Source organism: Mercenaria mercenaria, chromosome 15 (genome assembly GCF_021730395.1).
Source record: "Mercenaria mercenaria strain notata chromosome 15, MADL_Memer_1, whole genome shotgun sequence".
Lineage (NCBI taxonomy): Eukaryota > Metazoa > Mollusca > Bivalvia > Venerida > Veneridae > Mercenaria > Mercenaria mercenaria.
The window spans coordinates 27,182,120-27,238,627 of record NC_069375.1 but is presented as its reverse complement, the minus strand read 5'-3'; the positions used below and the strand labels follow the sequence as shown (position 1 = coordinate 27,238,627).

General features: G+C 32.6%; 2 protein-coding genes across 2 annotated transcripts; one reads left to right on the top strand and one right to left on the bottom strand.

Moving 5' to 3' along the window:
- Positions 1 to 16,156: 16,156 nt before the first annotated feature.
- Positions 16,157 to 28,667, top strand: LOC123551233 (DBH-like monooxygenase protein 1). The gene is made up of 11 exons (XM_053524855.1): positions 16,157 to 16,257; positions 16,719 to 16,868; positions 17,882 to 18,055; positions 20,987 to 21,067; positions 21,645 to 21,818; positions 25,301 to 25,570; positions 26,532 to 26,723; positions 26,957 to 27,016; positions 27,263 to 27,382; positions 27,864 to 27,977; positions 28,503 to 28,667. The coding sequence occupies exons 5-11, from the start codon at positions 21,789 to 21,791 to the stop codon at positions 28,575 to 28,577; spliced, it is 861 nt and encodes a 286-aa protein (XP_053380830.1). The 5' UTR covers positions 16,157 to 16,257; positions 16,719 to 16,868; positions 17,882 to 18,055; positions 20,987 to 21,067; positions 21,645 to 21,788; the 3' UTR covers positions 28,578 to 28,667.
- Positions 28,668 to 39,748: 11,081 nt separating this feature from the next.
- Positions 39,749 to 54,841, bottom strand: LOC123549510 (DBH-like monooxygenase protein 1 homolog). The gene is made up of 12 exons (XM_045337672.2): positions 54,619 to 54,841; positions 53,016 to 53,110; positions 51,154 to 51,303; positions 47,668 to 47,841; positions 47,411 to 47,491; positions 46,766 to 46,939; positions 46,202 to 46,471; positions 45,085 to 45,276; positions 44,177 to 44,236; positions 43,500 to 43,619; positions 41,210 to 41,323; positions 39,749 to 40,906 (listed from the first exon to the last, which is right to left on the bottom strand). The coding sequence occupies exons 1-12, from the start codon at positions 54,803 to 54,805 to the stop codon at positions 40,832 to 40,834; spliced, it is 1,692 nt and encodes a 563-aa protein (XP_045193607.2). The 5' UTR covers positions 54,806 to 54,841; the 3' UTR covers positions 39,749 to 40,831.
- Positions 54,842 to 56,508: the final 1,667 nt, after the last annotated feature.

The following is a 56,508-nucleotide window of genomic DNA, read 5'->3' as shown; positions in this document are numbered from 1 at the left end:
TTTGGGCAAACCTTGTTTTCCATTTAATTGTGTTAATTGGCTTTAGCATTAGCAGTGATTGATTTTCCTCACCTTTTTTGGGGTTAATTTGATTTTTTCATAACCTAAACAAATGTCTAAAAGTTCATTTTTAAGTTTTTTAAAAACCTTTAGAAATTTAAAATTCATTAAAAACATCTTGTAATTTTTTTGTTTTATTACTTAAGTTGCATACTTTAAATTATGACGTTGCCCACAGTACAATCCAAACTCGAATTTGTTTTTTAAAGTCATCTATTTAGAATTAATTTCTTTTTTAAGGTTATCTAATGCTGTGTCATGATAATCCCCTCTTTTGTGAAGCTGCCTTTTCCAGTTCAGATTTTATATTCTGCAATTTTATTTGAAATTAATTATAATAAATCTTTATGCTTATTTCAGTTTCAATATTTAGTTTATTATTTCTGTTTGTTTTCTAACTGATACATATTTTGTAACTTTTCTCAGCCTAAATAATCTTGTCTTTTAGTCTTCAGTTTAATCATACTATCTTTTAATTCTTGAATTTGAGTGAATAAAATGTTTTAATTAACTCAAATACTTCTTTTATGTTTTCGTCTGTCAAATCAGATTTCTCTTAAGTTCTTTAATAGAATCAACCATAGCTTTCATTCTTCTTCAATTTTACCTTGTAATTGAACTATAATAATGAATTCTTTTTAAAATCTTTTTTTAATTCTTCAATTTCTTTACTTCTTCTTCTAATGTCTGTTTTTATAGATTTGATGTCTTCAAGTTTATATTTAAATCTATTACCTTTGCTTTTTAACATAAATCGTCTTGAAACTGCATCGTTTGGTTTATCTGGATCTCCTAGGTTGATTATTTCATTACCTCCATATCTTATGCTCTGTTCATTGTGTTATCAAGTTCCTTATTTTTGTGAAGATACGATTCTGTTTCCTTTTTAAGTTTTTTGAATTTTTTTTTGTAGCATAATCACTTAAATCAATATCAAATTTAACTTTACTTATACTGCCAGGTTCACTTATTTGTTCTATATTATTAAAAAACTCCCATTATATAATTATTATATATACCTAAAGTTTTCTAAAAAACTTCCTTGGTTTGTCAATATATAAGAAACCATATTTTGATTGTTGCATTAGCAAAAGAGTTAGGGTTAATATTTTGTCATTACAAATCATATTTTTCTTGTTTACCTGGACTTTCAAATAAAATTATAATGGTTTTTTGGTGTTTTATAGTAAGACTGACTAAATAAATAACACAACAGTTTTTGTGACGCCCTTTGAATAAAGATTTTGTTATTTCATTTTGAACCTTTTTTCTTCACATACAAAATCATCAAATATTACTACTTTTGTTTTTCTGATTCAAGGCTATCGCATGGTTCAATTTGGTTATGGAAATCAGCTGAATATTCAAGTATTCATTTGGATTATTTATTTTTTTTCTGCAATTCCTTTTAAAATTTTAAATTTAAAAATCCTGATATTTAGATGTTCAGGTTTTTAGCATATAAGATTAATTTATCAAATATATAAGAGTTTTCGAAGTATATGCATTAGTGTTTTTTTCAGATCCAGACGACCACAATTAAAAAATTCTAAAAAAATGAATCTGGCATAAAAGGATAAAAATTGTTAAAGTTATTGGATTTATCACTTTTTGTATCATAATTTGGAATTCCAATTATATATAATAATAATACATTATCTTACATTATTTTGCATTATTTTACATTATCTTACGTTATTTATAATAAATGCAATCAAACTAAGGAAAATAAGAAAAAGAAAAAATTAGCGGGCAAAAAGATGAGGAGCTCTTAGAGAAGAAATAATGAGAGAAAAAATTAAAAAAGCTACAATCGGGATATGTATACTGAAATTTATAAGCCAATTCTAAAGGAATAGAAGTCAAAAAGAAACAATTATCAAGTCATTTAAAGCATTCCCTGGAATTAAAGAACAACTGGCATTAATTCCAGAACAGTTTGCTGATAAGATACAAGAAGCAGAAAATCTAAAAGGGTTGGAAGAGCTTTTCCAAGAACCAATACGATTATTACCGCCAAAAGATATATGGGTTTGGATGATGAAGATGAGAGTTTGAAGACACTAGAGAATTTCCTGAAGAATCAAAAAGATTAGAAGAAAAGGGAGCAAGATCAAAGAATTTACAGTTAATTTTAATAAAGATATTGATTTAGATTTTTTAGGTGAAAAACAATATTATACGCCGCAAAAAAGTGTTTGATTTTTTTCACAGCAAATCTAAAGATCCAGATGAAAAAATGACTAGAGAAGAAGTAGAAATATCATAGAAAAGGTATAAAAGGAATAAAAAAAAATTGGTAATGAATCTGGTGCAATAACTAGAAAGAAAACAAAAAAAAATTTTCGATCTGAAGCAAAAGGAAGAAATTATAGCTAAGTCGGAAAATTATAAAAAATATAGAGACGTAATCATTGATATTTTAAAACAAGGAAAAAAGTATATGGGAAAAGGAATAAGATATCATAACCCATATAAAGTTTCACCAAATGGACAATATGGTAATTTAATTATTAACTTAAATAAACTTTATGGTCACAACAAATTAATTGCTAAGGATCAAAGAACTGGAAAAGAAGTAATTAATTCTGAAGTAGATAATGATTTGATTAATAAAAGATATAACAATAATAAAAAAACATTCAATTCATTCAAGAAAAATATTCAAAGAATTAACAGAAAAGTCAGGTTTACCTATCAATAAAAGATCTATGAAATTTAAAAAAGAAATTTAGAGGAAAAGGTTATGGACGTTTGTCCATGTAATCCAGAAGAATTGGTTAATGATTGGAGTTAATTTGTGGTTCAATTGATGCGGGAAAATAATAATGACGAATTAAAAATGAAGGTATTAGTGTTGTAGACCCAATTATTAAAAATAAAATTCATTTTTACAAGAGCAACATGAAATGTTATATAAAAATATTTTTCTTGAATATAAAAATGGAACAAAAAATAGTATTAATTTCCCTGAAACAGTTAAAGATAATAAAAATACTCCGAGTGATTTTACAATCAGATTTAGTCGTTCTTTAATTTTAGACCAAAATAAAACTTATGTTGTTGGTTTGGATAGTATTAACACTATGACCTACTCTTGGCATAATATTAGTGATGAAATGATAATAAAAGAATTCGTTATAATAATGGTAAGGACTGGAAAGATTATCATATTAAAAATGGTTCTTACAGTTACACAGATATTAATAATTATATTAGGGAAACATTAATAAGTAATGGTGATTATGAATTGATAAATCGGGACATTGCACCAATAAGTTGGAATTGATTAAGTAGTTTTAAGATTTGATTTCAATTAAAGATAATTTTATGTTGGATTTAGAAAAATCAAATTTTCATAATTGCTTGGATTTGAGAAAAATTTGTAAACAAAACTGAATGGGAACTACAACACCAAATATAACCAACTCTGTGGATACAATTAACATTCATTGCGATCTTATTGATAATTCACTTGTTGATGGTAATTTCAGTGATTTTATCTATGCTTTAAGTACTGCAGATTTAACAAGAGTTTTATCCATTTACAAAAGAACCACAAAGAGTTGGATATTCTAAAATTAATAAATATATTATAAATTCATTAGATATATATTACAGATGTATTGGTAGAAAAATTTAATTTTAATGAGGTTGAAACAAGTTTTACACTAATATTAAAAGAAATATGAAATTATAAATTTTAGTTTTATATAATGTAAAAGAAAGTTTATGACAAAATAAAGGAATATTTATTTATGTTGATGCTCAGACTGAAGAAGAAATCATACATGGTACAGGTATCTTTGACACTTTAACGAAATGTTTTTCAAGCGGAGTTGCATCTTAAATTAGCACAGCTGGAAAAAAAGCTCTGGAACAGCAGGAAAAGCTGCGTTAGAAAGTGGAACAAAAAGGTTGGAACAGAAGTTGGAAATTTAGCTGTAATAAAATTGTTGAAAAATTTAAAAAGAAACCTGCTCCGGCAGTTGGAAATTTTTAATGCAAAGGAATTACAAGAAAAGAATAACAGTAAAATAATAAAAATAATAATGATAAAGAGGAGGATATTCATATGAGATAAATAGAATATTGTCAGGATCTGGGACGCGTAAACGTATTAACAGATTAATTTATAAAAACTAAAGTTTTAATTTTAAATAAAACTAAAGTTTTAACTTAATAAAAAACTAAAGTTTAACTTTAATAAAAAAATAAATAATATATAATATATACTGTTTAGAACAAAACAATATTGTGAAAGATATGAATTAACTCCTATTCAATTAGATACAGCCTTAATATCTGTCTTGGGAAATAATGTTAAGCAAAAAAAAAAACGGATATCATTTTACAATTAATGATAGAAGCTCATATTTTGATTGGTTTAATGCTATTTTGAAGTAAGTTTTAAAGTAAATAAGCTTGCTGAGGGTAAAAATTATGATGATAATCAAATTGCCCTAATTAATAATGCTGCTTCATTAATTGATCAGTTAGTTGTTAAACAAAATGGAAAAAATTGTATATGATTGTAATAATTTATATAAGGTAGTAAATGTAAAAAGTTTGGTTAAAATTGTCTGAGGATTATGCAAATCAACTGGAACAAATGAGTTTATTTATTTAGATACTACTGCTACTGCTGAGAGCAGGAATGATCAAGCTGGATATAATAGTGGTTTTGTTTCTAGGAAGTTATCAATCCAGGGTGGTAAAGAGGTAAATGCTAAGATTCATTAAATAATTATTCATTTTTTTAGGGTTTAGAAACTAAAATTTTCCCTCCAAGTCAAATTCAAATAACACTGCAGCTGACAGATGATGATGAATTAATTTTTAGAGCGGGCGGAGACCCAGGTAGAGAAATTTGTAACAAAATTAATTCTAGGGGTTTTCCACGTTTAATTTTCAATGAATTTGGAAATTAATTTAATTTTCTGAAAGATTTACAAAAGCAAGATGGTCATACCTACGGGAAATGGTGACGCAACAAGTGACACACAACAAACTAATATAACCTTAAATAACGGCTGGTGTAACAAAACCACAACATGTATTTGTTTATTTACAAGACCTGATAAAAGTAATTCACAAGAACATAATCCACATTATTAGATACTTTTAAAATTAATGCAGCAAATGAAAATTGCACGTGAGCTCTTGTTCGTCTTGAAGTTGGTAATGGTGTTTTTTATCCAGAAACAAAATAAACCCCAAGTATATCAAGAATATACGATGAGTAATTAATTATTATTATAAAAAAAAATAATAAGACTACTGGAAGTCTTTTAATAGATCAAACTTTTATAGTTTATTTGGATTTTTTTCATTTTAACTTGGAATATAAAAGGAAGTAATAACAGAAGATCCTAAGCATATTACTTTAACAGCTAAATTAAATATTCCACCAGCAGCTATATTCGTTTTTAAACGCAATTGTATTATATGAGGAAACATTTTGAAATAAATACTATGGAAATGAACTTGTTATGTTTAAAAAAAAATAAATATAAATTATATATAATGGTATCAAATTTATATTGAATATAAAGTTAACCTTACAGAGGGAAACAAAAGAAAAATTTAGCACAAGCTTATAATAATAAAATTCCACATACGTTTAGTTTAAAAACAGAACAATTACATGGAAACTTTCCTTTACTTTAACAAAAACACAAATTAATCAAATTAAAAAAGCTGTTGCAAATAAGAAGGGATTAGAAATTAAAATTTAAAAAAAAAAAACAAAAAACAAATGTCCAGTCAAGGTCAAAATGGTGGATTTTTAGGAGTTTTGGCTGGTTTGTTAGGAAAAACAATTCTTCCAATGGCAGCAAATAGCTCCAAAAAAAATTAGCCCTCTAGGCATTGGACCCTTTCTGGACTGGCAGTACTGGTGTTAATAAGTTACTTGGAAATGGTATGATCGGACCCAATGGGTCCTCTCTTCTGCCAGGGGGGAAGAATTTCAGTAGCTAATGATAAGAGAATATGATATCGCCATATCTTACCCCTAATCAAAGAAAGCAACTATTAATCTGGAGTGATTAAATTAACACAAAAACAAAAACAAAATGGGGGTTTTTAGGCATGTTGGCTGCTAGTCTAGGGATACCTTTGATTACATCTTTGTTTAAATGGTAAGGGACATGACCAGGGTGGAATTATAAATTCCCCGGGGAAACCCAAAGGTTTTGGTCTACAGATTGATTCTCAGAAAAGACCTTACAGGGCGAATTCCTATAGTAAAAAAAAAATAAAATTTAAAACAAACCCAATTTCTAACTTTGAAATTGAACAATGGGTAAAACAAATTTAAAAAATTTAAAAAATTTAGGGTGTATTTTGTAGAAATTTAAATTTTTAAAATTAAAAGTAAAAGGGCGAGTGTGGAATAAAACAATTTAGATGACTCTGCTGGACCTGGAACACATTGGGTTGTTACTTAAATAAACGTACTTCGATAAAACCAGAGGTTTTCTGAGAAATGCTTTGTATTTCGATCCATTTGGACTTCCTCCGCCGAAAGAATAATTAAGTATATACCAAATTAAAATACAACAATGTTCAATATCAAGACAAAACAAGTATGCTTTGCGGATATTATTGTTTATTTTTCATAAAAAAGTTACAAAATAAAATACCGTTGTATGATTAATTGTATAAAATACTAAAAAATTAATAATTAAAAAAAAATGAACAAACTATTATAAATTATTTAACCAATAAGGACATGTAAATTTTTCTTCCGGTTTTAATTAAAACTTATTAAAAAATGTGTTTTTATTTAACTGGAATAAATTTAAAATAATGGGAATATTTAATAATATAAATGAAAAAGTAAATAAAATAGAAAGACAATTAATAAGAAAACCTCCATTGTTTTTAAAAATGTTATACCAAGATACTGATAGTGGATTATTTCAATGGAAAACTGTAAATGCTAGTCCTTGTTTAGTTCAAAATGGAAATAATGTAAGAATTAGTTTTATTGCATTTTAATTATTCTTGTTGATGCAATTTTAAAATTTGATAAAGGAGAAGCTAAAAATTTCAAATAAAAAATAAAAAATGAATTCTTCAAAGTTACGATGTAAAAAAAACAGAAAAAATTTAATCTATTTTTATTAATTATGCAATAAATTTAAATAAAAAGATGTTATTTATATTAATTCTTTAAACGTTAAAAATATTCAGTTAAACAATTTATGGTTCTATAATTTAAGAGTTAATTTAAGAGGAATTTAAGAATAAGTTTAAAGTATCAATACCATTATCAAGAATATATCTTTTATCGTCATAACAGATAAAGATGTTTTAATTTATAACATAACTGGAAAGATTGTGTTTATCAGACGAATAACTTTAAAGGTGTGATTACTTGGGTTGAATTAAACAAAGTATCTTTGTAATTTTTATGAAACTATTGTTTTCTTAACAACAAAGTTTTAATTCCTTTACATTTTTAACGTTAACTTCGTTTTCAATAAATTGAATACATTTACTTTAATCCGACAAATTCAACAATGGGAATGCCGGCAGCTTCGTCTTTAAATTTTCCAATTACTTTTTATTATTGTCGAAATAAAATTTTGAGTTTTTATCGTAATCACTATTTCAAAAAAATCTTTGTCCTTATAAAAATCCTGATTAGCATCTTTGTTTTTAAATTTTATAACATAAAGAAACAGTGTCAGTGAATAGTAATTTCAATTTTCCCTCGTACTTTTCCTTAAAAGTAATTATAATGAAATCATACATTAAATATTTTGATAAATCTAAAATGCACATTCCAACATAAAAAGGTCTGTTTAATAACAAACTTTCTTTATTCTATGAATTCCAACAAATTCTTGTTAAACATCGTTGAACTAACAAATGAAGGTTTGGTTTTAATTTTATAAAAGTTTTCATCATGAGTTAATTTAATATTAATCCTCTTGCGTAAATTCTCCATCGTCTTACCGAATACAGAATTGTTCATTAACTTAAAAAAGTCCTTTCAAATGATTTTTGCTTTAGTCTTTTTGAGTATTAAAATCAATATTACTTTTTTTAAACCAAGGACTTTCGTCAAAAGTTAATATTTTGTGTATTTTTGTTACTTTTAACCCTAATTGTGTATTAGTTCAAGATTTTTATAAAGAACTACATAATTTTGTTTTTTCATTAAAGTGGAACTAATTTTTTACATTACTTTTTCCTATTTCAAATTTTTTTTTAATATTTTTACTATAATTGGAAAGCCATTCGTCTGGGATTTTAATTTTTTCAGGAGTAAAGGATAATCGTTTTGGGTTTTATGTAATTCTTTTGGATATTCAAGATCACATTCAACTATAAAGTTACTTTTACCTTTGCAATTAATTTCTTGAAATTGGGCTTTCGGATATAAATTTAAAGTTTCCAGAGGGTAAAGGGTTTACACATAGCCCAACTAAAGGTTATTAGCGTCGAGGTACATAATGTATTTTCTGTCAAGTTTAGGATCATAATCTTTCATAATTTTTTGTTTGCTTTAAATGTATCTGTTTGAAATATAACTTATCCCCCTCTCAGTCCTTTTTCAATAAAAAGATACATATCAATATCAGTTATTAAATCAACTTAATTCCCGTCATTTTAACATTGCATCCCAAGCTAAACCAGGGCTACTAAAATAATGACAAGGATCTAATTTGTAGTACTCTAAACATAGTTTCTAAAATTTTCGAATACATCAGCTAAAGTAATACGTCAGTTTTTAAATATAGATCATGATATTCTCCCATTGTTTTAAATTTTTAAAATTTTTTCCAAACGTTTTTAGCATGTTCATATTCGTTGTCAGATATGTGTGTTTCATTTAAAATTGAATAAAAATCTTCTTTTGAAGGTAATTTTGTTTCTTTGAATTTTTTAAATGAATCCAGTAATCATATGGGTAAACACCTTTTGTTTTTAATAATTCTATATTTTTATCAAATTCAGTTGAAGTGTATTCAAATTCTGGAATATTTTTTACTAAGTTATCCAAGATTGAGACATAAACTGGAATGAATCAATAAAGACCAAGTCCCGAAATCATAAATGCCATATATCTTTCCATATTGTTAGGAATAAAATTAATTTTCTTTTTTGAATTTCCCTATTGTTGCATAATAAAATGACCTTTATAACCTCTTAAATTATGAAAAATAACAGGAATTTGCGTGTTAGTCTAAAATTTAAAATTACATTCTGAGTGAGCAAATTCCTCTGAATTTTCCTGTTATATGACAATGATCCCCGGGCCTTTGGTCCGTTTGGAAAACTTTGTTTTTATCCGTTCTGGCACTTCACCTTCTATATATTCTTTTCACAGATATGACAAAAAAATTTTTTTTTTTAAATTTTACTTTCATCTTTTTTAGACATTCTTAGTTCTTTGTTTAAAAAGTTCTTTAAATATTTTTTTACAATATTCCTCTTCCTCAAGGATTTTTTCAATAAACTTATAAACTGCATTAGGGCCCTATAAATCTGGTGGTTAGTATAACTGTTATCATAACAACAACAACTTTATAGCCGTAAACCCCCAATCTAATGATTTTGATATGGTTCAGTAATGAAGATTCAGTTGATGGTAAAGCAGTAAACTTTTTTGTTATTGATTCAAAAATCAGCATAAATTACAAAGGTACTGCTAAACCTTTATGATAATTTTTAAAAGTACTTTACTTCCCTCTTTGGCATTTTACACCTTGGTACCATTAATACAAAACAATTTGGAATATGTTCATTTTAAAATTCTTTCTTTAGTAAAATGTTTAAGCAACTTTTTCAAAAATGTTTCTTGTTTGTATTTTTTGTTTTGTTATTTATTAATCTATTAAAGTTTTTTATCCAAACAAATGTTGGACTACAGTGGTTTTAACCCTTTACATTCATCATCAGTTATTTTATCATTAGTAATTAGCAACATGTTACAGTGTTCTTCGTATTTAATTTTGAATGTAAATGGATAAATTCCCGTAGGTTTTTTCATAACCAAATATATTAAATGATATTTCATTTAAAACTTCAATTTAGGTATTTGATTTAAATTTAAAAGGAAACTTTATTCCAGTATTATCAAGAATCGTTTTTAGTTTTTTATAATTTGAAACTCTTTCAGAATGTTTTGTTACAGGAAATTTATAAGCTAAATGACACCATCTAAAACCATTCATTATCATCGTTCTTATATTTATTAATCCTTTCATTGAATTTTGTAATGGTTTTGGTAATTCTAAAAAAACTTGAAGCAGCCAATGGGGCTTACTTATATCATTTATATAATGAGCATCAACTGACTCTATTCTCCAGCCACTTCCTTCAAAATCCCAAATTTCCAATTTATTTATTATTTCATCAAAAGTTGATGTAAAATTTTTTTTTTATTTTGTTTGTATTTAAATTATTTCTAAAGCCTTTGATTGAAAATAAGCTGATTTTTATAATTGTATCAGTTTTATCCATTTTTGCAAAAATTTTTTTAAACAACGTTTATTTTTATACCTTTTAAAGTTTTAAGTTTAGATTTTAAATATTCATAAGAGTCGTTTATAGTTAAATATAATTGATTTTGGATCTTCTCTATATGTAATTTTAATTTCAAATTTCTTATAATATCGTTTTTTAGATCTCTCAATTTCCATCTATATATTATATTTAGAAAATAAAATTCGTTAAGCAAAAAAGGGTTAAAAAAATAATTTAAAAAAAAAATAAAAAAAAAATAATAAAATAAATAAAGTTTTTAATTAAACTTTAAGAAGAATTAAAATATTTAAACTTAATCTTTTTCCATTGTTTTTGATATTCCACATTTTACTCGGGTTTTCTCCTTTTCAGAAAATTGTTATTAACCCAGAATTAATACCAAGGTCTTTAGACGCTGCATAATTGCTTTTATATGTTTTTTTTTCATTAGTATCACAGTCGGTTTTCAATAACTTTTTTAGGATTGTTTCGAATATTATTTGGGCTGGGACAATCACATAATCTTTCAGCATTTTCTTCTTCAGTTAATAGACAACCACAGTTTCATTCAAATAAATTATTTTTTTTAAAAAATAAGAATCTATAACATTTTGTAATTTTCAATGACATGTTTTTATATTCATCGCTAACTATTTGATTAAGTTTTGATTTAATAAATTTTTTCTTTAAGAACTTTTTATTTGAATTTTTGTCTGGATCATTATTTCTCCTAAAGTGCTGATAATTTTGGCATAATCATTCTATCTACCTTTCTATTTAAACCATCTATATAAATATACTATAGAAAAAATCTTTAAAACGCACCTAATGAAATTATATTAAATTGAGAAATTTGTTTATATTATCTATATCTTTTGAATAAGATTTTAAAGTCATTTTTTTCTAAAATTTTTATCAACTGTTAAAATTTTTTAAAACCTTCTTGAAACATTCTGTTTAACCATTTCGTGTAATTGTGTAGTTTTCTAAATAAACTAAACCAACTTTGTTTTCTTCCGTTCTGTTTTTTTTTTGGGGTCTTTTAAAACATATTTCTGGGTCGGTTTTAACATAAACAAATCCATCAATTGGGTTTTTTTCCGTATGGTTTTATAATATGATCAATTAAGAAAAGATTGTATACTGCCCACTCCGGGTCATTTATAACACTGTTGTCGTGATGTTGTTTTGTAAAAACGTTTTCTGTTAGTTAAATAACAACGTTCAAGAATAGAAACACCATCAAAATGTTTAGCAGAAGATAACATTTTTTTATGACTGTTTAAAGTTGTTTGCTGAAAAGGAAATAAATATTTGGAAGGTTCTTGAGCAGCAAGTTCAAAAAAGGGTTATATGAATTATAATCAGAGTCCATAACATTTTGCCATTCGTGAATTGGTTCTGGAAATTTTATTAAAATTAGGATTATATTCTTTAATAATATCTAAAAACGTACTTTTCCTGATGCATATTTCCTTTAACTGATATAATTTTTCTCATATTATAAAATACTTATAGAAAAAAATCTTTAATAATCTTTAATAATCTTAATAACCTTTAATACAACTCTTCTTTTTTTACTTTTATATCCGTTAAGTTAAATTCCTTCATATGCATTTCAAGAGGTGTTGAATAATTTTTTCTTTCTGCATTTCTAATAGTATTGTAAAAATATCCTGAATAAAATTTATTTGGATCTTCTTTATTTACTTTTTCCAATCCGTGCTTTGTTATAAGTTGTTTATTTTGTGATGATGTGTTTTTAAAATAAATTCTTGTCGTCAAGTTTTAGTCTGTTAGTAAATATGGTAATTAATGATGGGAAAAGCACCAGCAACTGCTACAAAAACAGGAATAGCTGGAACAAGTGCTAATGCGCTGAACAACCAAAGACACCTGCTGTAATATATAACCCAGTACTTACTCTCCCACAAAATTATAACTTTTTCTGTAAGCAGCAGCTAGTTTAGTTAAGTGAATAATTAATTGATCTATTGTTTTTATTCCATATTATTAGAAATTAGATTTTTTTTTACTCATTTATATAATTAAACTTTTTATTTTCTAAATTAAATTTCTTCAATTCACTAAATGGTACCCAACTATTAAAATTTTCATTGTAACCTTTCCATTTTACTAAAGCTGTTTTTTCTTATAGTCCCCGTCTAATAACTTTTTCATTCTAAAAACCTCTTGTGTAGTAGGTAAAAGTTCTTGTTCAAAAAGAACCTTGAATTATTTCATCATTTAAATCTTAATAGTGTATGTTCTTGGATTTTTATTATTAATTTTATAAATTATAAATATTTTTCCCGTTTGGTGTATATCCTTTTTCAAAATGTCTTTTCAGTTGTTTAAGCGAACTCGATCACCAATTTTAAATTTTGCTTTACTCTTTGTTTTCTTTTAAAACACCATATAAATTAAAGTAAACAGTACCTTTATTTAAGTTTTTACTGGCTTCGGTTGTGTCATTTTTATACTAGAATGTTTTGTTTTTGTTATATTAATCAACCATATCCTGCAAAATTTTCTAAATAAGTATAATTTAAATTTTCTGTAAAATATTCCACATTATTCTTTTTAAAGTTCTATTAAATCTTTCAATTACTACAGCTTTGCCTTCATTAAATGTATGATACATATTAATCTTATTTTTATTCAAAAATGATTCAACTTTTATTATAAAATTCTTTTCCTTCATCCACCCATAAATTTATTGGTAATCGCCCTTTTAAAATTATTTTTTCAAATGCTTCTGTAACAGATTCTCCGGTTTATTCTTTAAAGGAATAACCCAGCAATTTACTGAATATATCAATAACGGTTAACAAGTACTTTACTCCTTTATTGTATTTGAAAAAGCTTGCTGTCAACTAAATCAGCTGACCCAAATATCATCAATGTCATTAACTATTACCCTTCGTTTTTGAAATTTCGTTTAATTGGTTTTTTGTAATCTTCTGCTAATTCATCACTCCATGTGATTCCGGGGGGATACTCTACCCCCTTTTCCCCTTTTTTTATTTTGTCCGAGACCAAGTTTGTTTCGGTTTGATAGCTGGTTTTACAACTAAATGTTTTGCAATTTTTCTCCAAATGTTTTTGATTAGTTTTATTTAAATTGGAAAAACATTTTTTTGTCGCATGTACCTTTTTTACACCAATGTCATAACAAAAGTCATGGTCCATACATACTGCATCCAGTCGTTGACAGAGGTCCGTTATTAAAGGATTTCCTGGTCCCCAATAGTTTTATCCCGGAGTGTTAAACCTTTTTAGGTAATAAAGGTAACATTGCTTTGTGAAAATCTAAATTACCTGCTGTGTAGTACTTTTAACAAACTTTGATTTCATTTTTCCACAAGATGCGCAGGTAGCCCTTTAAAATTTTTTTCCCATTTTTTGACGTTAACATAGTGCGGATTTATATTATCAGTAAATTTTCTTTCTTTAAACAAATATTTATTTTGTAAACTCATTATATTATATGTGTTTAAATTTAACTTTAAAACTTTTTAGTCGGTTTTTTCGGGGTTTTAAAAACCCGTGGTTTTTAAATTGTCCGGCATTGACCAGTCCGGACCAAGGGTCAAAAGGTCAAATGAGGTTATACTGTCTTCGCACAAACAATTACTTTACTACTCACAGACCGTTCAAGAGGACTTGTAGACTTTCAGGAACCGTTGCCAAGGGGGAAAAACATCGTCCCAATAGTCCTTGTTTCTTTTTCAATCATTTAAAACGGTCTGCGACACTTTCAGGAGGACTCGCAGACTTTCAAGAACCGGTGCCAAGAGAGATAACACTAACCAAGTAGTTCTTGTTTCTTTTTTAATCATTAGAAAACGGTCTGCGACACTTTCAGGAACACTCGCAGACTTTCAGATATAGGTGCCAAGGGAGATAACACCGTCCCAGTAGCCTCTGTATCAATTCAACCCATTAAAAACGGTCTGCGACACTTTCAGGAGGACTCACAGACTTTTAGGAAATAGTGCCAAGGGAGAAAATATCGTCACAATAGTCCATGTTTCTTTTTCAATCATTTAGAATGGTCTGCGACACTTTCAGGAGGACTCGCTGACTTTAAGGAATCGGTGCCAAGGTAGAAAACGCCGACCCAGCAATCCATGTCTCATTTCAAACCATTCAGAACGGTCTTCGACACTTTCAGGAGGACTCGCAGACTTTCAAGAACCGGTGCCAGGAGAGATAACAAATAACAAGTAGTTCCGTTTCTTTTTAAATAATTTTAACGGTCTGCGACACTTTCAGGAGAACTCGCAGACTTCAGGAATCGGTGCCAAAGGAGGCTACTAATTCGTTTGGAATGTCCAATGTCGTCTGGGTTCGAATGTCCAAAGTCGTTTTGATTCGAATGTCCAATGTCGTTTTGGGTTCGAATGTCCAATGTCGTTCTAGGTTCGAATGTCCAATGTCGTTCTGATATCAACTGTCCAATGTCGTTCTGGTATCCAATGTTCAATGTCGTTTTGGATTCAAATGTGCAATGTCGTTCTGTGTTCGAATGTCCAATGTCGTTCTGCGTTCGAATGTCCAATGTCGTTCTAGGTTCGAATGTCCAATGTCGTTCTGAAATCGAATGTCCAATGTCGTTCTGGTATCGAACGTCCAATATCGTTTTGGGTTCGAATGTCCAATGTCGTTCTTGTATCGAATGTCCAATGTCGTTTTGGTTTCGAATGTCCAATGTTGTTCTGAAATCGAATGTCCAATGTCGTTCTTGTGTCGAATGTCCAATGTCGTTCTGGGTTTGAATGTCCAATGTTTTTCTGAAATCGAATGTCCAATGTCGTTCTTGTATTGAATGTCCAATGTCGTTCTAGGTTCGAATGTCCAATGTCGTTCTAGGTTTGAATGTCCAATGTCGTTCTTGTATCGAATGTCCAATGTCGTTCTGGGTTTGAATATCCAATGTCGTTCTGAAATCGAATGTCCAATGTAGAATGTTTAACTTCTTGCCAACTTCACGCTTTAAATGTCCAATGTCGTTCTCTTATCCAATGTTCAATGTCTAATGTCGAACTTCTCGCCAACTTCACACACTTGTAAATTTTAGGTGTCACCGATATACATTTAGTTTAGCCTTTGTATAGTGTATAATCTTTTAGCATTATAGCAAATACCGTCACATCCGTCCATCATATACCTAGGTTTGCGGTGTAGGGACACTACGTTAATGGAACATGGCTTTTCCTGTTGAATATACATCATTGTTTTTTCCACTTTCCCCAACACCCAACCCATTTATTTCTTATTTTGTATTTTGCATATGATTAAAATGTACTTGTTTGAAGCAACACGTCTCCTGTATTTGTCCGTTACGGTTTCTTTTTGTTGCGATACATGACTCTATGGCTTTGTTTTGGGCGCGATCTGTGCTTCCGGGAAATCTGCATTTACCTTTTATTTTTGGCTCGAATAGCAGTTGCAAGAATAGCCATATTTTATGACAGACACACTAGAATTATTTGCCTCTAAAAACACTATTATACGTGAACATGCATGCATAAATTGTGTTGGACTGTAAAATAATATTGCTTGTTTATTATATATTTTGTAACTTTATGTTAATTTATTGTTTTGCTAACAGGATGGGTTGGTTTCGGTTTATCAGGAAATGGAAACATGTTTCCTGGTGACGTAGCTGTCGGCTGGGTGCTAGATAATGGGACTGTACACTTTTCTGTACGTATTATTTTATGAAAAATGTTACTGAATTACTAAAACAAAACGTTATATTTTATTATGTAAATGAAAATCAAATGAATATTAAATATATAGTAATATTGGATAACTCATTATTTACTGTAAACATACAATGAAAAAAAAAAAATAACGTATGAAATAAATCAATATGATGTAAAACCTCGCAATTTGTAACAGATATCTTGGGCTGAGCGCGAAACTATTGTAACTGTGTATAAATAAAGAACAAGCTACAATAGTTTCGCGCTCAGCTGTGTATAAATAAAGAACAAGCTACAATAGTTTCGCGCTCAGCCCTCGATAAATTCTTGTTGGAAGTGAACTGTCTAAATAAAAATTATATCATAATCTGTGCAAGTACAAAATTAAATTGTAAAAGAATTGTTTAAGATAGTGCAGGTTTCGTCCTTCTAATGAACAACGTTGCAAATATTTTACAGGACCGCCATACAGTGGGGCATAGTATGCCAGTTATGGATAAGTCCCAGGACTGGCATCTGTTATCCGGCGAGGAAAACGATTTTGGTACAGTACTTAAGTTTGTCAGAAAAATCAACACATGCGACGATGCCGAAGACAAAATAATATCTGTACGTATAATCTAACACCACTACGACTAAAATGTGTGAGCATTACATGTTCTTCCGAATCTAAAATGTACAATGGGTAAAGTTTGTTTTTCCACAAACTAGAGCTCGATTAAACTCTGTAGTTTGCCCAAAGCCTTCTATATGATACAGACAATTAAAACATGAGACAGATTTGAACAGCGTTAAATTATCTCGAACACTTTTCAGCATGAGAACAATTATTAAAATCTTTTTCAAACACGGTTTGCATTTAGAAAAAATACTGTATTTAGTATGTAACATTTCGAGCATGTTAATATCCCTATGTTCTATCAAAACTTATTTGATCATAGTCTCATTTGTGTCGTTGCTTAGCTCGAAGCCAAGCATCTGGCATTATAGTTTAGAAATGTTTATGTGTTTGTAATCTAATATTTGAAAACTTGTAACACTGCCAGTAATGGGTTGCAGCCTTTGGGACCAGACTAATTTTGAATTGAAAACCTGTGTATCGGCAGGTAAAAATTAAGAAGAGCTACTGAAATGTGAGAGTTCACTATAATAATAATAATAATAATAATAATAATAATAATAACTTTATTTAAAGAGGATAACATATTTGGCTATAGCCAGTCTAACATATGATCCTCTTACATAATAAGATAAAAATAATCCTAAGTACGAGCCGTGCCATGAGAAAACCAACATAGTGGGTTTGCTACCAGCATCTGCGCAGTCCAGTCAGGATCCATGCTGTTCGCTAACAGTTTCTCCAATTCCAATAGGCTTTAAAAGCGAACAGCATGGATCCTGACCAGACTGCGCGGATGCGCAGGCTGGTCTGGATCCGTGCTGGTCGCAAACCCACTGTGTTGGTTTTCTCATGGCACGGCTCGTATATATTTTCCAAAATACTAAAATACACTTCAAAAGGATTAGAAGTATTGACTATAAATAAAGTTAGGCATACGCACTCGTGAATGCACTCACGCATGCACGCACAAATATAAAGCATGTTAAGTTTTGTATTGAAGGAAACAACTACTCGTTTGATATTTGCTTACGGAAACCACGACCCTGCTGACGAACACTCTATAACATACCATGATACCACCAGAGGAACAAAGAGCGTCTCTTTGCTTATACCGAATACGGCTAAAGACAATCTCCCGACAAACGTCAAACATTATGATTTCTTGAACAATAATGTAAGTAGATGTTCATATACGACTGAAATAGAGTCAGTTGACGTAAGCGTTTTTTTATTGCCCAATTCTACTCGCTTTACTCAATTGATGCAGTGTCGTCGTCGTTGTAATATGAAACAACACAAAACACAGTATCTAGTGATTGACTTTTCTGATGTGGAATCGGGCATCAGGTCTTGTGTGTATTCAATTATATTCTAATTACTTGTAGGGAAATAACGTTGGGAAGTAAAATAACACGTGAAATATGTTAATCAGTGTTTGTATTTTTTCTGTTTTTTTTGGATCATGGATGCCGGTGCTAGGGAGCGTGAGGGGTGTTGCACATTCCATTACCTCTCATGAACAGACTCAGTCAAGTCGAGTCTGTTATTATGTTGCTTGATTGCGTTCTATGCTTCCAAAGGATCTTCTCACAGATTTTATTTACAAAACAGCCAACCCGCTTTTTACTGTTTGGTCACTGTCTTACAAATTACTAAAAGTTTGTTTGTTTTTTTTAATTCAAGATTACATTTCGATCAGCATATTTATATCATATGAAAAATTAAAAAAGTCAGTCATGCACAGATATATAATTCTAATCATTTTACTTCCACGCTCCAATTTTAAGTCATGAAATACGCGTTAATTTATAGTTTGTCAGCTGATTACAAGTTATAGGAATACAGAGATGATGTAGATTTTGTTTTAATTGGAAAATAGTTAAATACCATACAGATATCAAATGAGCCGCGCCATGAGAAAACCAACATAATGGGTTTGCGACCAGCATGGATCCAGACCTAACAGTTTCTTTAATTGTAATAGACTATGAAAGCGAACAGCATGGCTCCTGACCAGACTGCGCGGATGCGCAGGCTGGTCTGGATCCATGCTGGTCGCAAACCCACTATGTTGGTTTTCTCATGGCGCGGCTCAAATAATCTTTTTCGATAGAGCTCGATAACAACGTTTTTTATTGTTATTTTTTCTGTCCCTAGTTTTCGAGTTCTACACATTTTGATGTAGTTTTGTGTAAAAATGGGCCAAAATCGTAAATGAATAAGTTAACATTTTTGCGTTCGGTACATTATTGTCCGGGCTGTAACTCTTCCACCCATAAAGGGATTTTGAAATAACTTGGCATAAATGTTCACCATAATAAGAACCAGACCCCTAGCTCCAAGGTCAAGGTCACACTTAGAGGTCAAAAGTTAAAATGGTCTGTTTCGTATCTGATCCATAACTCTGCCATCCATGAAGGGATTTTGAAACAACATGGCATAAATGAGACGACGTGTCATGCGCAAGACCCAGACCCCTAGCTCCAAGTTCAAGGTCACACTTAGAAGTCAAAGGCTAATCAGGGTATGTTTCGTGTCCGGTCCATAACTCTGCCATTCATTAAGGGATTTTGAAGTTACTTGGCATAAATGTTCCTCATAATGAGACGACGTGCCCTGAGCAAGACCCATATCCCTAGCTTTAAGGTGAAGGTCACACTTAGAGGTCAAATGTTAACATGGTCTGTTTTTTGTCCGGTCCATAACTCTGCCATTGATGAAGGGATTTTGAAATTATTTGGCATAAATGTTCCCTATAATGAAAAGAGGTGTCATGCGCAAGATCCAGACCCCTAGCGCCAAGGTCAAGGTCACACTTAGAAGTCAAAGGTGTTTCTTATCTGGTCCATAACTCTGCCATTTATCATGGGATTTGAAAATAATTTGACGCAAATGTTAATCATATTGAGAAGATATGTCACGCTTATGACCCAGGCCTCTTAGGTCAAGGTCAAGGTCAAGGTCACAAAATGATATGTGATTTTTTTTTGCGCATACAACTGTGGCATTCTTGGGCCCACTTCGGGGGCATTTGTCACCAATAGTGACAGCTCTTGATTTTTGTAATTTTTTTCACAATATTAACAACATTTTATTGTTAAATATCATATATATAAATCTTTTAGTTATATTATGCATTATATACATTTGGTAAAGTATTTAAAGGGCAAGAAATGCCTGACATTGAGTTTTCTATATGAAAGCCATCCTCAAGCCTTTCATAACGCTGAAAGATTTTTTTAAAATCGGACCACTATTAAAAAAGATATGGCAGTTTGACATTTAGAAGAATTGCTGATCAAGGATGCATCTTTTTTAGTGAGTATATGATGACATTTACACACTGCTGTATTCTTTATTTAGAAAATAACCTTTTACATAGTATTTTTGAGTGTAATTGAATGGTAATTTCTTTCATTATGACTGTAAAAGATAGAGTAATTATTTTACAGAAATAAATAAATACAGTTCAAATAGGTATATAGATATTTCATGAATCCGCCATTTATTTCTTGTTGCCCATGGCTGCTATTTTTATCAAATATTTAACTTCTCATAACTTTCTCATCTTTAAAGCTGATTTTAAAAATTATTTCACTTCTCTAAATGATTTAAAAACTTAGAGCAGTCGAAATTAACACAAGAACAACATTCCCTTTCACCTTAAAGTTGTATGTTAGGTTAAAAATAACACCGGCACAATTAAAGTCATACTCGTATAGCGACTTTTCCGGCTTTTGCTGGTGAAGGAAGACTCCAAGTGCCTCCGCACCGGTGACAGGAAAATGTTTCGAAATCAGCGGTGTCCACCACGTAAGCCCCCACCTCCACACCCCCTCGGTGATTTTTAAGATAGTAGCTAAATAATTACTGGCAGGTTAACTGTTTTGTTCAATATATGTATGATAGTTTAACTATTTGTGTATAAGTAATAAATTTGATTGTCAATAACGTATTATAACTCTTTGGCAATGTGTGTAACATGTAAATACAATGTTTCTGTTGTACTTTGTTTTGATTGCAGTCTCTAGAAGAATCCGTCGTTGAGAGTTTACGAACTTGATTGATATAATTGAATCTTAGCCCTTTGTTGTCTTTGTTTCAGTTTTTGGTACCATCAGCAACGACAACATACTTTTGCAGAGGATTCAAAATGCCTATGATTGGGAAACACCATATGATTAAGGTATAACTAGGTCCGGTTAGCGAAATCACGAATATTCAACATATTTTATGTTAAAAATAGTGTATTTGTCATGATTATACCGGCCAAAAACTTGTTTCCTAAAAAAATGTTTTCTATTCGACCTTAATTCCTCTTTAACACAGCTCTGCCTTGTGTAAAAATTATCATGTTTTGATAACTTGCATAACGTATGATATTTTCACATAATTATGAAGAAAATCCGCTCCTGTTAAACAAATGGGTATATACTCGTCTGGAACGGGAGCAATAGAAAGATCTACACTGTTCACCGAAATACTACCTATGATCATGGTATGGACTAGATGAGATAAATGTAAAAAAGACCGTCAGTTTGCCTTTTTTCTTGTACATATATATAACATCATACTTTGGTAGACTCTAGAACACAAACATATTGCCATATATATATTATAGAAATTAGCATTTTACAGGAAATAATAAAGTCTTTTTAAAATGTTATTTTATGTAATACGTTTAGCTTAGCATAATCAGTGTAAAATGATTGAAAAGATATCAAAGATTGATCTGTTTCTGAATGCACAAAGTAAAATTGCAGTTCGAGGCTATTGTGACACCTGGGAACGAGCTCAATATTCACCATATACTACTCTATAGATGTCGAGTTAGCTCCCCTGACTCATATGATGGTAAATCCAATCTTTGTTATGACAAACAAAGAACCCTGCCACAATGATCAAATATGATTGTTGCATGGGCAATTGGTGGAGAGGTAAGACTTAAACGGTACAACTTCCAATAAATTACAAAAGAACATACGAGTGATTTAGTAGCAGTTGAATCTACCTTATACTTTTTATTTGAAATAGATGCTTTATAGGAGAAGAAACGACTGAAGAATTTTAATATTAAACAAATCCAAAAGTGACACGCAGAGCAAGTACAAAATAAAAATGAATGTTACACATTAACTCCTTTGCAAAAATAATCATATGAGCAAACAAATAAAAACACGACGTCATTGTGCTACAATATTGATAAACACGTGTTTTCATAATTTGGTGTTCTATTACCGAATTATTGTGAAAACATGTTTCTTGACAGTTCTTTCACATGATCAGTTTCAAATCAACGCACTGCAGTAAAACGATATCACTTGTCTTGAAATAATTTACCTACGGTTGCTAGTCCACGGCCTGTAAACACTGGCTCGTCCTCTTTGAGGAGATGAATTGAAAAAAGAGCCAATGATACTTCCGAGGAGGCGCTAATGACCGGAACTTTATGCAGAATGTAAACAAAGAAGAAGGGTGAGATGATTGTTTCCTTTCTCAGATAAATTTAAGGCCCTATTTCAAAAAATAGCCAATGTAGTTCCACTCAGAAATGATTATACTTTTTATATATGCAGGCCATTTTGCAAGGTAAATGCATTCCTTGACGTGAGAACTTTTAAAAGTTGGAAAATGGGGCAAGTTCGAACCAAAAGAGGAGATTTACCCATATATTTCGCCCTAATTTACACAAATAAGAGTAAACATACATTGTACCAATTTTTCCCATAATGGTATGTTAAATCTGAATTATTTATGTGTTTTAACGGCGGGTTTTACCCCTCTATGTTCAGTTTTGGCTAAGAGGAGGAGCCAAAGCCTTGGAGGAGGCGCAAATGTCCAGAGTCGGAGCCACTGACCAGTTCTTTTCCTGATTGATTAACACTCGTGTAAAGCGTTTTCGTTCTCGCAATGTAATATCTATTTCGTTTTAATGTTTGTAATTTGATGCTTGATATTGTATCATACTACCCAATTGCACATACTCTACCTAAAATAACAACAGCTGTCCATAAGACAGCGCACTCGACTTTTCTCAGTGCTTGACTCTGAATTAGAGCTTTGCCAGTAAAAACTTTATAAAACTTAAAAATTCTAAGTTAAAAATGGACATAACTCTGTCAAAATTCAAATCGGAGTTATAGGGATTGTTTCTCCTGGTGCAGACTTTGATAGTGAATAACTGTTTTAAGTTTCAAGTCAATAGTTCCATTCACTACTAAATTCGACCAACAAAGATGAGTTTATAAATGTGTGTAAATGTATCAAAGAGGCAATCAAAAAAAGAAATTTGGTTATTATTAATACATTATAAAGAACCCATGTCATTGTATTCTCACTTCCTTTGTTAATTGCATTATATTTGATTATACATTGTATATTATATGTCTAGGTATTGTTTTCTCTTTTCTAGTTAACAACATGTTTGTTACTTTCTTTTAAATTGTATGAACGTGACTATGTATATTGTAATATTGGTGTTTAGACGATGTACGATGTACAAGTCTCAATAAAATTCTGTTCTGTTCTGTTCTGTTTGATAGTAACAATGATATTTGATGCTATCAAAAGGGTTAACCAAAAGGGTTAACCAAAAATTCTCTGTTAAAAAGGGGCATAACTCCATCAAAATTCAAATCAGTTATAGGGATTGTTTCTCCTGGTGTAGACTTTGATAGTAAATAACTATTTTAAATTTAAAGTCAATAGCTTTGATAGTAACAGAGATATTTGACTTTATAAAAAAAGACCAACGGCGACGCCGACTCCGACGGCGGTGCGAGTGCAATAGCTCTACATTTTCTTCGAAAAATCGAGCTAAAAATATATGTGTATGTATCAATGCAACGGCTACATACCCGGTAGTTTAATGTTAAATGGTCAATTTTATTTTAAATGTTTGAAAGGAATCGCAAAGACAGGATGCCCAATTCTGTATGATATTATTACTTTTGTTCGTTCTAGATGAGTCTGTTTAAAAGTAACAACATACATGTTTCCTTATAAACGTTATTTAAGTAAAATTAAAAAATTGTATTTATAATTCTGTAACTGTAAGCTTGGTAACGGTCAGTACACATTCTGACTACGTAGCATTAATTAAAAACAAAGTCTGACATCAAATATTGCCTCAACAGATGGCACCCTATTTACAAACCCCCAGTACTAAATAATAACTTAATATGACTTTGACTGCAGAACGACTGCCAAACGGACAAGGATAAGACAAAACCTATATGCGGTTCGACCGGGGAATAAACATCTAACGTTTTCAGTTTCATTGTTATCGTTAGAACATCTGGGAGAGTATTTTGAGTGTTAGCATTTTCACATATATGTAATCGAATTAAGCAATTTACAAGTAAACAAATATATTTATTTAGCATTTGTAAGTACCTAGTGAAGCACATATTGCAACTGCATTTCAAGACTACCACCAAGTTAACACTAACAATTAAAAAATCCAAAATGCGTCGGACTCGAAAACCTTTGTGCATTAGGAAATATCCCTTACATAGAAAATATCATAATTATACAAGGTATAACGCCATGATATCCCATCATTAGACAAGTGCAAAAGAAAAGAGAAGTGTAAATATCTCGTAATACATTCTAAATGAATAGGATGTTGTTACAATATCATCCATTAGATGTTTGTCACAATCCAAGGGAATCATGATATAGCTCTGGTATGTGAGAATTGATGATACATTAAAAATCTCAATTTCAAAGTGCTTTGGCTCCCACTCCGGTTCTTAGCGCCTCCTCTGCGGCGATGGCTCCTCCACAAGGTGTTAAATGCACATGTACGGGATAAACACGCTAGTAAACCACATAAGTCATGCAGCAGTAAGATATGCTTTTCAGCAAGATTGATGCAGGGACTATAAAATCTTAAATTTGTGTAAATTAGGGCGAAATATATGGGAAAATGTCTACTTTTGGTTTGGACTTGCTCTATTTTCCGACTTTCAAAAGTTCTCACGACAAGGAATGCATTTACCTTGCAAAATGGCCTTCATATATAAAAAGTATAATCATTTCTGAATGGAACTACATTCGCTATTTTTTGAAATAGGGCCTTAAGTTTATCTGAGAAAGGAAACCATCAACTCACCCTTCTTCTTTGTTTACATTTTGCATTAAGTTCCGGTCATTAGCGCCTCCTCGGAAGTATCATTGGCTCTTTTTTCAACTCATCTCCTCAAAGAGGATGAGCCAGTGTTTACAGGCCGTGTAGTCTGTCATTCTGAAGCAGCGCAGTAAAATCTACATGCGGCAGTATTTGATATAGACATTACAGAATACAAAAGAATGTTTACGACAACATAAGCATTTCATTAAAATAATGAGCAGACAGGAAAGACCGTACCACAGTAGGACTTATTTTATGTAATAAAGTATTACACATTTATTGCAGCCATTTTATTTCCCTAATGACCTCGGGTTTTCCGTTGGTGGGCCTGACGATGAATTTTTCTACATCATGGAGACGCATATCGACAATCCAACACGAAAATCTGACATGATTGATAATTCTGGGATTCGGATTACAATAACGCAATCTTTGCGTAAACATGAAGCGGGTATGTTACAGTTGGGTCACCTGGTCGGTTATTCTCAGATCATACCACCAGGCCAAAAACAGCTCTTATCAAAGGGTTACTGTAGCGAAGAATGTGTACGGGAGGTAAATGAACTTTAGTCGATTAACTGCTTTATGATAAAATGATTATATGTGTCTTTTATATTGTTACACCATAATATTATACGATACTTCTTTAAACATTAATCTGTTTTCCATAATATTATATACGATACTTTTTAACATCAGTCTGTTTTCCTGCTATCACAAAATAACATCACATGGAATGTTTGAATATTGAAAATTAGGATTGAGACTCGTGATCTATTCATTTATTTTCTAATGTTTGATTACACGTTTTGTATTTGTATACGTATAGTATGCAACCTCCCTTGTTAAAAGACACAAAATCTACGATTATCCTCCCCAATTCATTGCTTTAAAACTATTTCCCCTGCTAAAAGTTAGGAATGTGGTTTTAAGTACCGTGTAGCGGCTGTGAAATGTTTCCCCGTACTTGGACTCAATGTTGTTATATTCTTTGGTCGTTTGCAATGATGGCGTCCAATCAATTGTATTATGATAGAACTCGACTTAAGCCGGTGTTTGGGGCGTAATTGGTGTTGAACATTTTCTTTACTAATTCAAACCGAGTCTGCTACCATGTTTGCTTGGTTACATTCTGTTTGTCCAAAAGATCTCCTTATATGATTGAACTGAATTGTTGTAGTAAAGATGATTAGTCTTACACAGACTCGTCAGTACTATAGTTGCTTCCCTGTAACAGCAAAACAATGTTTTGAACACAAAATAATATGAAAAAGTATATATTCTAAAAGCTACACCATTTGTCCAGGTGATTTCCGCAGTTTTCCTTTCTCCTCTCCCCAAGAACATAGAAAAGTAAACACAAAAACCAATCATTGATATCCATAAAAACCTACTTCTAGTTGTAGCAATATTTATTGATTCTTGATTCCAGCCACTTTGAAATCTTTATACATTTGTGTTATCTGAACAACAGTTAAATCATTCCTAATCTGACCATTTTTTTCTTTACTTACAGGGATTTCGGCAGAGCAATTTGACAGAGATCAAGATTATCGGTTCAGTGCAGCACTCCCACTTGCTTGGTGTTGGTATGACGACACGTCACTTTAGAAACGGTTCTGAGCTGAAACCGCTAGTGGATGATCCAAACTATGATTTCAATTTTCAGGCAATTCGTGTGTTACCCAAGGAGGTGTCTGTGTATCCTGTATGTTACATTAATTAGGCTATATTGAAAAATTGAAAAATATTCCTTTATTGTCCAGTATACTAGAAACTGTAAAACAGAGTTCATATTGCATTTAACGCATCAACATCATAAGTTTCGTCGTTTCCAGAAGTGGTTGTATATTTCACCCTTTAAGATACTGACGATGTTTGGAAATATTAGATAATAACGTATTAATGGATCATTTTATTATCATCTTACTATGTTCTCAGGGTGATAGTTTTCGAACTGATTGTACCTATGATTCTACCACGAGAACTGGCCTTACCCTTGTAGGTAAACGTTCAATTTTTTAAATATATATTTTTTAATGTAATTACATTCACTCAGTATTCAGATTTGTAGTATATTATTAAATAAAGCACGATGGCTGATTGGTTAAAGAAACATCTAAATGGTTCTTTGAGGTTGTTGAAATAAACAAGCGCTCGAAGAATATAATATACGCTAAATTGTTTTAATATAACAGCTCAAGCATCGTATTATCACAATTTTAATAGCAAAACTTGTTTTTGCAGGGCGGTTTGTCAACCCGGGAAGAGATGTGTCTGACCTTTGCCTACTATTATCCTAGAATGAAACTTGAATATTGTGAATCAGAACCAGCGTTTGACGCTTTTGGAATTGATCCGCAGAATGTATGTTGAATAGCTTTTTTTCTTACAAGGGTATTTAATCTTTTGAATTGGATGCATATATTTGTGAACTGACACTAAGATAATGTCTTATCACATAGGCATAAGGTTGTTGTAATACACTAATGAATTTTGTGTTTTGTTGCAAAATGGCACCGAAGAAAAGTTGTATCATTTTGGTATAGTATGTTTAATTAGCCTTAAAGTTTGTTCTCATTACTTGCCAGTTTCGTCTAATTTACCATTGCGATTGGTAATTTCACTGAGGAGTTATATTTTTAATACTAAACTTACTAACGTCACACTTCATAGCCTTGCATGTAAAAGTATTTGATAGGGCAGTAAGAAATAAATTGAGTTTCCCGGTCATTTAAGGCCCACTGTCATATAATTTGTGTAATTAATGTACTGGATGAACTGACCATATCAGGACCTTCTTATTGTTATCATACAGCATATGTATGAAGTCATCATTTATTTTCAGTTGTTTCACGACCTGTCTATGTTAGACTGGACCAACAAAACCACAGTAGACTGGGCACTTTCTACCATAAACAAGGGCAAAATCCGTCAAGAATGCGGCGGAGAAAAATTTCAGGTAATGGTTCATGTTTGTGCATAAATAATACTCTCACTTTAAGATAAATGATGTTGTACGTATCGGTGTTAATAATTCTATAATATTAAACGATACTGGTATATGATGTAATGGATCATTTGCCGTATGATTTTTTTTTACAAAATAAGTTATAAAACATACCCGAAAAAATGTCATGGTTTATGTAACATTTCTTTAAATTTTATGCTATTAGTTTTAAAAGTTTATGTTTCAAATTTATTCCCTTTCCAAGTGTTAAGTGCTATTTAAGTGTGATAAAAGCATAGCATGTCGGTAGCTAGTGTGTCTTATTTTATTTTCATTTCTATCTAATTTGTATTTGAATGGAATTCACTTTATATACACGCTTGAATGTCTCATTTATATGCAGATCACAAAACGTATTTACATGTATCCAACCATGCATATATAAATGATAAATGATTGTAATTAAATTTAATTGTATTCAATAACAGTTATTGCTCTTTGCTGACGGTGAAAACTATTTTAATTTTTAATTTTCAGCACCAGGCTACCCAGTTCTACCACCCGACTGAGCCCGCCCACCCTTACGTGCCACCACCAGCAAACTGCTCCTAAATGACGTACAAATTACACATTGAATTAACATCATGATTTGTGTTAATAAATGTTAACATGTTCATTCTCAAATACACTGGATTTCATGTGGTTATGTTTCCCCTTATTCTTGTTTTTCCCAATAATCTGATGCATGTTAGGGATTAACATGGTGGAGATAATTTTTATTTGCACCGTCTATGACTTTGGAACATAGTGGCGGTTAAGAGTGATCATATGTCTGTGCTTTTTGTCACCAATGGTTCCAAAAAGGAGCACACTGTGTTTCTTCAAATGTTAATTCGTCAGTTTTGTTTTGTTTACTCTATGTTTGTGTTTACGTGCCGCGTTTCTGTTTTGTGTTTGCGTATCCATGTATGTAATACTGTAGATTGTGGGTTGCAGGTAGTGCTCTCTTTGGACGTGGCCTTTTCTTTTTGATATTCACCCTTTTTCAATAAGTGCTAACTTTTAAGTGGCACCGAATAGGGCAAATCCATTTCATTTTTTCATCATTCTTAAATGACAGCAAACGGGATTTGATACCAGCTTACCATCGATGAATTTAGAGCATTCTTAAATGACAGCAAACGGAATTTGATACCAGCTTACCATCGATGAATTTAGAGCATTCTTAAATGACAGCAAACGGGAGTATATACCAGCTTACCATCGATGAATTTAGAGCATTCTTAAATGACAGCAAACGGGATTTGATACCAGCTTACCATCGATGAATTTAGAGCAAGATATGTTCATCAAAATTGTGACCTATATCCACTTTTGTCAGGTCAAAGCTCCAATCATCCTTTATGACGTCCTAGCAGTTACCAAGCCTTTTCTTAACGAAAACCACTTAAAAATTTCTGAGTTCATCGATATGATTTCTTTTCTCTCACAGCAAATTCCTATTTACGGAAGATGAAAATTCGATCGCGTACGGAATTCGCGAGGTGGAAACCATATTTTTTGCGCAAGTTATAATATATAGGAAAAATGCCCACATTTCTTGATCTGATTCAGTAGTTCCTGTGACGAAGAATTTAATTTCCCGAAAATTAAAGAGCACTAAATACATTTATACAACATACTGCATTTGAATAAATTAACTATATCGAAATCATATTTAATACATACAAAAATCGAAGACATATTTGAAAGTCACCGTTAAAATATGCGTCCTATAATTTATGTTCGATAATCATTGGTTGAACCACAACACATGTTATGCCTACGTCAACAATTAAAATGGCTGAAAACGGTTAATCCTGGTGGGAAGCATTTCAGTGAACCAAAAGCATAATTTTTATGAAAGATGGTTATGTCTTCGATTATCGAACACATGTAGCAGTATGTATTAAATATTATCGAACACATAAAGTAACATGCATTAAGCAAGTCTTCGATTATTGGACACACATTTAGAAGTTTGTACCAAATATGTCTTTGATTATTGAACGCATATATACAATAATGTATCAGATATGTTTTCGGTTATTGAACATATAAATATAGTTAAAAACAAGGTCTTTGAGATAATCAAATACATTTTGTTTTTATCATCGAACAAACGTAACATGAAAATAAATATTTGTATGCGATAAGTGGACAAACATATAAACAATTAATTTAACGCATATGTGTATAGTTTTACCTAGCAATTACCCATCAAATGGCTATATCTCAGCAACTACTGATGGTATTAATTTGAAAATTTACGTAACTATGTCATCAGGTTGACCCAGACAATCAGTGTAGATAACAATGCACTTATTTTTTATCAGATTACCTCCCCTGGTTTTAATCAAAATGGATTTATCTCAGTAAGTACTTAAGGACTCATTTGAAATTTCATTATTTCTTTAGTTGGACTCAGACAATCAGGGTGGATAACTATGGACTGATTTTATGGCAAATTACCTCCTTTTTTTCAAATTAAAAAGAATATATATATCAGTAACTAATAAAGATACTGATTTGAAATTTCATTTATGCCATCAGATGGACTTGGACAATCAGGATTAATAACTATTGACTGAATTCAAGACAAATTACCTCCCTTTATCATGCCTCAAACCTACTTTTGGGGGCATACTGGAGTCACTTTAAGATTGTCAAATGCTTTCTCGAAATCAGCGAAAACTAAAACGGCTTCCTGTACACATTCTGAACTTTCCATTTGTTCAAGAACTTCAAAAATAATTCGAATGTTTTCTCCTTTGTGTCGCCATTTCATAAAGCCTGACTGACAATTGTTTATAATTGATGGTAAAACATTCTTTATTCTATTAGTTATTACTTTAGCCATTGTTTTGTAATCCGTATTCAGCAGACTAATGGGTCGCCAGTTCCCGATATGTGTTGCATCCTTGGTTGGTTTCAGTAGAAGTGTTATTATACTTTGTGTTTGTAAGTCTGTTAAAAAGTTAGTTTCATTTATATAGTGTTGTTTTAAATTTTTCCAAAATATTTTTAAAAACTCTGTTGTTAAACCATCAGATCTTGGACTTTTATTGTGCCCCCACCCCCTATGAATGGTGGATGCATATTGTTTGGTCTTGTCCGTGCGTCCGTCCTTGTGTGCGTGCGTCCGTCCGTCCGAAAAAGGTTTGTGACGCGTCTAGCGCAAAAAGTGTTTAATATAAATTGATTAAACCTTGCATGAATCTTAATCATGATATTAACTTGTAGACGTCCTATTTTTCCTCTGGCTCCGCCTCCTAATTTTAGAGTTATGACCCTTGAAATAGTCAAAAATGCACCTTTTTAACTTGTGACGCGCCTAGCTTAAAAACTATTTGATATAAATTAATAGAAATTTGCAAGAGTCTTTAATATGGTTTACACTTGCGCACCTTATATTTGTCATCTGGCTCCACCCCTATTTCCAAAGTTATGGCCTCTGAAATAGTCAAAGACGCACATTTTCACATAATGGCGTGCCTAGCTCAAAAAGTATTTGATGTAAATTCACGAAACCTTGCATGAGTCTTTATCATGGTGTGACCTTGCACACTTGGCGCTAATTACAGTTCCGGCCCTTGAAATAGCCAAAACAGTTTTCTTTTTGCTTGTGATGCTCATAATTCAAATCCTTTACCCCCTAAAGACCGCAAACATCTGAATTAGTGCCCATTATTCGTGACAAATATACCAGTGGTGATATCGGGAAGTAATAAGGCGATGTATAATAACACGTCTTTATCACATGTTTGACGTCGCGGGAGTGTAATAAAGCCATTAAATAAATAGAGAATAATAGGTTAGTGCCGTAGATGAGAAAGTTTATCTGGCGAGGTGGAGGAGGTTATCGGGTGAGCTTTATTTATTCTATTTATCTTGTCATTACTTCATTTTCCGATATTTGGCAATTCATTTTACAAAAATAAGTGTGCGACAACCGCTTTAATGACGTCATATTCGTAATGACGTCACTTATATAATGACGTGATTATTGGCAAAATCGCAATAACTTCTTCGTTTTTGAATAAAAACTCATTATTTGACCACTCATTTTCTTAGTTCGGACATTTCCAACACAATGATGATGGTTTCGTTGCAAAATTTCTTATGACAACAATATCGATCATAAGGTCACATGATCAACTGACCGTATATCACTGGTCACATGATCAACTGACGGTATATCAAGAAAGATATACGGCACCCTGATATCGGGTCGAAAATACTGCAAGTGACAGGATAAAAATGATTATTGCATACCAGACGGGGATTTCCGGTATTTTTACCGGTGCTGGAAAAATCCATCTTACACCCCGGGGTGTAAGATGACTCTCGTGCTTTAAATGACGTATTACGAACTACATATATGTAGAAGATTTATGTAGTTATTTATATTTTATTTCGAAAAACGGGAAAAAATCCAATACCTTGACAGTTCCTCTTTTTCCTGATAGTATATTTCTCGATTCAAAACACGTTATTTTATCAAAAATTCATAACGTTACGCTGCAACTGATAAAACAAAACCGGAACTAAACACTGTTATTTGTCTTTGAAACGTCATGACGTCTTTCCTGTTTACGGACGTTGGTTTCCCGCGCTTTGTTTAAATATGCTGCTATAAGAAATAGTTCTAAAAAGAAAGCCTTTCGACTGACTTTATTTTTATTATTATATCTTGATATCGGTATGCAAGAAAAAGATTCTTTCACTGGTTATAGGTGCAGATGGGAATATCCGGCTCTCGGGTAACTGTTTAGGCGGTAACTCGGTAGGAACCTCGTTACCGCCTAAACAGTTACCCTCGAGGTCGGAAATTCCATCTGCACCTATAACCAGTGAAAGAATCTTATTTATTTTATGTTTTTCGGTGGTTTATCGAAATATAACGGTGAATTATATCCTGATAAACTCACTGGCCAATCAGTGAAAATTATCTAATCTGATATCCGGATTAACGTCAAAAAGTTTACCGAGCGTACTGAAAGCCGGAAACAATATGACGATGACGTCGTTAAAATGACGTCATCTTTGCGATGCTTCCTCATAAAATTTCCCGCAAATTTCGACATTTTATTGAAATAAACACAACAAAAGTAGAGTTTTAGACATAAAATAAACAGAAAAATTGTTGGTATCGATGTAATATCACGGTAATTTCACTCGTGAACACCAAAAGTTGTTATTTTCACTCGTGGCTGCGCCACTCGTGAAAATATCACTTTTGGTGCCCACTCGGTGAAATTATAACGTGATATTACACCGAAACCAACAATTATCCTCTATATAATACACTAGTGTAATAAAGCTTTGACGTCGACGTCATTTATAGTATAGGAGACGTTGGTCAGATTGGCTTGTTTATATAGTGAAAGAAAGTAGAAGTTTTGATGTTTCGACAGGAAAGGCTAACATGTGATAAAAAGAATATTACATTTGTGACTTTCCACATTGAATTTATTAAACTCGTTGAATAAAATTGATAAAATGCTCGGCAGAGCCTCGCATTTTATTATTTTATTCAACTCGTTTAATAAATTCAATATGGAAAGACACTCATGTAATATCCTCTATTTATAGGTTCGTACCTTTATTGTATATATATTGAGAATATTAGGTTACTGTCTTTCTTAACTTAAGTTTATCCACCGAGTTGGAGAAAGGTTTATCCACCCGAGGCTTGCCGAGGGGGACAAACCTTTCGGAGACGAGGTGGATAAACTTAAGTTAAGAAAGACAGTAACCTAATATTCTATTTATCCTACAGTCGATAAAATCTGTGTATAACATATATTTACTCTCAAAATGTTTTTTTCTGTACAAAAATAATCCAGAATTTCACTCACTTGTGAATTCCTACGCCCTTCAACCCCTTGTCTGCTTGATCCAGTTACACACGATTCCTTACAATAAAACATTATTTCATACCTCATACTTTGCCTTCTGAAGTTCTGTGTATTATAAATCATCGGTGCTAACAGGGCATTCACGTACAAAACAAGCAGAATGGTTTTGACTCGGATAAAATACAGCCGAAAACCACGCTTGAGATGAATTCAAATGCCCGCAGTCTTAAATTTACTCCATTTTCGTACAATACAATGTGAGGTAATGAAATTCCTTCCACTATGAATGGTTTAGATACAATAATTACAATAAACGACTGCTTAAATCTGGTTATTTGTGTAAATTTCTAACTGAAAATGAGTGAACGCCAAATATACAAAGTCAAGGTCGATTCACACAGACTTTAAAAACCGTCACCGTACCATACCGTATGGAGGTTTACTAGGATAGAGTGAACCAATTTTTTATTATTGTATGTTTTTACAGTGGCTGTCCTTATAAAATGATGAAATGTTTGCGCTTCGAACTCTTGGTCCAGTTTACATTACCTATAGCACATATACTTGAAACAATAGTCCGTCAGTTGCATTGACGGTATAAACCTGCATTGACTGAATAAACCTCAAGTTTACACGGCAGGCAGATATCGGCCTGATAAATGCATAGTGGTAGGATAAATATATTTATCTTGCCTCCTACAAGTTTCTTGCATTTCTATTGGTCAATAGACGTCACGTGGAGACAGGATATATTCCATATATCCTGCTAGTATATTTCAGATATGAATTTTGATTAAAACAAAATGGCTGCCACACTGCTGGCTTAATTGAATCAAGCCAGATTATTTGTTAGCTCCAGTGATAGTATCGTTTCCGAGAGTAAATTTAGTGTTTCCTTGCCGATTTCATGCTACTTAAGTTGAGGCTCATGAAGTTTGACAAAAGTTAGCTGTAAAAGCGGAATAACTCTGTATGGAATACTGTACACGGACGTTGAAATCTTGTTTTGGAAGTTAAATAGTTAAATTATCGTGAAATAAAGGAATTGACATATTTGTTACTCAGCAGTTTGTTGTAGGGTCATTTAATCTACGTGCAAGATAAATGATTTAACAGGAAACCGGATGAAAACCGAAGTATGATCAAGACATTTATGACATCGTCACTGATCGTGATATCCGGTAACTTTCGAAGGGATGGAACAAGAAGTTTTTTAGTGTTTCTAATCTAAACCAGTTCATAACCTGTGTAAATGAGCTTTTGTGTTTTGTGATTTAACCAAAACACAGGTCATTGTGCATTTTATGGCTGGTGTAAATCAACTAGTGATGACCAAACAAATGATTTGTAGGATTCCAGTCTGCACTGTAAGTAGTTTTGTTAATTTACAAAATGTGTTGATTATAGCATGTAAGTAAAGGGTAGTCGGCAAGATAAAATCGTTACACTGCTTGTTGGTGACAGGATACGGGATATAAGCTCGAGCCTGATATGGATTTTCGAGACAGCGTATATCCCGTATCCTGTCACCAACAAGCAGTGTAACTAATAATATACAAACGTAAGAAGGAAGTGACGTCTAAGTCGTAACGTACAAATAGCGATAGACGTCACGCGCATAAGAGCGCCAACGTATATTCTTGACATTGGGGGCCGCAAAATGATATGAAATACAGCCTTTATCTTCTGAAATACATCGCGGAATAAACTGATCAAATTTGCATGAGAATAGTTTCTGGTGAGTCTCTTTGCATTGATTATATTTTTACTCTTATTGCACTTCTAATGGGTAAAGTTTAATGATAGCTCTGTTTGTAACACCATTGTTCGTTCTGATTTTCGCGGCACGTACAAGACCATCTTTTCCAGTTATAAGGTCTTCTACAACTGCTAATTTCCATTGAGAACGTGATTTTTCGTCATGGACTTGAACAACATCTCCTACCCTTATCGTCTGATGATTGTTTCCTGTCGTTTGGTGGTTCTCACGTAAGGCAGTGAGATACTTGCGCCTCCATTTTTCCCGGAAGCTGTAAATAAGATTCTTCTGGACCCTTGCTCGTTTCGTTATTCCTGATGTATCACTAAGTATTGGATTAGTGATCTGTGTATCGGTTACGTCTTGATATGGTAACGTGGTCAATCTTCGGTCGTAAAGTAGATGGGCTGGCGAAAGAGGATCTGGATCTGTGGAATCGGAAGTGACGTATGTAAGTGGCCTATCATTCCGTCACAACTGTTTGCAGTGTTTCGTAAGTTATATACGTTCGACCAAGTACTTTTTTCAATGATCTTTTTGTTAAACCAATAAGCCTTTCCCACCATCCGCCATACCAAGGTGCACGTTTAGGAATAAATTGCCACTTTGTACCCTTGTGGCTGAGTGTTTCTTGAAGTGACTCTGATTCAAACAGACGTTTAATATGTTTGGACGCAGCCATGTAAGTCGAAGCATTGTCTGATATCATGATTTTTGGCTGCAAAATCTCCTGAATGCTTGTAAAAATGATTCTTCTGATAAGTCAGGCACAACTTCTAGTTAAACGGCTCTGGCCGATGCACAAGTAAACAGGCAGATGTAGGCTTTAGTTTCGCATCCGGTATTATCTCTCACGTACAAAGCGCCGGTAAAGGCTGATCACTACCAAACAGAATGTAAGCCTCCGCAGGTCACAAGTAGTCCAAATATAAATAGTACTAATCTTTTTTCCTTTCCTAGTGCATTTTCTCGACAGCAACGTGCTTACTTTTACTCTACCGCGTTTCAGTATGTATCACTTTGCATTCTATTGAAATCGGCATGTTCCTATCGCATGCTAGATAAAAATGGCGGCGTAAGAATTTAATGTCTCGAAAAGAGAGATTGAAAGAAGCGAAAAATAGTAATTTCAGCGGGTTGTATTTAACGAACTGTAGTTTTCTTATATAAAAGTTAACACCCCCTTTTCTTTTTGTTTTTCTAAAGTAGCGATCTAGTTCTTTATGGGAATATAAGTCTCTGAAAATCTGATATGCTAGAAAATGTCAAAAACTGTTATGAAGTAAGTGGATTTTATATGAAATAAAGAACAGCTGGATTTAGTGGTGTTCAGCCTAAAGTCAACTCCTGTGCCTGAGAATGGTGGAGCATCGTCGACTCTATATCTAGTTAGAGGTGGTGGATCTGGGGCGTTGTATGGTTTCCCTTCCGTTTTCCGGCAAATAACACACTTCCTGAGTATGGCACGAACTCTCTGGCGAATCGAGGGAATCCAGTATTTTTGACGTAGATAATTAATCGTATCACTCACTCCAGCATGTAATTGTATTTCATGAGCGTCCAGTATTACAAGAGTCACTGTCGTTAAAATGATAGGAACTTGGTTGACATTGCATTCAGCTGGGTTTGAGGTATTCGACTTGGCCAAAATATTTAGGAATTAGACCAATGTTTTGTGTAATAAAATTAGTTAGGAATTATAACGTTAGTAAGACAATTTGGTACATATGTAGCTTGTATTTTTGTTCAGGCCATTTTGACTGTCGTATTTCAAGAATACCTGCATGTAGGTATGATACATTGCAACTAAACATGGTTTATAAGTAAAATGTTGAGAGATAATGTCGTTTGCATATTACGCTGTTTGGAACTATAGCAGCCATTACTTCAGGATGGTGATATTCATGTACTGTTTGTTTCGGGATTGATATTGTACCACAATTTGTACAGAATCCATGGATAAGGTTAATTCAGTAAGGTTAGGATCAGATATGGGTATTATAGCAAAAGTAGGTTGATAAAATTAAATAGATGCTGCCAGTGATTTATTGTCATGTTTACAAGACATTTTCTTTTCTTTACTTTCATACAGCTGTATTCTCCATAGCCGACAGCTGACTTCAACGACTGCCTATTACAAATACAGTCGACAGTCACTTTTTTCGACCATGCCTATTTAATGGCTAATATATTTTTTTCAGAAAGAACGTAGAACCCGGAAACTTCACACAGGTGTTCCGAAAGGACACATCTCTTAAATCAAATGATAAAAATATTCACAGGTTGTTCATAAACAAAACAATTTGCGCAAAACTTCGGTTTTGGCTCATTTTTTCAAACTGAAGAAGTTGTTAAGGAATTTCTTAAAACATAACGATCGTTTTCGGCCCAGAAATTGTAAATGTAAGCCATGTCCATTCATTGACAAAACTGCCCAGTTGATTTGCAAGAATTGTCTTCTTTTCTATAGAAATAAATGAAAAACTTTACCTACCGATTTACAGCTGGGTTACATTTCCAGCGGAGTTTTTTGTCCAGCGGGCGTCAGTAGTGTGATGGTTGCTATGTTTTTGAATATATGGTCTCTCGAATTTCCTTTGAAATGTATCATGGATATTTTATGAATATACTGTGTCACGAAAAGTGAAACTTATATAAAATACTGTACTGTACTGTACTGTACTGTGTATTTCTATCATTTCTGATTTGTGATATTTTCAGTCGTGTTTGTTACAACTGTGTGAAAAATTCGCTCGATGTGTGAAGAATTTGTTTCTTTGAAATTTACGTTTTAAGAGAGCTGCATTAAAACTAGCAAGCATAAACAAAAGGAATTAAATCTTTACCAACAATAAAGGAATAAACTATAAGACATGTTACAGAAACATATTTTTTTCTACAATTTAAAAAGCAGAAGAATAAAATTAAACGGTTTGGAGAACATAAGTGGTCATTTTTACTTTAAAATGTTTTGTTTTCTATGTTCTGTACTCTGTTAGAACTTAGCTTTGATCACGTGAGTATTCGGAAAAAAAATATGATTCAGTTCTATAAACTAGCTTTTGTTCTAAGGATAATTTACTACATAAACTATCTAATAGGCGGCTTTTGATCTGAAAACAGATATTTTACGTAGGTTTGGCATACGGATTAAGTGCAAAGAGCGATTGTGTCTCACGAAACAGGTGGAGGACTATAAAAGTTGTTCTGAACCTTCAGCCTACTGGCGGCAAGTGATTCTGCCTTTGCGACCAGTGCAGACCAAGATCAGCATGCGCATCCGTGCAGGCTGATCATGGTCTGCACTGTTCGCTATTCAGTCAGTAAATTTTCAGTGAACGCCCCTTCAAATAAAAAATGGTACTGCCCAAATTGAAAGATGGACGAGTCCATTTTAGAAATTTAGCAGGGTAAAGGTTAAAATGCACCAGGACCGAGCTGCATTGATACCTGTCTTATGGCCAGTTCTGTGGTGCAAAGTCAATAAGTTCATGAGTTTATGGTTCTTGACTTTATTATGTTTTAAATTATTATAGATTTGCACGAACATTTTTGTGTGTTGCATTTCTATTGCGTGTGTTAGAGATTCAGCTGGCATTGATAACTTTTATTTGTACTGTAATGTGGTTCTGTGTTAAGTTACATGTACACCAAGAGCATTTTTTTTATTTGGGTTTTACGGCGCACCAACACAGTATAGGTTATATGGCGCCAAACAGGACTACATATTTTGGTTTCACATCTCATTTAGATCGAAATAAAAACATGAGGTATGGAATCAAAATTTGTATACCTGCTGGAATCACAGAGTTACAGCAAAACCAAGTGTTAAGACCCTATTAGTCGCCTCTTGCGGTCATGCAAGGGTAAGGCAGTGATTCCAATTCTTTTCATACACAGATCGTCCCAGAACCACATGGGGCACACCAAGAACAGGTTTAAACACCCCAGTTGTGGTTACCAAAGCGATGGCCCATTGTGTTTCTTTATTTGTTCGTTTCGATATATTTTATATGTTTTACCTAAAGTTTAAACGTTTATTATCCTATTGGAGAGCTGTTCTTGTTTTGGGTAAGAAACGCAAGATACGTTCAAGTGTACCTTCTTGAGAAACGAAGACTATAGACAGATAAGTATATTCTTTATTTTTACATAGAGTACATAGTATTACTTTATTACATGTATGAAATCGGGAGGGTAAAAATAAAGCTAGCCTATCACATGATTTGGAATTACATAATTGTTAAAGCTAGCTTTCTGAGGTTGAAGTCATTTAAAGGATAGAAGAAGTTGGTCGAATTAACTCGCTTTATAATAGGTCAAGAAAGATGAAAAAGTAACATGTGATAAAAAAATGTTACACGTGATTCTTTCCACATTGGATTCATTAAACTCATTGAATAAAATGATAAAATATACAGCTGAGTTCGCATTTTATTTTATTCAGCTTGTTTAATTAATTCAATATAAAAAGATACTCCTGTAATATCAAATATGAATTAAAATGTTTAACAGCATGAACGGATTTACATGTAGCTTTAAATTTTGTTTGAGGCATATGCGATGGCAAACGGCAAGTTAATGTTTCGTAGTGCTGGTCTTGAAATCGAATATTATACATGCTGGAAAAGCCTAGAACATTGATAGATTATTATAGACATTTCTCATGTATTTGTGTTTATCCAAATAACTGATCATTAGATTATACATTTAAACCTAAATCGAAATCGAAAGGATTTAGGAAAAAATAGTCTAATTAGAACATATTACCAGTAACGTTAAAATATGCGTGTCTTAGGCATAAATATATTTTAAAGCTTTGAAACTGTAATTTATCTAACAAAAAAGTATGATGGACCCCTATAAACTGTCTTAATGTTTAAACAGACAGTAAGGTTTATAATACTAAGATATTTTATTATGATATACATTGCTATATCCACAGAATGTGTTGAACAGTTATATAGTTAATCAACAATACAACATATTCAAGCGTGGTTAAATGTTTTCAGTTTTAAATAACAAAATTTTAATCAAAATATAAATATGAAAAAAAAATCATAATTTACTAATTAGACAAACATTAGTTATATTTATCAGTATATACGCAGAACAATGTCTTTATTTGAACTTAATGCAAAACGAACATTTGAATCAGCATCTGAAACTTTAGTCAGTATATGTTGTCTGTGTTGTCAGCACGAGAATCACGAGCAGTCGGGTTGAGGAGGAACATAAGGATGTGCCGGCTCACTTGGCTTATAAACATGATACGGATGTGGCTGCAAAGAGATAAACAGTCGTTTAACATTTTAAGTATTCCTGTTTGTTTGTGTTTCGCAAACGTTAAGGAAATATTATCGTTAAGACATTTAATGGATATATCTAATCCTGCCACTTCGATTTGATTCTGTATAACTTGAGAACAATTGTTTAACGAGAAATTGCGGGTTTTACTCTTTAGTATAATGAATCTCGGTCTTTGTATATACTTGTAAGCAATATCCTTTGCAAAAGTGATATGCCCTAACCAAACACAAACGTCGTATGCTCTGAATTCAAGAAATGTCATATTGAAACCTTACCTTAAGATGTGGTCCATCGCACACCTCATACACGCTACTCTTGTCGATATGAGACAGAAAGAAGTCAACCACAGTCTTGTTGTGCCAGTCAACGGTGTGTATTATGTGATTCAGCTGGAAGGAAATATATATAATTCCTTATTAAAAATTTTGTTCCTTGTCTACAAATATTAGGTTATTTAACATTGTTCTGTACAATACGGAGATATATTTGGACGAGTACCCAGCTGATAAAACCATATTGGACGAGCCGCTAGGCGAGTTCAATATGGTTTTCTCAGCTGGGTACGAGTCCAAATATATCTCGTATTGTACAGTACAATGTTTAAATAACCTTTTTATTCTATATCTATTTCATCTTACTATAATAATACTTTAAATTAAAAAAATGTTTCACTGAATATTGTATTCCTGCCTTTTCTAGTTTTTCCCAGCTTGGTATGAGTGCAAATATATATTATACAGAACAATGTTAGACCTGAAATAACCTTTTTATTCTATATTTATTTTACTTCATACGTAATATACGTAATTCATTGAATGTTGTTTTTTTCTGCGTATCATCATTAAAAAAAGTATATGGTGCAACCAACCTACATTGGGTGGTAATAATACTTGGCTGAGATATAATGCCCACAAACATTATAAGCAAGTTTGGTGAAGATCGGATGAAAACTGTTCGACTTAAAAGAGCGACAATACTAAATTTCCCGTTTTTCGAGTAATTCAATGACTATAATTAAAGAGTGCCTGGTACAGTTTGCTGGTTATCGAAATTGGCCGAGATGTAATGCCCACAAACATTGTCAGCAAGTTTGGTGAAGATCCGACGAAAACTGAATTATAGAGCAGACATGTTTTGGATGCTGACCACCCGTCCGCTGCCATTTATAATCTTCTCCATTTTGTTTCTTAACCGTTAAATAAAAACTGCTAAGGTAGCTTTTCAGACAGTCAGAGCTGATACCAGTTTCTAGGTTTCGTCCGGAACGGCTTCTTTTAGCGACTTTTCAAATATTCCAAGATCTGATGATCCTTTTTACTGTATTTCTAAGTTTTTGATTATTAACGAACGTTTTAATATCTAAATCAGATAGCATTGTTATCCCTTAAATCGTTTTAGTGTGTTGTAAACAAAAAAAAAACAAAAAAAAAAAAACACTCAAATTAAATCCAGATTTCAAGACGCATAATCAAACTCTGTACATAGAGCGCCTACTTTATCCGATTTACAGTCGGAACATTTTCACGCGTTTCGGGCTTTATCGTATGTTTAACATGGGACTGTTGAACCGTCCAAATACAGAAAATACAGGATTTTTTTGTACGCGCATGCGTCCAAATACAGAAAATACGGGATTTTTGTACGCACGTGCATCCAAATACCGTAATATATTGTACGGTCACGTGTTGCAAATGAACGTTCGCGATTGGATAGATAAAATAGGTATAGAATAGATATAAATACAATATGTTAACAGTTAGAAATCTTAATCATATACAAATGTAATGTATGTGATTGGCTTTACATATCATGCAGTTAACATATGGCTGTGTAGCAGCATATAGATAACCTATACTTGAATATAACTCAATTGAAATAAATATAATAGACCCTAGGTGTTTCAACAAAATATGTCTTAGGGCACGTGCAGGCACCTGAATAAAACCAATGGCTTTCCGCAAGTCTATTTGTTGGCAACCTCATAGACGGAGGTATAAGAGACTCGTGTTTTGGGTTTTACGGACATCACTTTTTTTGGTATACAAGTTTATTCTATTTTGAAACACTGTCTTTTTATGTGGGAAACATTTGCATAAGTTGAAAGAATGTATTTTAGGACTTCCATGAAACTGACTGTTTATTTTTTTGTAAATATAATGAAATTATTGTTTGTATTTTTAGCGCGTGTGCTATAGCCGATGTTACGGAATCGCACCTGCCTATTTAGACTGATAGTAGACTGGTGACGAATGAAACAAGAATGAACCAGTGTCACAATATGTCACAATATGTTGCACTCGAAGGCAATTAAAGTAAACGTGGCTGTCAACCAACTCGTAGAACTCGGTAGAACTTTACAAACTTCGTTATCAAATAATAACTTTTCACGGTTTAAAAACTTAATTACAAGATACTATAATTGTTTAACATCTAGTTCGGATTGTTTAAGTTAATTTAAAATAGATACAAAGTACAAAAAATGTCTGACTTTCCAATTACTGTTTAAACTTAAAACGCCATTCAACATGGGCTCTTTATGCCGACACAAACAATTTAATGACAAACCTGATGGTAGTCAAATGGAAAATTGTCGTAAGTTGGCTGAGACAGGCAGTTTGCAACCTTCATTTTCGGATAGTAATATGCAAACGTCAAGCACATTTCTTCCCGTGTGGACAAACCGCCCTGAAATGTAGGCAGAAGGCACATGCAATATGATATTTAACTTCAAACAGGTTCAGTGTTTAAGTTTAAATAAGGTCCATCCGCCCTTTCAGACACAATGAAACATAAAAGCTACGTAGATTATAGATCGCTCAAAGCAGTCTGGTCGATGATCAGACAATATATCCATTTGTTGACTTAGAATACAGCTTTTTCGCCAAGGCGATGCGAACTTAGTGACAGACCATCCCACTGAATGCCTTAGATTCCATATATTTGCAATAAATAAATTCACAGAAAATGTCTGGTGGCTTAAGAAGTTATATAATGTTGTTTGAATTATTCGAATTTAAGTCACAGCTTATCGGATAAAAATCACAAAGTGTCTCGGACATTTGTTCGAATTTATTTGGGTAGAGCCACTAAACATTAAGTAAGACATCACGGTGGCATGCCCATAGCTCAGTTTGACAGTCCAAGTGAAATTAAGCCCGCATGGATGAGAGACAAATGATTGGAGTCAATAAGATTACCACCTGGCAACGGCAACCCCAAGTTTAACATTACTGATAACTAACCTCGGTTACTGTGGAGCGACTTGTCGAGTCATAAGTGCAGTCAACCTGGAAACTATCACCCTAAAATTAAAAGGAAAAAACAATGTATATAAAGAGCTACCACCTCAGATTTTCAACACATTAAATACCGTTTAGAACCATCGGATAACCAAAACTTATTTCATAAATATGCAATTTATCAAAGTTTTGTTTATAACACTGACTGAAGTTTTGAGAAAAAAAATATACCTGTGTTGTAAAGAATGACAACTCTTGCCTGAGGTTAGTACCTGTATTTTCATAATCTAGCAATAATAATAATAATAAAATAATAATAATAATAATAATAATAATAAAGGCAAATGTTGGTCATAGATAAAATATCCATGTGGTCCTCCATTACATACATTTACATGATAGTATAAACAAATTCAGTAAACAAACTGTAATAAACACATAGAAGACGGCATTAATGTCGGAAATATTATAAAATCATTATATACATTGTGTGCTTTTCAAATTCTCGACTTCTTTTACAATATTGTGTGCAGGCACTTTACTAATGTCAGTGAAACGTGGTGTCATTCCATGATAAACAAAAGGAAATATATAACAGAAAGTATCAAACAACGAAATCAGTGATTAAATTCACATATTCAGTTTAACATACTTGATGTATATCTTAAAATAAAATGTACAAACATTATGTTATCTAAAAACAAAAAGACAAAGTACTAAACTCATATAAGAGTGGAGTATTTACAGAATAGATACAGATTAGGGTGAGCTGTCTCTTGCATCTTAAACGCAACTTAATTCGCTAAGGATAGGAGTATATTTAAGAGTGTTAAGTAAAGAGCCCTGATTAAACATATACATGTATAAAAAATTGTAAATGTGTTTAAGCATTTAAATAAAACAGTTCTTACCGGATACACGGGGACTTCCTTCGGCAACATTCGGACTTCTTGGAAATCAAAATCATAGTGTGGGTCCGTCATAAGAGGTTTAAGCTCGACACCATTCCTGTAATGTCTTGTTTTCATAGCAACTCCAAGCAAATGCGAATGTTGGAGGGCGCCAATGATCTTGACTTCTGTCAAATTGCTCTGAGTAAATCCCTGCACATGGCAAGTAATGAGACATTTTAAAGACTTAGATAATATAACAGTAATTCTGTAATTCCAGCTGGACTACGAGTCATGAATGAACGCATAAACTTCACTCATGGATCTTAGTGATATTTTGTTTTAAACTGTATCGGAATGATAAGCAAATAAAAACGACAGTTAAATGTGACGCATGACATAGATGTCTCCATATAAGTAATAACATGTATTTTTCATACCTTCAAAATATTTTGAACTTGGTAATGTAGAACTGTGTAAATAAAAAAGATATAGTGATGTAACATGATTTATGTAAAGCCAGTGCGGAATGCTGTCAAATTCAAATTACGTTATATTTGCTCTTAACCAAATCTCTAGCGCAATGTATCAATGGAAGGTTGGTGCGCCATATAATTGGCAAATGCTTAATGCCAAATATCAAAGGCCAAATGCTTATTCCAAAAATGATGAGTGCATCCTTTGATATTGTCATTGACATTAAGTACATAACTGTTCCCCTTTTATTTATTTCAAAACATTTTTGGTCGTATATTCGCTTGCCCGGTAGAATATGCTATGCTACTTCATATCAGACTGAGCCTGAGTGAACAGAATATATTTTCAAATTTTAATTGGTTTTTCAATTTACTATTAAAGCTTGACATATAGAGATACCGAGTCGTAACCAGCAGAGTATAAACATTTAGTATTAAGCAATTTGGCAATTAGCTTTATTTGTTATCTAACATTTGACACTTAGCACTTAGCATTACGTATCAGGCATTAAGTATTTGATATTTAGCATACCATTTACTTTTTGTCATTTATTATTAAGTATTCGGCATTTAGCATTTGGAAATTGACATGGCACATCGGCCTTCCATACATACGTATTTTCTTTTGCGTAAAATCCTGCAATTAGATTAAAAGAAGTTACCTGAGATAAACACTGGGAACTGCAGTATGATTTCGTAACAAAGTTATTTATTCCTGGTGGTACCACTTGGAAGTAACTGACCACGTGACCCAATTCTAACATGCCGGCCTCCTGCGGACGCAACGTTGGTGTTATAGTAATTCGGATTCCAGAATCATCAATCATATCAGACTTCCGGGTAGGGTTGTCGTAATGCGTCTCCATGATATAGAACGCTTCATCTTCTGGCCCACCAATAGAGAAACCCACGTGATCGGGGAAATAAAATGGCTGAAATATTGATCGTTTGAGAGACAATTTCCGACTTTTAGAGTTTAAAATGAATTTGATAATCATTTGACTTCGAGATTTTAAAACTAGTACAAATTTTGGAAAAAGTTAGAAATTACACGGAAAGTATGAGATAGAACCAGAAACAAGTTATAATAGGCGGAGAAGAACACGTCATTCTCGACTTTTTTTCAATTAAATCTCTCAATTTAAAGTTTTGTGATGATGTCAATTACTTTTCATTAATGTTACGATTTGCTATTTATATTGGATACCGTATACATTCGTACTTACCTCGCCACCTATTGCCCATGCAATGATAATATTTGAACACTGCGGTAGTGTTCTATGCTGGTGGTAGCAAATACCTTCTTTGCCATCCCAATGGTCAGGGTTGTCCACATTGCATCGGTACAATAGAATGTGATGAACATTCAGTTCATTTCCCTCCGTAACGACAGCTTCGTACTGGAATACAAATATTTTAATAGACAAGGGATAATTATCAAACTACTTTTGGTTCAAAATACATTGCTGTACAAACAACTTAGGCAGGAACACACTAGCCGAAATGATATTAAGCCAAAATGATCAATCGCCAATGACAGGATAAAATCATTACTCTCCAAGTCTTATATATGTGGCTGTTTAACACAAGAATATTAAATGTAGCACTAAAGGTAAGGCTATGAATTGCCTGCCTTTTTGTAGTAAATGTTACAGGCATACTGGTATCAATTTGATACTAATATAGGGAGAAGAAGCAAACAGTAGCATTTTGAAACAAGCAAGTATAAGTACTACTTATACAAAATACATATAGTGTCCGTAAATAACTGCAGCCAAAATGTGTGAAATCATGCTAATTGATTAAACTGGGCAAATGAAAAAATGGGTTTGGTTACAAATATGAAATTTGTAAACACTTGTTATTTGTACCTTGATCATATGATGTTTTCCTATTGGTGGCATCTTAAATCCTCTACACCAGTATGTCGTCGTATCTGATGGCACCAGGTACTATAATGTATTTATAAATATTTGTTATTAGTGTGTGGACATGATTTTGTTAAACGGTTTCTTGAGACCTTATTTACATAAAATTCTCTATCACAATTTTTCTGTTTGTTTGAAACAGTTTCTATTTAATTCAATCAAACGGCATGCACAAATTAAAAAACGAAGTTTAGACTTACATTTGCATTCAAGAAATCGAAATGTCTGCTGTCGGCCGGAAGGTTGTCGTTGACAGGGTTCGGGCTGAGTAAAGCAACACTCTTTGTACCCCTGGTAGTTCCGTGGTAATTTATGGAGTTGTCATCGGCAGGGTCATGCTCCCCATAAGCAAATATAATTCGATTTGTACCCTCCTGAAAAGGTCCATCCTGATACATTTTAAAAACAAAACAAGGCATACATGATTATTGAGAACACCACTTATTGTCTTCATCCGAGATTTGTGATTCTAAATGTACGCATTTGTAGATTCCGTTCCATCCAACCTTCGTTTAGACTTGCACAGTCTTATGTTCGATCGTTTCAGCTGATGTTTTAACTCCATTTATTTAACAAGATGTTTGGACATTTATGATGAATACAAACACTACTACTGCTGATAATGGCTTTTGTTTTGATTTTGTTCATTGCAGTTTTCATTTAGCCGTGTGAGAAAAGAAAGAAATCAAAGTACTCTTAAAGACGGGGAGCAAAGTTTATTTCTTTGTACAATGTTTTCGAAGCCCATTTTCTTCAGTAGTTATTTATAAACGAAAGTCGGTAAATATAACCAGCGCAACCCCCTACCAATATAACAATCAATCAGAGGCAGCGTGATTCCCTCTCAGTATAACAATAAATCAGGGGAAACGTGATTTCTTATCAGTATAACAATAAATCAGAGGCAGCATTATTCCCTCTCAGAATAACAATAAATCAGGGGCAGTGTGATTTTCTATCAGTATAACAACAGATCAGGGACGGCGGGATGTCAAACAAGTATAACAATCAATCATAGGCAGCGTGTTTTCCTACCAGTATAGCAATAAATCAGGGGAGGTATGATCTCACACACGTATAACAATAAATCAGAAATAGCGTGATTTCCTACCAGTATAACAATACATCAGAAGCAGGTTATTCCTTCTAAGTATAACAATAAATCAGGGGAGGCGTGATTCTATACAAATATGAGGCAGCGTGATTTCCTACCAGTATAGCAATAACCCAGAGACAGAGTGATTTCCTACCACTAAAACAATAAATCAGAGGCAGGAGATTCCCTCTCAGTACTACAATAAATCAGGGGAGGCTTGATGTCAACAAACATAACAATAAATCAGAGGCAGGTGATTCCCTCTCAGTATAACAATAAATCAGGGGAAGCGTGATTCTATACAAGTATAACAAAAAATCAGAGGCAGCTTGTTTTCCTAACAATATAACAATAAATCATGATCAGAAGCAACGTGTTTTTCTAACAGTATAACAATAAATCAGAGGCAGAGTGGTTCTCTTTCAGTATAAAAATAAATCAGAGGCAGCGTGATTTCCTCTCAGTATAACAATAAATCAGGGACAGGTGGTTCCGTCTCAGTATAACAATCAATCAGAGGCAGCATGATTTCCTATCAATATAACAATAAATCAGATGCAGCGTGATTTTCTACCAGTATAACAATAAATCAGAGGCAGTATTGTTCCCTACCACTATAACAATAAATCAGAGGCAGTATTGTTCCCTGCCAGTATAACAATAAATCAGGGACAGGTGGTTCCCTACCAGTATAACAATAAATCAGAGACAGTATTGTTCCCTAACAGTATAACAATAAATCAGGGGCAGGTGGTTCCGTACCAGTATAGCAATAAATCAGAGGCAGTATTGTTCCCTAACAGTATAACAATAAATCAGGAATAGGTGGTTCCCTGTCAGTATAACAATAAATCAGGGGCAGGTGGTTCCATACCAGTATAACAATAAATCAGAGGCAGTATTGTTCCTTACCAGTATAACAATAAATAAGGGCAGGTGGTTCCATACCAGTATAACAATAAATCAGAGGCAGTATTGTTCTCTACTAATATAACAATAAATCAGGGACAGGTGGTTCCATACTAGTAAAACAATTAATCAGAGGCAGTATTGTTCCCAACGAGTATAACAATAATTCAGGGATAGGTGGTTCCCTACCAGCATAACAATGAATCAGGCGCAGGTGGTTCCATATCAGTATAACAATAAATCAGAGGCAGTATTGTTCCCTTCCGTATAACAATAAATCAAGGGCAGGTGGTTCCATACCAGTATAACAATAAATCAGAGGCAGTATTGTTCTCTACCAGTATAACAATAAATCAAGGGCAGGTGGTTCCATACCAGTATAACAATAAATCAGAGGCAGTATTGTTCTCTACCAGTATAACAATAAATCAGGGGCAGGTGGTTCCCTACCAGTATAACAATAAATCAGAGACAGTATTGTTCCCTACCAGTATAACAAAAAATCAGGGGCAGTATTGTTCCCTAACAGTATAACAATAAATCAGGGGCAGGTGTTTCCCTACCAGTATAACAATAAAGCAGGGGAAAAGTGATTTCCAACCATTATAATGTTCAGTAAACTGTAGGTAGCGTAATTTCCTACCAGAACGTTTAATAAATCGGAAGCAGCGTGATTCTTTACAAGTGTAGCAATTAAACAGAAGCAGAGCTTATCATTGTTCGTAAATATCATGGATAGCGTACGCCTCGTCCTATTGTGCTCTATCTGTCCACCTTACGGTTTGGTATGAGCTAATTTTGTCACTAGGCTAAGTAGGTCTCTTTATAAGAAACAGATTGTTTATATTTTTAACTAAATATGTAAAACAAGTTAAAGCATAGCAAAAGTTCCTTCTAGGGCACATCTATATAAATATAAAATGATCATCTTGTAAAATTTTGGTTGCAATGTCTATTTTATACTACCAAAAATGTCAGGTAAGTATTTACGCTAGTTATTTAACATAAATTGTTAAATCCAACAACAAATTAAATATGTTACCACTTTCAGTAGAGTAAATACGGCAATAAAACATCGACCTGGTCAGTCCATTACGATTCGATGCGTGAATTTGTTGCGCATAATTAGAGGGTCGCAATGGGGTTTGTTTTCACATATTAACCATGCATTTGAACGTAACGATAATATTTAGTTGTTTACATTTAAATCTGCTGATATATGTCTATCTGGTCGACTGAATGTACAAATGTTATGTTCTTCAAGAATGGAGGAAATAAAAGAATCAATCAATCATCTTCGGGTTTAGCAATATGTAACCCATGGAACGCGTTCAGTCAGAGAGTCGCCTCAATTAGAAAAGAATAGTTACGTCAGAGGTTTTTTCTAAGGTCACGGAGTTTAATTGGCCAGCTTGTAATTACAACAGCTTTCGATATCAGTAGCTCGGTCAAGTGTGACTTACCGAATTAAAATATTCCTTCTCAAGAGAAGGAACAATAATATATGTTTTGATACCACTTAATGTCTTGTCCTAAAAGTTCATTGATGCGGGGAAAAGGTAAAGAAAGATGTCAGTCATCATTTATAAATTGACTGTATATAGATATAATGCTAAATTGTTTTGTATCTTTCAACAAAACACTTCCGGTATAGACGTACATATATTTGATACTATTTTACCTGAATAACTTCATCTTCGGCATCATCACAAGTATTTATCTTCCTGATAAATTTGAGTACCGTACCAAACTCATTTTCTTCACCAAACAATAGCTTCCAGTCCTGAGACTTGTCAATCACTGGCATTCTGTGACCAACTGTGTGACGATCCTGACAATATAAATACATTTTAAATGCCTATAGAATCTGTTGCCATCATTATCAGATCAAAAAGGTGTATTAATCTCTTTTTCTATACTAATGTAAGAAATTTATATGAATTTTTATAAAGATTATCAGTATTCAAGATCTGTTAACACATTTACAATGCCTAGCAACACGGTGTCCGCTCACTCTCTTGCTAACCGTGTATTATGGTATCGCTCGAACGATTTCAGACTTTTGACCCAAACGGTACGTCATAAGAATCGGGTCAACGAAAATACACGCTGAGCGTGTAAATTTACACGGTGAGCGTGTAAATTTACGCGCTTAGCGTGTAAATTTACACGCTTACCGTGTATTATGGTACCGCTCGAGCGATTTCAAACTTTTGACCCAAATGGTACGCCAAAATAAGCAAATCAGACTCTTGACCCAAACGGTACGTCATATAATGGATAACAGCATCATGCATAGCGAGTGACATTGATACACTAACTATAAGTTAGTAGGGAGTGTAAATGGGACATTTAACATAGTGAAAGTTTAGTTCTTTGAACTGAGGTACTTTATACAAAAATTAACAGGTAAGAGTAGTCTCCCTGGAAGCACTGAGAACAGCAATTACAGCCAGAGCCACACATCACAAAGTAGACTAATCATAAATAGAAACTGTAGAGGAAAGATATAGCATATACATATTGCTTCAAATATTCACCAACAAGTACATTTAGAATATATGAAAGATATAAAAGGGGATGGGGAAAGAAAGGGGATAAGACGGGAATAGGGCATTACTAAGTAAAAACTTGTGTTGGGCATAAAATATGGAAGAATCATAAAAGGAGGGGTTAACATAGAGGTTAACATATAAAACGACATGGACAAAAAGCAAGTTGAAAACAGGGGTACTAGTAGTACTAGTTAGGCAAGACAGTGCAACCAAAATAAGTCTTCGCCTAGATAGTGACAAAATACCAGAATGTATAAAGAAAAAAACACAAATTGGGTCATTCTAAGATATCTGTATACCAATGTCCTCAATAACTTGTCCGAAATCAGAGCACCAAAAACATGGCTGTTAAGGGCACGACTTGGATAGTTGCAAGACAAGAAGTCCAGTTCCTGAACTCCGTCGTTTTGTAGGTTTTGAAAAGAAATGGTCACAGACACTCATATTTTTTTCAGTGAGCAGTCACCACACTATCAAATAGGAAAATGTAGCGACTAACTGTAGAGGGGCCAATCTGTAAACGTGCACATTGTTTTACGATGTTTGTATTTTATTAAAAAAGTATGGTGTTTAATTTTCCGTATTTTATAAACTATAACCTGAAAGTAAACGGGGTGTGTATACCAAGTTTAAGAAGTGATTTAAGGCTTTCGTTGTACGGATTATCTGTTATAAAATGCAGTGAAAGCATCCCGTAGCTTGTGATATTGGTAACCTTGTAAAAATTGAAATAGAATGGACGTACTTTCATTATTAAATATTTACAGTCAACTGCGTTTCCTTAGAATAAATAATGTACAATTAATGTATAATGCATAGTGTGAGCCTTTCGACATCAACTCACAATTTTATATGCAGATAGTAATCACATAACCAAAATTTATTCTTGTTTAGATCACACAATCGGTTAAAATGAATGATAATTGGTGGGTTATGTATTTTGGACCTATGCAATTTTATTTGCCCTCTCGTTTTTTGATATACTTACTGCAAAGTGGACTGAACCATCATCTTTGACCCATCCGACTACCACATCACCTGGATACATATTGCCATTGCCTGAGAAACCAAAGCCCACCCATCCTAAAACATGACAGGTAAACAGATTTTTACTGTATGTTGTTTCATGCACTAGAGAATGATGCCATAGATTTCTTGAAAAAATAAAAACAATTATTTCAATTTTACAACCTGCTTTGTATGACCAAGTGGGTATAGCCATATGCATTTGCAGATATAACGTCATAACATTTTAATTTGAAATTTACATTACAGGTAATATTGTCTTGACGCTTAAACATTTCAGTGTATTTTGTTTTCGTTAATATAAGATTACACAGTTTAAAAATAAGCACACGTAGCTTCGTTGTTATGCCGTTGTTTGACCATTCCCCTTTATCACACATGATAATATTTAAAAATTCTTCGACGCATCTCAAAACTCTATGTGAAATAAGTTACATTCTTTTGACTCTACTTTAAGTAAAGTCTTGGCATAGTTATTTTGAAATGTTATTCTTTTCACACTGTTTTTAAGATAATGGTGTTCTAACCGAGTCATATGTCTCTATTTCGCGTGAACTTTCACTTCAAAGTACGCCTGTACTTTTAAAATGATATAAAATATATACATGAACACTCATATACAGTTTTATGCGTGCACGTGTAAATATATTTATATACATTTCGTGAATGAGTTCAGGCATAAATAACATTGCACACGAAGAAGACCACAAAATACAAACATAGTTGTAGAGTAATAAGCGGTTTAGAAATCCGAGGTTGGTAATTGGATTTTTTTTAGAATTTCAAAATATCTTCATCAGTTTTAAATTTACTGTCAATCATTTAAAATCAATCCTATATTTCAACCATTTTGGACACTGTTTTTTTTTTAATTAGAAAAAAAATCAATGTTACCTTTATTTGTGAATAGTTTATGAAAAGCAGTTCAGGGTATCTTAATTAGAATAAAAGCAAAATTTGGTAAAATATGTTTTCGAAATAGCGATTTTTGCTCAATTTTAACATAGACAAAAATAATTCTGGTTCATAGAATGAAATTCATCAAAGATATGTTAAAACTTCAAATATACCTGTCTACCCTCCTAATAATTATTTTGTAATCTGGAGCACGCGAACTTTTTTTACATCAAACTTTTATTAGATATAGAGAATTGGAACAATGTGGAAAACTTAAAATTTTTCTGCCCTTGTTTGAAAATACATTAAACAAACTATTTTTTTTTAAAATACAAATCTTCTTTGAAACCAACTGGTAAACACTATCAGTGGTATTTATTATTCAACATTAACATTAAGAGTTTTGTCGCCGCTTTTGCGAAAAAGTATTTTATGAGACTGCATGGAGGGATGCGATGCCTCAATGGCATTAATAATACTATATATTCAATATCTGAATCTTGGAAAATAAAATAAAGCCGCAATTCATGAAAACAACGTGAATCAAACAGCAATTTGCTTGTTGAACAGATATTGGAGGCATGTCACATTAAGTATAATTAGAAGTGTAATAAAAGTAACTTAACAAAAAAATAGTAGATTATTAAATTGTTCTCGACAGCACTTACCTTTTGTGCGCACGTGCACCTCAAAAGTCACGTGCGTATCATTGAAATTCCAAAACAGTATGTAGTTTCTATCTGTATCTAAAAGTACCGAGTGATCAAATTTTTCCGATGTTTTCACACCGGCTATATCGGAACACCAAACCGCTTGCACCACGCTCAGAAGGACCAGAATCGTTTTAAACTTCATCGTAAAGTCTTACTGGTCTGTTTATCTAGCGCGAATAGTCGGTATTTATACTACTAACCAACAGAGGTCCGTCGGGTGTTCTTTTTTCCATTAAGGTATGATAAACATTCTGTTTGCTTATACTTTTTTTTGTGAACACATTAGTCCATTTCTGCATTATTTTGCAATAACCATCAGTCTGTGTTTCGTCCGTAGGGGACAACTCCTGCTTGTATAATTAAGTTCCTTTTCTTCTCAAAAGAGTACAATAATCACAGCCGAGAAAGATTTTTGTTGACGCTATTAAAGGTGAAAAAATAAGAAAATATATATTTTCTATGATTATTTGACGATGTGAAGTCTTAAGAACCATATGCATGTCAAACGAATAATTTCGGCCCCAACCTTGTAGTAGTTTTAGGATTTTGAAAGATTTCAATCATTTTTATCTTCAGTAGGCATTCCAGTATAATAAAGCGATGATGAGTGGAACAGATGTTGGCGAAAGCCCTGAAGGATTTGTTATTTTGTTTAAGCCACACCGACACAATTAAAGACCATATTACAACATTTCCCGCTTTATATATTGTTCGTGGACGGCGTATGCCTGTAGACATTTTGTTCACACACGGACATTTTAGTGAGTGGGTTATAGGAAAAAGATGTTTCCTTTTATGAAGAAAGCACCAAATTTTGTATGTAACTATTTTGAAGTATGCTGAATCCAAAAAAAGGAGGAGACACGCAGTTCGTTAACCTCAATTAGCTTAAAATGAGGCCCCAAAAAGGGACCTATATTTTATTTATTTTAATAATATAGTTTTGAAAGCAATGTCCAAAAGGTTAATTTAAAACCAAAATAAGTAACTATTATTGACATAATATTTATTTAGTTACATTTTATACACATTTGATATATAGGACACTAACAAATGACATAGATGAGGCCCTAAAAGGGGGAAAATTGTTTAAAAATTTCATTTACAGGATGACTTTATTTTTAAGTGTGAATATTATATCACTCAGGTAAATAAAACTAATTTTAGTAATTAATTATATCAAAATATTATTTAAACATTCTTTACATTTTGAGGTTCATTAAGGACATTTTATAAAACAAGTTCACATATACGTAGTACTACATACTGTAATTCATATAATCGATTTTACAGTACTTATACTTACATGGGGTACCGATAGTTCGATTTCCCTCTGCATATTATTAAGCATTCAAAAGAGCAGCTATAGAAGGGGTTATTTTGTTGTTTTCTTGTAATTCAACATCTAATTTAAATTCATGTAAAACCTATTATACAAAACATAATTTATATGTTTTTCAAGACAATTAATGACTTCAAGCTAAAGCATACGATCATCTCAACGCTTTCTTTAAAACAATTTAAGAAAATGGAATGTGAGCTAAATGTATTGTTGTATTTATTATTAATTTATACTATATTCAATACTAATTTATTTGAATTAGATTAAGATTTCAAGTTTTAGAATCAGTCTGAATTCCGCTTTCTTGAAATTAGCTCTGGTATTGTATGATAGATTAACCTTTGTACGGTTTGAACCAACGACCTTCTTATAGTTCTGACAACGCCTTTACCACTAGACGGTCTCTCTCACTGAACCCCTCCACAGAGCTTATAACTATAAACATTTCTAAAGTGCAGTGAATTACTGCAGACACCCCAAGAAAGCAAATAGTTACATATAAA

Coding starts and splice junctions, on each gene's coding strand:
- LOC123551233 (XM_053524855.1), top strand. CDS start 21,789: ATGATTGTTGCATGGGCAATTGGTGGAGAG. Junction 27,017..27,262: donor CGAGAACTGGCCTTACCCTT/GTAGGTAAACGT, acceptor TTGTTTTTGCAG/GGCGGTTTGTCAACCCGGGA. Junction 27,978..28,502: donor GCGGCGGAGAAAAATTTCAG/GTAATGGTTCAT, acceptor TTTAATTTTCAG/CACCAGGCTACCCAGTTCTA.
- LOC123549510 (XM_045337672.2), bottom strand. CDS start 54,805: ATGAAGTTTAAAACGATTCTGGTCCTTCTGAGCGTGGTGCAAGCGGTT. Junction 44,237..45,084: donor AGGAAGTCCCCGTGTATCCG/GTAAGAACTGTT, acceptor TTTTAATTTTAG/GGTGATAGTTTCCAGGTTGA. Junction 40,907..41,209: donor GCGATGGACCACATCTTAAG/GTAAGGTTTCAA, acceptor ATCTCTTTGCAG/CCACATCCGTATCATGTTTA.